Genomic DNA, 72,089 nt, shown 5'->3' with positions numbered 1-72,089 from the left:
CTTCTAAGTTTAGTATAAGAAGCTGGGTCATATAGAAAATCTGGGAAGCGATGAAAATAAGATACAACCTCTAGGTTCAATAGTTGTGCTTTCAACCCAAAATTTGTTCTGCTAGCTTGCTGCACATCAAAGTCAATCTACTAACACCAGCTCGAAGGTGAAGAAAATTACAGAGTTTATTGCAGGGTGCCAAACAAGGAGAATGACCAGCTCATACTTAAAAGTCTTGAACTCCCCAGTGGCTTTTAGGGATGTGTTTTTAAAGACAAAGTGAAGGAGAAGGTTGTGGGGAACATAATCAGCAAATGTACAATTTCTGATTAGTCAGTGGTGAGATAACCAAGTGAGGTCAAAGGGTCAGTCTTACCAGTCTTCAGGTTCCAGGCAGTCTGGTGGATACATGCTCATGATAGCTATTCTCTGTCTTGTTGGGGTCTGGTTTCCACACAACAGCTGAACAATGTGCATTGGACTGTCTTTGCCTTTGAGACAGAACTGGGAGCCTTTGGGACTGATTTATTAAGTTATGGTTATGTCCCTGCCTGGTTGACCTATCTTTGTTTCTGCATTCCTCTATTTTTCTAATCATGAGCTGCTGGGGCTTGTGTCAACTCATTGTTGGTCTAGGAGGCCACAGTTATTGCCACAGTCTTTTTCTTAATCATCAGTAAGCAGAGGTTATGGGGATTTTTTCATTAGTAAGGTCTCTACATAAGTCTACTCAGTTTCTATTATTTGAAACAACCAGATGTTATCAAAAAAGATAAAACTATTTTATTAAATGACAGATCTGAGAAAATGCCAACCCTATATAAAATAATAAAACTGTATATAAAAATAATTTAAGAAATATCATGAATTATTTTAAGAAAATTTGCTATTTTATAAGTTATATATAAAACAACATTATTATGGTGGGGACTCATTAAATTACTCATGGTACCTACAAAATCCAGAGGACGATTCACCAAATGCCTTGATTTTCTCATTTATAATCTTTTTCTCTATGCCACTTTAATCATTTTCTTTCTTAGGAATATCACAAAGACTTACCATCACCATTATCTAAGTCACCTCAAAAATATCAATTTTAGGCACTCACTTTTTTGAGCTCCATCACTTAGATTTCCTGAATTTCAGCAAACTCCAGAAGATAGTGAAGGACAGGGAAGCCTGGTGTGCTGCAGTCCATGGGGTTGCAGAGTCAGATATGACTTAGCAACTGAACAATAACAACAACCTATATTTCCGTTTCACCCTTTATAATATTCCTACTTCAGCAACTTTCAAAAGCACATCGACTTCCAATACATTGAAGTTTCTAGTATTTAACTGTTCATCTCTGCATAGTGGCCTCATTGTCTATTTTGCTATTCATCCTTTTAATACATCCTTAAATCCCATGATCCTCCCAACCTCTATTAAACTTCCTTGGCATAATTTCAAGTTTAATTAAATCCAATTAATTAGACTCTTTAGTCTATACTCAAGTAAGTTTAATATGAAAGGAGAAAAACACACAACTGTGCCGACCAAATCCACAATCTATGACCAAACCTTAAGAAAACTTGGTGCCGTCCAGCAAAAATACTATTATTTCTCTAAACATTATTATTTTTCTTTCCTACTCCCATATACAACTATTTCATCCTTGCTCAAATCACCAATATCTGCTCTTTTCTCATTCTCTGATTTGTGTACTCTTTACTTATTTCACTGAGAAATTAGTAGCTTTCAAAGAAGAACAATTACCCTTTTCCACCAAACCTAACATTTCCTCTCCATTTATACATATATGTGTTCTCTTCACTCTAGAGACAATAGATAAAATTGTCTCTACTGCTGAGGCCAACTCCATCACCACAGTGATTCTCTTACATTCTCAAGGAGCTTGCTCTTGTGTTGTCTCCACAATCTCCTGCATTATACAATTTTCAGTTTCCTCAAGATTTCAACTTCACTGCAATAAAATCTTCAGAATATCTTCTATCTTTGAAAAACCTTTTCTTTGACTTCCATATCTCCTTCTTGCCACCACTCTTTTATTCTACTTCTATCTTTAATAAAACTTCTCAAAGATGTTTTCTGTTTTCCTATTTTCACACTGAAAGTGAAAGTCACTCATTTGTGTCCGCCTCTTTGTGACCCCATGGACTATAAAGTCCATGGAATTCTCCAGGCCAGAATACTGGAGTGAGTAGCCTTTCCCTTCTCCAGGGGATCTTCCCAGCCCAGGGGTCGAACCCAGGTCTCTTACATTGCAGGCGGATTCTTTACCAGCTGAGCCACAAAGGAAACCCAAGACTACTGAAGTGGGTTACCTATCTCTTTTCTAGTGGATCTTCATGACCCAGGAATCAAACCAGGGTCTCCTGCATTGCAGGCAGGTTCTTTACCAGCTGAGCTACCAGGGATTATCTGTACTCATTTCCCCCTGGAATTCACTCCAGTAAGTGGTTTGTCTCACCACTTTATGGAAAGCAATCTTAAGATGAAGACTCATGTGTTGTCATACACATTGGCCAATTAATAAATGTCCCATTAGATAAGATACATGAGCAATGAAAGCATGAAAAGAGTTGATTACATCTTTCCTCCAGACATATTTTTTGCTCTTGCCTTCTGAAGTAGCAGAGTTTTCTGGGTTTCTTCTTTCATGCTGCACGTTCATTTTCCTGCATCTGCTATCTGATTGTTGGAAGGTGCCAGGGGTCAGCTCTTTGTCTTCTCTTTGCTGTTGGCATATATCCCTTGGGTGATTTGATCTAATTTCATTCCTTTATAAATCAACAATGCTCTAATGACTACCAAATTTTATCACTAGCTTGACTACTTCTCTGAGCCTTAGGCTCGTTTTCCAAGTAACTACTCAACAGCTCCTTTTAGACATTTTATTGGTTTCATCCACATAGACCCTCTACTCCACAAATCCCCTTTCCCTAACTCTTGGTTAATGATATCATTTTCATTTGGATGTCCAGTCTCATACCTCCTTAATCCAACAGCAAGTCTTGCTGGCTCCATTTTCAAAATGTATCTCGAATAAATTATTCACCAACTTCACTGTTCTCAACCTACTCCTACAATCCACATTTTCTCTCATTTGGGTTATGAAAATAGCCTCCAAAATGGACTCTTTTTCACATTTTGCCTCACTCTATATTCTAGAAAATGTGACATTTTAGAAATGCAAATAAGACAATTCACTTCCTCCCTTCAAAATCTGGCAGTTTTTTTCCATTACAATGAAGAAAATTATTCACAAGTAATTTACTCTAAGTAATTTACTCCAGTTTATCTATTTTGCTTCATCTCTTATCCCTCATCCCTCTTCTCACCACTTGTTCTGTACCACCTGACCTGGTCTTTTTGATATTCTTCAAGTGTCTAAGAATAACCCCACACGGGTACCTTTGCAACTGCTGTACTTTCTTGTGTATCTTCCTTTAACTTCACTCACTTCTATCAGGTTTTTTGCTTAAATGTGACCCCTTTAAAAAAAAAAAAAACTCATATCTCCTCATCCTCTAATCATCATGACGCATTTGTACAACAAAGTGTACATCACGTTAAAATGATGTACATCTATTTGTAATTTGCTAATTTGGGAGTTCATTTTCCTACTAGAACAGGAGCCTCATGAAAGCAGGTACTATAATTTTCATTGTTACCAGCCTTATTCCTGCCCCAGGCTGGATACAGAAATGAAACAAAACGCTTCCCCCAGGGATTCTAGGATTCTTCTTCAATCACTCTGAGGGTTTATGAATGCTTTTGCTATTTCACCACCCCTACTTTCAATGATATCTAGAGTCTGATTGTGTAACCCTTCTTAAGGACACAGTTACTATACTCACTCTCCTAACACTTCAAGTATCCTTCATACAACTTCCATTTATGGAAGTTGAACGAATCCTTTTGGGATTCCTATTTTCTCTTCTTGTGTGGTGGGACTGTCTCTCATGCCACACGCTCCATTCTTGTCTTATAATAAAATTTTGGCTCTGTATTTCAAGCAAGCTTTCTTTCAAGTCTATATTTCTGTTTGTGAATATCTTTCTCCAAACAAACCAGAAGGCTGTGAGGGTGCTATCAACTGCAAAATTAAAAGACAATTATGATCAGCATTTTCATTGTTTGATATTTTCTACAGTGTACTTCATATCCAGTTAGGAATTCACAGTCATAGAAATCAGTGGATTAGAAAACATTGAGCACATTTCTTTACTACAAAAAAAAATCAAAGCATATATTGTGTCCATTTATAATCTCAATAGTCATATAATATAAAAAGATACATATATATATGAATAATAATAACAGATAAATATAAACTGCATAATAAAAATTAAACTGTCATAAAATTGAGAGACTGGGACCTCTTAGCAGATATTGAGAAAGATGTATTTAAGCTGAACCTCATAGGGAAGACTTAGTTTAAAATATGAAAAGGTAAGGAGAGGAAACCAAATTATTAAAGAATTTAACATCAGTGAATACATAAATGAATATACTGTGTTCAGTCACTAAGTCACATCTGACTCTGAGACTCCATTGACTGCAGCATGCCAGGATTCCCTGTCCTTCACCATCTCCTGAAGTTTGCTCAAACTCATGTCCGTTGTGTCGATGATATCATTCAACCATCTCATCCTCGATCTACCCTTTCTCCTCCTGACTCAATCTTTCCCAGCATCAGGGTCTTTTTCAATGAATATGCTCTTTGCATCAGGTGGCCAAAGTACTGGAGCGTCAGCTTCAGCTTCAGTCCTTCCAATCAATATTCAGTGTTTATTTTCTTTAGGATTGACTAGTTTGATCTTTTTGCTGTCCAAAGGACTCTCAAGAGTCTTCTACAGCACCACAACTCAAAAGCATCAATTCTTTGACGTCAAGCCTTCTTTATGGTCCAACTCTCACATCCATACATGACTACTGGAAAAACCATAACTCTAAATACATGGACCTTTGTTTGATAAGTGATGTCTCTGCTTTTAAATACACTGTCTAGGTTTGTCATAGCTTACCTTCCAAGGAGCAAGCATCTTTTAATTTCATAGCTACAGTCACCATTCACAGTGATTTTGGAGCCCAAGAAAATAAAATCTGTCACTGTTTCCACTTTTTCCGCATCTATTTGCCATGAAGTAATGGAATAAGATGCCATGTTCTTAGTTTTTTGAAGTTTCAAGCCAGTTTTTTTCTTTTCTTTCTTTCTTTTTTTTTTTTTTTGCTTTCTGACCCTCATCAAAAGACTCTTTAGTTCCTCTTCACTCTCTGCCATTAGAGTGATATTATCTGCATATCTGAGGCTGTTGATATTTCTCCCAGCAATCTTGATTCTAGCTTGTGATTCATCCAGTCTGGTATTTTACATGATGTGTTCTGCATGTAACTTAAATAAATAGAGTGACATATTCTTTTCTCAATTTTTGAACCAGCCCATTGTTCCATGTCTGGTTCTGACTGTTGCTTCTTGACCTGTATACAGGTTTCTCAGGAGACTGGTAAGGTGGACTGGCATTCCCATCTCTTAAGAATTTTCCGCAGTTTGTTGTAATCCATGTGGTCAAATGAATATACATGTAAAATCATTTATTTATTCTTTTAAAAGTAAATATTTAGGATAGCTAGGTAAAATAAACAATGCCTTGCCTAGTTAAATTTAAGTTAAAAAATAGGGATTTTTTTAGTATACATATGTACCATATATTGCATAAAATATACTTTTAAACATTTAACATTGAAATCAAAGTTAACTGAGCATCCTGCATTTTCATTTGTTACATTTGACAACCCTAATTTTATTGACTATGTCCTGCATATGTTCTAGGTGTTGTGAACATGAATTTGAATCAAAGACAAGCACATGTTCTTGATTTGCCTGTTGTTTGTTAGAAGGTATACATATAACTCTGTTGGAGGTTGAATATGCTGAGGGGAATGGGACCAGTGAAAGAGAAAATTTGTTACATGTAAGTCATTGGAATGTAACATAATTTTTATAAGCCTATTTGTTATTTTTTAATATGCCAGAAGTCAAAAAGTAATGAAAATGACCCCATTCTGCCTAATATCTGTAAAATAGCAGTATTGGTTTTAGACGAGAAAAGCAAGGCTTAGAGAGGTTACCCTAAGATTGAACTTATTCCATGACACCACTCTGGCCTTCTTGACCCAGAAAGGCTTAAGTATCAAGGCTCAGTGTTGCCATAAATCTCTATCCTTGAGGTTCTGAAATGTTTTCCTGTACCATCTCTCCTCTCTCAGTTCACCGTGGGCCACAACATGGAAACATCTGTGAGTTCTTTTCCTCCATTTCCTCTCCAGTAGCCTTTCCCTGAAGGAGGTCAAGAGCATCTCTGTGGCTGGTACTGGCTGCTCACATACAGACCTAGGATAACATCACTAGGACAGCATCTCCATTGAGTAAAGTGAAAGTGAAGTCAGTCAGTCATGTCTGACTCTATTGTGACCCCATGGACTGTAGCCTACCAGACTCCTCAGTCCATGGAATTTTCCAGGCAAGAGTACTGGAGTGGGTTGCCATTTCCTTCTCCAGGGGCTCTTCCCAACCCAGGGATTGAACCCGGGTCACCCACATTGCAGGCAAACATTTTACCATCTGAGCCTCTATGGTCTCTTATTTTGTTTGTCTTTGGGTGCAGTTGATTTCAGGCTTCTTCCCTAGGAGTGGCTCCTACGTAAATCTATAGACCAGGATCTCAACTGCAGCTCAAGCTGAGAGAAAGAAGTTAGACTCCCTGACTGTTCTTCAGGAAGAACCATTTCTTTGTAAAATGTCAGGATCAAGGCTGAAGCTTCTGTCTCCTGGAGATAAGCTGCATTCCCATCATATACCTCAGGCCATTTTCAGGGACAAGCCATGGTTAGGATGAGGTGGCACCAGTTAAGGTGTCTCTTACCCCCATTTCTGGGGCCTTCTGAAAATTAATCTACTTGCTGTGGATTGAGTCATATCTCCCCAAAATTCATGTGTGGAATCCCTAATCCCGAAAGTGATGATATTTAGAGACAGAGTCTTTGGGCAATAATTAGGGTTAGATGAGGTCATGAGATTGGAGCTCCCATGAAAAGGGATTAGTGCCCTTATAAGAAGAGAAAGAAAGACCTGTTTTCCTGTACCATCTCTTCTCTCTATGTGAGCACACATCAATAAGTGGCTGACTATAAGCCAGAAAGTGAGCTCTCCCCAGAACCTTTCCATGCTGGCTCTTTGATCTTGGACTTCCAGCCTCCAGAATGTGAGAAAATAAAAATTCCTGTTTTGGGGGATGCCTGATACACTATTACAATAGCCAGAGCTGAGTAAGACACTACTATAAAGGCATGACATAAGTCCAATCCTGATAGTGAGGAATGTGAGGGAGCAAGATCAGTATATGACTGTGATTTAGGATCCAGAAGCCTATTCAATTGCACTGTACTTGTGTGGGAAGATGGTGATTGCAGCCATGAAATTAAAAGACACTTACTCCTTGGAAAGAAAGTTATGACCAACCTAGACAGCATATTAAAAAGCAGAGACATTACTTTGTCAACAAAGGTCCATCTAGTCAAAGCTATGGTTTTTCCAGTAGTCATGTATGGATGTGAGAGTTGGACTGTAAAGAAAGCTGAATGCAGAAGAATTGATGCTTTTGAACTGTGGTGTTGGAGAAGACTCTTGAGAGTCCCTTGGACTACAAAGAGATCCAACCAGTCTATCCTAAAGGAGATCAGTCCTGGGTGTTCATTGGAAGGACTGATGCTGAAGCTGAAACTCCAATATTTTGGCCACCTGATGCAAAGAGCTGACTCATTGGAAAAGACCCTGATGTTGGGAAAGAGTGAAGGCAGGAGGAGAAGGGGATGACAGAGGATGAGATGGTTGGATGGCATCACCAACTCAATGGAAATGATTTTGGGTAAACTCTGGGAGTTAGTGATGGACAGGGAAGCCTAGCCTGTTGCAGTTCATGGGGTCACAAAGAGTTGGACACAACTGAGCGACTGAACCAAACTGAACTGTGTGGGAAGAGAGTGTCAAGACAAGGGGTGCAAAGAAACAGGAGGGTTAAAAAGCAAGCACTAAATGAAAATAACTCCAAACCTTTCCCCACTAACCTGGTCCACTTATTGCCAAGGTCAGTGTAGGTCTCAAAGAAGCACACCTGAAAGGAACCTCTAAGTCAACCTGTTGATATTTGTATTTTGCAGATAGCACCTGTGGAAGTGTTCATTTGGTCTGGTTGACAATTGAAATCCTCAAGAGAAGGAATGAGATCTTTCTGGTTTTGAAATGTCAGCTTCTGACAGATGCTTTAACATGAGTCTGTCCTGGGAAATGGAACCACTCTGAATGCTGACAATTCAGGTGTCAAGCCTCCAAGACTGAGGATGGTGCTCAGACTGTGGCTCTTCCTCCAAGGTGAATGGTGACCTCAGGATACTCTAACGTTCCCCTGATGGCTCCCTGTCTGTTTCATTGTCTTTCTTCTTCAAATGGCAATAGGATCCTTAATAAATCTAGAGCCTCTCTTCATCTCAAAAAATTTAATGAAGCCAAATGTAAAATTCTATGTCTTATCTGTTTTTGGTTAACCATTTTTTAAAATATTTTACAAATTTTACCCTTGTCCCCACTTTCTCCTGCAGAAGTCCTATTACATTTAGGGGATTGGGTGGTAAGGACCATCTTCCTTCCTTAACTATCACTTTCTGTCTCAACTGACATTTGTTAGAAGACAACAAAGTAAGTGATTTTTCTCCTTCACCACTGCCATTCATTATCTCACCAATTGTCAAGCAAGCTGACAGGGTGGTTGATCACTCCCCTAGAAGCATAAAAACCAAGAGATGAAATTGAAAAAAAAAAGTGTCTTTTAAGAAACAAACAATAATTTTCTTGCAGAAAAATACCTTACAAATTATCAGCAGACTAGAATCAGAAAATACTAGGGCTGGAGATGAGTTCAGAAGTCATCTAATCTATCTCTTTGATGTCATGATTGGGGAAATTGACAAAACAATTGGAGAGGGAGAAGAGAAGGAGAGTGAGAGGATGATTATGTTGGAGTCTGTAATTGAAGCTATATGCTTCCATGCCACAATTTGTTTAAAATTCTAAAACATTCAATGCAAATAGAAAACTGCATAAAACATGAATAAGCACCTCAATAAATTATCACTAATATGCATGTGAAACCACAGCTTCAGATGGAGAAATTAAGCACTGATGACATTTCAGAAGTACTCCCTCTTGCCCCATCTCTATCACTACTAAATCTTTCTGAAGGTAACCAACTTATCATTTATGATATTTACATCCACACTTTAAAATGAATAACTTTACCATTCATGCATCCCTAAATATTGTATTTTGGTTTCTCATTTTCAAGCACTTTGTAATGGTAACATAGAATATGTACACTTTTGTCTGTCTATGCTCATTCAGTATTTGTATTCATCTGTGTTGTGAGGCTAGCTGTGGTTTTTTGGTTTTCATTGCCTAATAAAATTTCATCCTATGAACATTCTGCAGTTTATGGCCTAACTTTTCTGTTGATAGATAATTAAGTTTTTTTGAGATTTTGCCCATAATGAATGATACTTGCGTATTGTTTAGCTATGACTTGATGCACGTGCTAAATCATACCATATGCATATATTTAGGATATTACTGTGAACAGATTTTACTGCAAAACAGACCAATGCCTACAGGGAGCAAATGTCACCTCCTAGTCTAGTCATTAGAGAAATCAAATAAGGAGAACTTTAAAAGATACGAGAAAGTTATATAAATATTTCAGAAGCTGGAAAAAAATTAAAGTTGTGTGGAGTATCAGGAAATAAGATAAAGAATCTGAATTTTTAAATTTAACTAAAAGACTGGAAAGAAAAGAAGTTATTTCTTCCAAGTGCATCTAAGTAAAATTTTGGGGGCCAGGTTGCCCCTCATAGACAATGGCAATTATTCATAAATTATTTTACTTGCTGAAATATAGTCATATTAACCTTTCATAATACTGTTTAGTTCAATCTCTATAACTAATCAAACTTCATTAATTTCATTTATTATGAAATGTCAGGACATGGTCATATGACCAAGGAAAAAGAAATGTTATAGACACTGAGACAAGCATTTTATAATTAAAGTCTCAAATTAGTATGAAATATAATTTTCATCTGTTCTTTGTTTGAAACACTTTAAATAGGCAACTATTGAGATTTTGGATCATCTTTACTACCATTATTTTGAACTATTTTTCTGGTAGTTTGACTATTTCCTCTTAATTTATTTGGTCTTGTGGGTTTTTACTTTGTTCCTTTATTTGCAAAATGCTTCTCTGTCTTAATTTTGTCTAACTTACTGTGTTTAAGGTCTCCTTTCCCCAGGCTACATGTTGTAGTTCTTGCTATTGGTCTCTGTCCTTGGTGAATGATGTTGGTCTAGTGGCTTGTGGAAGCCTTGTGTTGGGAGGGATTTGTGTCCGCATTCTGGTGGGAGGTGAGATTTTCCCCTCTGATGGCGATGGTCCATGTGCGGTGATGTGTTTTGGGGTGTCTCTGGGCAGCCTATCTGCTGATGATTTGGTTTGTGCTCTTATCTTGCTTGCTTGCTCGAGGCATCTGGTGCTAGGTGTTGCAGCCAGTTGGCAGGTGCCAGGTCTTGTATTCAGTGGAGGACTTCATGTGAATACTCCCTGAGATCAAGAGTTCTTTGGTAGTCAGTGTCCTGGACTTAGCCCTTCCACCCTAGAGTCTCAGACCTGACTTCTAGTTGGAGAACTAAGATCCCGTAAGCTGTTTGTTATGGCAACAAAGGGGATTAAAACAGACAAACAAAAATAAAATAGAAAACAGACAAAAAAAGAAAAGAAAAACAACAACCAAAAAACCAAGAAACATAAAATGAATCCCATACAAATGGTAAAAGCAAAATAAGGCAAATAGAAACAAAAACAAAGGAACATACATATACACACCCCCCCCCACACACACACACTCACACACACAAAGGAGACCAAAACAAAGAAAAAAAACAAAGTACAAGAGAGTGACTCAGCAAACAAAGGAAACAAAAATGATATTAACCGATTAATAACAAAACTAAGACAAAATAAGACCAAAGCAGAGTGTCAACTTAGGAATTAAGCAAAGAAAACAAAACAAACACACAAGCATGGTCAAAAAAAAGAAGACTCTAAAAACAAAGTTAAATAGAAGTATATATATACAAATGTATATATATATATATATATATACACACAAATATATATATATATAAGATCTATATACTAAGGCAAAACTACAAGTAGAGAACAACAAAAAAAATCTGCAGAACTGCAGAAAGTCAAAGTAGAAGTAGAAATATATAAAGGAAATTAAAAAATATATGATTAAAAGTTTCCAAAAGCTTAAATAGAGATAATGATAAAATGAACAATGGAGAAAAAGATGAAGAGAAAAAAATCCAGAACCAACTACAGAATGAATTAAAACATAAGAATAATAAATGTTTTTCTCAGGTCTCAGCTGTCAGTATTCTTAGCTCTGCTATGAGCCACAGCCTACCTTTACCTCCCTAGGAGACCCTTCAGTCCTGGGAAGGGCTGGTCTCTGGACCTGCTGTAGGGACAGCTCAGATTCTAGTCTGGCCCTACCCCTGCATATGTTTGCCTACAAAGCCCACAGCTGCCAGAGCCAGAGCATTTTCTTTTGTGGAAACACTCATTGTCCTTTTATATATTCCACAGACAGAGTCTACCTAGTTGATTATGTGGATTTAACCTGCAGCTTGTACAGCTGATGGAAAGTTTTTTGATCTTCTTTCTTAGTCACTCTGCCCCTGGAACTCAACTGTGGTTTTATTCCCACCTCTGCAAGTGGACTATCCACAGGAGTTAGCTTCTGAGGCTTCCCTGGAGGACTTGGGTCTGCTCCAGTGAGGACCAGGCATGGAGGTGGCACGGCTACTTGGATCATAGGGATCCAGGTGGAGCCAGATGCACAGGGAAGCCAGTGTCCATGGGCACAGGAGATATGGGTCTATTAGGATTCTTTTTAAATAGGCAATTATCTAGGTGAGAAAAAGAGTTAAATGAATTTGGCAGTTCCAGAAATTTGAGCACTCATGGATGCTTTGAATCCAGAGGATTAACTGAAGGCATGCTGAAATTGCGGCAGGAAATAAAACTATGCAACAGTGGTTCTTAAACCACTGGCAAGTAACAAGTAAAACAAAGCAGCATTCTGCATTCAGTGGTTAAATTGCTTCCATGGTTTTTGGACAAATTGAGAACAAGTGTCAGTCTGCAAAATCAAAAGAAAATAATTCAGTGCCTCATCAATGTGTATATAACACACACATTCTCTGCCAAAGAAAAGAAAAAAAGAAAAAAAAAAAGATAACAAGTTGCTACATTGTAGCACAGAAATTGATGGTGTGTCAACCTAGAATACCTGGAGAAGGAAATGGCAACCCATTCCAATATTCTTGCCTGGGAAGTCCCATGGATAGAGGTACCTGGTGAGCTAAAGCCCATGGGGTTGCAAAAGAGTCAGATGCGATTTAGCTACTTAACAACACAACAGCCCAGAATAGTGGAAAGGCTAAGGGCTTTAGAGGCAATATTAACCTATATTAAAATACCCTGTGACCTGGGCAAGTTACTTAATCTTCACAATTTCTGATTTTCCTTTTTGTTCAATGGATTAAAATGTCTTCCTGGCATGGTAGTCGTGAGTAGTAGGAGTAGGAGTATTAATGGAGTATTACTATATTCCCAGGCCCCTTGCAGAAGCTCAGTCACTACCATTTTCTTTGCATTCATTCAGCATTCGGTTCAGTTCAGTTGCTCACTCGTGTCCAACTCTTTGCAACCCTATGGACTGCAGCACACCAGGCCTCCCTGTCCATCACCAGCTCCCAGAGTTTACCCAAACTCATGTCCATTGAGTCAGTGATATCATCCAACCATCTCATCCTCTGTCTCCAGTCTTCAATCTTTCCCAGCATCAAGGTTTTTGCAAATGAGTCAACTCTTCAGTGGCCAAAGTCAGGTGGCCAAAGTATTGGAGTTTCAACATCAGTCCTTGCAATGAACACTCAGGACTTATCTCCTTTAGGATGGACTGGTTGGATCTCCTTGAAGTCCAAGGAGACTATTTTTTGGAGCTCCAAAATCACTGCAGATGGTGACTGCAGTCGTGAAATTAAAAGACACTTACTCCTTGGCAGCGAAGTTATGATCAACCTAGACAGCATATTAAAAATCAGAGACATTAACTTGCCAATAAAGGTCCGTCTAGTCAAGGCTATGGTTTTTCCAGTAGTCATATATGGATGTTAGAGTTGGACTATAAAGAAAGCAAGTAATTACTGAACACCTCACATTTGCTAAACCATAGTCAAAGCTATGGTTTTTCCAGTAGTCATGTATTGATGTGAGAGTTGGACCATAAAGAAGGCTGAACACTGAAGAATTGATGCTTTTGAACTGTGGTGTTAGAGAAGACTCTTCAAAGTCCCTTGGACTTCAAAAAGATCAAACCAGTCAATCCTAAAGTAAATCAACCCTGAATATTCATTGAAAGAACTGATGCTGAAGCTGAAACTCCAATACTTTGGCCACCTGATGCAGAGAGCCAACTCATTAGAAAAGACCCTGATGTTAGGGAAGATTGAGGGCAGGAGGAGAAGGCGGTGATAGAGGATGAGATGGCTGGATGGCATCACAATTCAGTGGATATGAGTTTGAGCAAAATCTGTGAAAGACAGGGAAGCCAGGTGAGCTGCAGTCCATGGAGTCAAACAGAGTTGGACACCACTTAGCGCATGAACAGCAACAGTAATGTTTGCCAAGGACAGTTCCTGGTGCAGAGGATAAAGTAGCTAGGAAAAGAAAAACAGAGACCTCCTTCAAGGAGCTGACAGTATAGTGCTTGTAAAGGGAAAGGAAAAAGGAAAAAAAAATATCAAGTAGCTACGACACATGCCATTTGGATCTCCTATCAAGATATTACCTGCTGTCCTGTTGTTCAGGTGTTAGGATGCAGTTAGTTGCAACATTTGAGCTCAGGACACACCTTCCAGCAGCCCCTAGCTGGTGACTCAGTATGGCCGGTGTTCTTGGGCCTGGCTGTTCCTGTGTGATGTGGGGTTCTTTGCATTCAAGTTCACCATCGATCTGGCCAAGATTTTTCACGGTCACACCACATACCTAGAGCTCTGTAGTCTGAATCTTTTCCTACCCAGTCCTCTTTCCTTCTTTCACGAGGGTCAGAGTAGAATGATGGCTGGAAGACTCCCCTACATCTACTCCCCTACTTTTAATTTGTCACAGGTGTTCCCCATCTTCTTCTTCTTCGTCTCAGATCTGCTTTCTGGAGGATGTAACCAACACAGGTGGTGTGTTTGAAATGTGTAGAAAAGCATCCCAGTGGAACCATACAAAGGGAGTTCTGTGCAGTTTGTGAGATATTTTCTGTGCCCCCTGAAAGACTCCTGCCCAACCCACACCTAAGCCACATTTTGCTCTATCTTTGTGGGGAAGAGGTTATTCAATGCTGATACTAAAAATACACAAATAAGTACTCAGTTGAAGAAAAAGTTGTCCCAACCACATTACATTGTTCATGTAAGTTTCAAAACCAAGAGAGTGAGATTAATTCACAAATCCCAGCCCCCCTTCTTCTACACCATAATGTCAGGTTGAAAGACGAGAAGAAAATTATCACAGCTCTCTTGACATCTGCTGCGTGGAGTGAAATGGAGACTCATAACTGCTGCAGGCTCTGCTGTCATGAAATCACTTCTTTTTATTTAGAAAATCCCATTGGTGATGAATGCAATTCTGCTTTCCTGGCAGCTGCAGTGGAACTCCGCAAGCAGCTCATGTCATCAGTTAATTCTTTGAAGGCTTTTCCTCTGACTGGCTGAAGGCCAACTGATAAACCAAACACTGATAGGGCTGACTGGTGTGTAGAAGCTGAGTCTCTGGGTTATGCACAAACCAATTAGCCACCTAAAATAATAGTACAATATATTTTAACAAGAGTCTGATGGATTTTGCAGCAATTTACTCTGAAATGTTCTCAAGTTATTTAAATGTCATTGAAGTGAAGCCCATTTTTGCCCTGGCTTTTTTTTTTTTTTTCCCCACTTTGGTCACAAAATCTGTATATCAGCCTTTCTCCTTGGGTTTACGGCATGCACCACTCCCTTCATGACTCTGGGAATTCATATTGAATAGTGTTGCTTGTGCTCATTCTTGCACTTGCTTTTCCAGCTATGAATGTGCTTCCCCTGACATCTCCTTTTGTAGCTCAATGGGTACAAATTGATGTTTGTGATGAGAGTCTACACATTCCTTCACTCAAGCAGGATGTATTGAAAAAAAAAAAAAAAAGTCTGTATTTGAATCTGTGCTAGGGTTATAAAAATGGCACCAATTGCTTCCAGAGAGGGTTTAAGTTTACCTTCCTAGAATGGGAGATACTTAACAAATAATATCAATAATGCAATCTTTTTTTTCTGAAATAGTATACAGATGAAAAATTATGTCAGCCCCAAGGACAAAGTGACTTTTGCTTGGAGGAATTTGAAAAGGGAAGATCTAGGGGAATATGGGTTGCCTGCTATCTCCACCAACCTTCTTCATGTCTCCTTCCCATGAACATATTCAGCACCTCCCCCAACTTTACAACAAATAGCTGCCATTAAGATAGACGTTCTGGAGCTGCTCCCACTTGAAACTTGTCAGAATATGCCAGGTGGTCAAGCAAGGTATTGCATGGTGCAAGGACAGCACATGCAATGATTCTGCTGTCTAGTTGCTAGGAGGGCTAGTAGTGCTTAGTTGCTCAGTAGTATCCAACTCTTGGTGACTCTTTGGACTGTATCCCACCAGGCTCCTCTGTCCATGGGATTTTTTTCAGGCAAGAATACTGGAGTGGGTTATCATTTCCTTCTCCATGGGGTCTTCATGACCCAGGGATTAAGCCCATGTCTCCAGCATTAGCAGGCAGATTCTTTACCCCTGAGCCACCAGGGAAGCCCATGTGTACATATATGTATATACTAAGGTTTGATTCACTGAAACTGTGTATAAAGAAGCAAAAGGTAAATTATAAATCATTACATTTTCACTAAGATTTGAGTAAGATAATGTTGATAATTGAAAGTGTAGTCAGAAAAATAGCTGGTGAAGTGCCATTATTCTGTGCATTATATGCTGAGCAAAGGAGTCCCATCCTATGTGTACTATTTTGGAAAACTCATGTCACATTGCCAAAGTTTCTTTGATCTGTTATGGGAACTAAAATGACCATTGATATAAACTGATGACAATTTGCCATTCACTAAAAATGGCTATTGCCAGAACATACTCTGAAAAGGAACTGAAAGTGTTTATCCTCTTCACTGTCAATTAGCCAAAAGAATTTCCTTTGTTGGCTTGCCAAGATGTATAAAACTCTAAGTATAGAAAGTCAGTTCTTTATGGCTTTATCTTATTTCTATAAACATTCATTCAGTGTCTTTAGCAGAGCTAACAGATGGTAATTAACTAATGACTTAGTGGATAAATTGATGACTGACCCCTGAAAGAAAATGGCTAAACCTTGGGGTCAGGAAGTACCATGAAAGAACAAAATGGAGATATTGGGAACACTTTGCGATTTGGCCAATGGCCAGATACAATTGCTCTCATTCATCTTGGGAATTATACTTTTGCACTGAAAATGTTCTTTGCAATTTTGTTATTTAATAGTAATTTACGTCATTATCCTTAAGCCGTAACAGAGTGAAATTGCAGTAAATACAAAGATATAAACTATAATGCAAGTCCTATCCTTGACAAGAAGAAAATGAAAACATGCTATCTCTCAATATTAGTACCTTCTTTGTGACCTCTGAAGCTTTAGTCATTCATTTTACAAAAGATGGAAGGCTGCCAGATTCAGAAACAACATGTATGAGTCTGGGCACCATTGCAGAAAACTGAGTCAGTAGCTAGTTTCAGTAAGAAAATATTTACTACAGGAAAATGAATAGCTTAAATATTTATTGGGAGAGCTGGAAGGACAGATTTCAGATGAGAAGTTCTCAATCCTGTCTCTGCATGGGAATCAACTGAAAAGATTTTGAAAATATCCATATCCTAAATTCATTCCCTGAGATGATAATGATTGTCTGGGGTGCAGGTAGTGGAACTTGACAGCCCCTTTAGGTGATTGTTATCTGTGACTAAGTTGAGACTGCTCCAAGTTGAGTAGTCATTGTACCAAGAACCATACTACAGAATCAAGCCACTAAGGGAACTGCTGCTGCTTCTACAACCAGGAAACTTCAGGCTCTGTTATCTCACTGCTATCATCATGATGAGTTCCACGCAGTTCTAAACTTCTGACATTACAGCTGGTGCCAGCATGCTCTTCAGCAGCAGAACAGATTTATTGTGCCTTACCTGCAAAAGTAAACGATACTAGAACTCAATTATTGTTAAAACAGTTAACAAATCAGATGACTCCATGATCAAATTTATAGAAGAAAGAGAAAAACTTGCAGAAATGTGGCTTAATTTTCCCCTCTCAGACCTGGAAGGAATGCATTTTATTGACTAAAACAAAGTTATATGCACTATTCTAGCTGCAAAGAAGCCTAGAATATGCAATTTTTGCTCTCCATTCTTTGCAACACCAGAAGAATCAATAGAAAAAGAGTGACATAGAGGTCAAGGACCAATCTATTTTATCCAAACACAGCATATGCAAGAGAATCAATATTTATATTAGACATTTTAATTTAAAAATTATTATTTATTTAGTCCTGCTACCGCTAACTTGCTTCAGTCATGTCTGACTCTTTTCGACTCTATGGACAGTAGCTCACCAGGCCCCACAGTCCATGGGATTTCCCTGGCAAGAATACTGTAGTGGGTTGCCATTTCCTTCTCCAATTTACTTATATGAATAATCAATATTAATTTAAAACTTGACAAATAGATTTATTTTAGTACATTAGGAAGTAGAATTGTTCAGAAGTATCTGCTTTCCACTCCAACATTAGTTTGGTTGTTGTCACTACCGTCTTCATAACAAGAAAATATGTTAAACAATCAACTGGATCAACTGGAAAAGAGAGGGCAAACTGATGTGTGAAAACATAGAAATAAGTGAATACAGAGTATCATAGCTTACTAGGACCAGAAGCTGCCACTGGAAATAGGATCTGGTAGGAACAATTAAATGGTAACTGAAAAATTATAGGAGGCTAAATGTGAGCTAAATTGGAAGCTAACAATTCCTGAAAACCTAGTCATAGGGAGCCCCACGCTTTCATAAGCTTGGCCAGATCTCATGGTAAAGGTTGTAGAAAAAAACCCCTGTGCTTCAGGAAGGGGAAATAGAAGTAGTTATTTTAAAATGTGACCAGAGAATTTTGTTCTCCATGGCATGAACTTGTTTTTGGTAGAAAATAATTTTGGAGAACTTTACTTGACACAGCAGAAGGACAACCAGCTGTCTCAAGACCTTTCCTGACTTCCTATCTCACATAACAGAGACAAATATTGCAGCTAAGAAAAACTTCTGAAGGTCACAGCCCAGGAACTCAAGCCCATTAATAAATAGATTTCAACATAAAGATTATGCCATTCTTTTTCTCCTCCCTGATATCTTAACAACATATCAACAGAACTCCAATAACATAATACAACTGAGAGAACTGCAGGACACAGACTCTACTTAAGACAGAAACCTAAAGACAATAAGTAGATGACATTAATAATACTAGAGGAAATAGAAGCCTCTCACATTTATAGCTGCAGCAAACATTAAACACAGCTTAACTCTTATCTAGATAAAAATAAAATGAAAGTGAAAGCAAAAGTCTTAATTGCTCACTCAGTTCAGTCACTCAGTCATGGCCGACTCTTTGTGATCCCATGGAATGCAGCACGCCAGGCTTCCCTGTCCATCACCAACTCCCAGAGCTTGCTCAAACTTATGTCTATTGAGTCAGTGATGCCATCCAACCATCTCATCCTCTCTCGTCTCCTTCTCCTCCTGCCTTCAAAGTTTCTCAACATCAGGGTCTCTTCAAATGAGTCAGTTCTTCACATCAGATGGCAAATTATTGGAGTTTCAGCTTCAGCATCGGTCCTTCCAATAAATATTCAGGACTGATTTCCTTTAGGATGGACTGGTTGGATCTCCTTGCTTTCTAAGGGACTCTCAAGAGTCTTCTCCAACACCACAGCTCAAAAGCATCAATTCTTCGGTGCTCAGCTTTCTTTATAGTCCAACTCTCACATCCATACATGACTACTGTTAAAACCATAGCTTTGACTAGATGGACCTTTTTTGACAAAGTAATGTCTCTGTTTTAATATACTGTCTAGGTTGGTCATAGCTTTTCTTCCAAGGGGCAAGAATCTTTTAATTTCATGACTATAGTCACCATCTGCAGTGATTTTGGAAACCCAAAAAATAAAGTCTCACTGTTTCCATTGTTTCCCCATCTATTTGCCATGAAGTGATGGGACTGGATGTCATGATCTTAGTTTTCAGAATGTTGAGTTTTAAGCCAACATTTTCACTCTCCTTTTTCACTTTCATCAAGAGGCCCTTTAGTTCTTCTTCAGTTTCTGCCATAAGGGTGGTGTTATCTGCATATCTGAGGTTATTATTATATTTCTCCTGGCAATCTTGATTCTAGCTTGTGCTTCATCCAGTCCAGCATTTCTCATGATGTACTCTGTATACAAGTTAAATAAGCAGGGTGACCATATACAGCCTTGACATACTCCTTTCCTGATTTGGAACCAGTCTGTTGTTCCATGTCCAGTTCTAACTGTTGTTTCTTGACCTGCATACAGATTTCTCAGCAGGCAGGTCAGGTGGTCTGATATTCCCATCTCTTGAAGAATTTTCCACAGTTTGTTGTGGTCCACACAGTCAATGGCTTTGGCATAGTCAATAGTGCAAAAGTAGATGTTTTTCTGGAACTCTCTTGCTTTTTCAATGATCCAGTGGATGTTGGCAATTTGATCTCTGTTTCCTCTGCCTTTTCTAAATCCAGCTTGAACATATGGAAGTTCATATACTGTTGAAACCTTGCTTGAAGAATTTTGAGCATTACATTACTAGTGTGTGAGATGAGTGCCATTATGTGGTAGTTTGAGCATTCTTTGGCATTGCCTTAATGCCTTTCTTTGGGATTGGAATGAAAACTGACCTTTTGCAGTTCTGTGGCCACTACTGAATAGTATGGCCACTTAATTGCTCAATAGTGTCCAACTTTTTGCCACCACATGACTGTAACTTGCCAGGATCCTCAGTCCATGGAATTTTCCAGGCAAGAATATTGGAGTGGGTTGTCATTCCCCTCTCCAAACTTTACACTATAGGGCCTGTTTCCCTCAGCCTCTATTACTGGATACATCATTTACAATGCTCAAGAAAAATCACAAGGCATGAGAAAAGGCAAGAACAAAAGGGTGTAAAGATCAATACCAAACTCAAACATGGCAGAGATTTTGGAATTATGAGAACAGAAATACAAAATAGCTGATTAATATGGGCTTCCATGTGGCTCAGACAGTAAAGAATGGAAAAACTCAGCAGTGGCCACAGGACTGGAAAAAACACTAAGCCTTCTTTGTTAGAACTGTTGGGATGTATCATGCCAAACAACAAGTTGGGTGGGGAAACAGCCTTACCCATTAACAGAAAGCCTGCCTAAAGACCTCTTGAGCCCACAGTTGCCTCTAGACATGCCCCAAGACAGAGCCTTGCCCACCAGAGGACCAAGACCTGGCTCCACCCACCAGTGGGCAGGCACCAAAGCAGGAAAACTATTGCAAGACTGCAAAGTCAACACACTCAAGGCAGACACTATCCTTGGATCAACTGGTTACTGGCCCTTGAGTGACAAGTAGGAACTGCACTTCTGGGATGCATAAGACATCTATACAGAGGACAACTTCTCCAAGTTGAGAAATATAACTAATCTATCACACACATAAAAATACACATAACAATGGAAATAAAATGAGACAACAGAGAAACACATTGCAGACAAAGAACAAGATAAAACCCTAGAAGAACTAAGTGATGTTTAGATAGGCAATCTACTCAAGGAGCTTAAAAGTTTAGCATAATGCTTATAAAGATGATCAAAGAAATTGGGATGAGAATGATTGCAAAGAGCAAGAAACTAGAAGTTTTAACAAAGAACTAGAAAAGATAAAGAACAACCAAACAGAATTGAAGAATACAATAACAGAAATGTTTTCACTGAAATGACAAATACACTAGAAGTTACCAATATTAGACTAAATGAGACAAAAGGACAGATAAATGATCTGGAAGACAGAGTAGTGATGCTGCCAAAGATAGAAAGAAAAGAAAAAAAAAGAACGAAAATAAATGAGAACAGTTTAAGAGATCTGTGGAACAACAGGAAGAACACTAATATTTGCATTATAAAGATTCCAAAAGGAGAAGAGAGAGGGGAAAGGACCTGAGAAAATATTTGAAGAGATAATATATGAAAAATTTCCTTAACCAGGGAAAGGAAACAGTTACCCAAATCCAGAAAGTACGGAGTTCTATATAAGATTAACCCATAGAGGAACACACCAAAGCACACTGTAATTAAAATGATAAAAATTAAAGATAAACAGAATATTAAAAGCAGCAAGTGTTAGTCACTCAGTCATGTCTTTGCGACCCCGTGGACTGTAGCCCATCAGGCTCCTCTGTCCATGAGATTTTCCAGGCAAGAATATGGCAGTGAGTTGCCTTTTCCTTCTCCAGGGGATCTTCCCAACCCAGGAATCAGGCCCAGGTCTCCTGCATTGCAAGCAGATTCTTTATTCTCTGAGTTACCGGGGAAGCCCCTAAAAGCAGCAAAGGAAAAGCAACAAATAATATACAAGGAACTCCCATAATGCTGCCAGCTGATTATTCTGCATAAACTCTGTAGACTAGAAGAGAGTGGAACAATAAACTTACAGTGATGAAAGGGAAAAACCTACAACCAAGAATATTCTACACAGTAGGGCTCTTGTTCAGATTTGGTAGAGAAATCAAAGCTTTGCAGATAAGCAAGAGCTAAAAGAATCCACCACCATCAATTACCAGCTTTACAAGAAATTCTAAAGGAACTTCTCTAGAAGAAAAAGAAAAGGCCACAACTAGAAACAAGAAAAGTGCAAAATGAAAAACCTCACTGGTAAAGACAAACATACAACAAAGGTAGGAATCATTCATGAACAAAACACATAGGGAAATTAAAAGACAAATTATAAAAATCATTTGTACCCACAATAAGCACTTAAAGGGTACACAAAATACCTAGATGTAAAATCTAACATCAAAACCAGTAACCATGAAGGGATGAGAGTACAAATGCATGGTATCTAACATGCTTTTGAAGTTTAAGAGATCAGCAACTTAAAACAAGCACATATATCTATAGGATCTTATACAAAAACCTCATGGTAACTGCAAATCAAAAATCTATAATAGATAAACACTCAAAAAAGAAAACAGAATCCAAACTTAACACTAAAGATAGTCAACAAATCACAAGAAAACAAAAGAAGAAAGTGGAAATAACATCTATAAAAATGAATTCAAAACAATTAAAATGGAAAAATGATCATGCATACTGATAATTATCTTAAATGTAAACATATTGAATGATCCAACCAAAGGATGCAGATTGGCTGAATGGATACAAAACTAGGTCCATATATTATTTGCTACCTATAAGAGAATCGCTTCAGATATAGAGACACATACACACTGAAAGTGAGGGGATGGAAAAGAGTATTTGACAGACACGGAAATCAAAAGAAAGCCAGAATTACAGAGTTACAATACTTACATCAGATAAAATAGACTTTAAAATAAAGACTGTTACAATAAACAAAGAAGGACACTTTATAATGATCAAAGGATAAATACAAGAAGATAAAATAATTTTAAATATATATGCACCCAACATAGAAGCACCTCAATGTACAAGGCAAATGTTAACAGACATAAAAGGAGAAATTGATAGTAACAAAATAATAATAACACCCTATTTACATCAATGGAAAAAATCATCCAGAGAGAAGGTCAAGAAGGAAACACAGGCCTTAAATAACACATTCGATCAGATGGGCTTAACTGATATTTATAAAGCATTCCATCTGAAAGCAGCAGAATACACATTCTTTTCAAGTGTACATGGAACATTCACCAGGATAGATTACATTCTGGGCCATAATATAAGTCTTGGTAATTTTGGAAATGCTTTGCAAATGCATGGAAATCATATCTAGCATCTTTCTGACCACAGTTCTATGAGGCTACAAGTCAGCTACAAGGAAAAAAAAACTGCAAAAACACAAATACATGAAGGCTAAATAATATGCTGATAAGTCACCAGTGGGTCATTGAAGAAATCAAAGAGGAAATTTAAAAAAAATACCTAGAGACAAATGAAAACCACACAATGATCCAGTCTATGGGACACAGAAAAAGCAGTTCTAAGAACGAAGTTTATAGCAATACAGTCTTACCCCAGAAAACAAGAAAAATCTCAAATAAACAACCTAACCTAATCTTATACTTAAAACAACCAGAGAAAGAACAAGCAAAACATAGATAAACAAACATAAACATAACTGATAAACCTTTAGCCGATAAACATAATTGATAAACCTTTAACGAGATTCATACTGGCACATTAAACAGACATAGATAAATGCAACAGGATAGAAAGCCCAGAAATAAACCAATGCACTTGTTATGATTAAATCTATTGATATAACAAAGGAGGAAGGAATATACAATGGAGAAAAGACAGTCTCTTCAAGAAACGATGCTGGAAAAATTGGGCAGCTGCATGTAAAAGAATGAAATTGGAACATTCTCTAACACTATATAAAGAATAAACTCAAATGGATTAAAGACTTAAATGCAAGTCTGGATACTATAAAAACTCCTAGAGGAAAGGCAAAATGCTCTTTCACATAAATCATAGCAATATTTTTTTTGATCTCTGTCAGAGTAATGGAAAGAAAAACAAAAAATAAACAAATAAAAAAATAAACAAAACTAAACTTAAAATGACCACAGAGGAAACTATAAACAAAACTAGAAGATAACTTATGAACTAGGAAAAAATATTTCCAAACAATGCAACCAACAGGACTTTATTTCTAAAATATACAACAGCTCACTCAGCTTAATATCAAAATACCAACAACCACACCATTAAAAAAAAAAAGGGCAGAAGACCTAAATAGACATTTCTCTAAAGAAGACATACAGATGACCAAGAAGCGTAAGAAGAGATGCTCAGCATTGCTAATTATTAGAGAAATGCAAATCAAAACTATAATGAAGCATCACCTCATACCAGTCAAAATAGCTGCATTAAAATGTCTACAAATAAGAAATACAGGAGAGAATATGGAAGAAAGGTAACCTTCCTACAGTGTTGGTAGGAATATAAATTGGTACAGTCACTATGAAGAACAGAAAGGAGGGTCCTTATAAACTAAAAATAGAGTTGCCGTATGATCCTGCACTCCCAGTCCTGGGCAATATCCAGAGAAAACTCTAATTCAAAAAGTTACACGTACCCCAAAGTTCATTATACCATTACTTCAGTAGCCAAGGTATGGAAACAACGTAAGTGTCCATCAACAGATGAGTGGATAAAGAAAATACATAATGGAATATTACTCAATCATAAAAAATAATGAGATAATGACATTTGCAGCAACACAGATGGGCCTGCTGCTGCTGCTAAGTTGCTTCAGTCGTATCTGATTCTGTGCCACCCCATAGACGGCAGCCCACCAGGCTCCTCCATCCCTGGGATTCTCCAGGCAAGAACACTGGAGTGGGTTGCCATTTCCTTCTCCAATGCACGAAAGTGAAAGTGAAGTCGCTCAGTCGAGTCCGACTCTTAGCAACCCCATGGACTGCAGCCTACCAGGCTCCTCCATCCATGGGACTCTCCAGGCAAGAGTACTGGAGTGGGGTGCCATTGCCTAGAGACTATCATATTCAGTGAAGTAAGTCAGAGAGAGAAAGAAAAATATCATATGATATCACTTATATGTGGAATCTAAAATATGACACAAATAAACTTATTTATAAAGCATAAATAGGCTCACAAACATAAAAAAAAGCTTATGGTTAATTAAGGGAATAGTAGAGAGAGGTGGCCAGCAGAGATAAATTAGGATTTCGGAATTAACATATACATACTATCATATATAAATTAGATAAACAACAAGAAACTACTTACAGCACTGTATCTTATATAGAGCTAGCAGAGGAAATAATGATGAGTAAAGACTGCTGCAGTAATTACAGAAATAATAATACTATAATAATCACTTCATGGAAAATAGATGGGGAAACAATGGAAGCAGTGAGACTTTAGTTTTGGGGGCTCCAAAATAATTTCAGATGGTGACTGAAGCCATGAAATCAAAAGATTCTTTCTCCTTGGAAGGAAAGCTATGACCAACCTAGAGAGCATATTAAAAAGCAGAGATGTTACTTTGCCAACAAGGGTCCCTCTAGTCAAAGCTATGGTTTTTCCAGTAATCAGGTATGGATATGAGAGTTGGACTATAAATAAAGCTGAGCATCAAAGAATTGATGCATTTGAGTTGTGGTGTTGGAGAAGACTTGAGAGTCCCTTGGACTGCAAGGAAATCCAATAAGTCCATCCTAAAGGAAATTAGTCTTGAATATTCATTGGAAGGACTGATGCTGAAGCTGAAACTCCAATACTTTGGCCACCTGCTGCGAAGAATCAACCCATTGGAGAAGACCCTGATGTTGGGAAAGATTGAAGGTGGAGGGAGAAGGGGACGAGAGAGGATGAGATGGTTGGATGGCATCACCTACTCGATGGACATGAGTTTGAGTAAGATCCGGGAGTTGGTGATGGACAGGGAAGCCTGGAGTGCTACAGTCCATGGGGTCACAAAGAGTTGGAAACAACTGAGCGACTCAACTGACTGAGGCAGTTCTCGTGAAGATATGCTATGAGTAAAACACACATCCCATCCTATTACATAAAGTTTTGTATTGTTTACATGTTAAGTGATAATATTGAAATATATTAGGCAAAATAGAATTGAAAAATCATTTTCATCTCTTTTGTTTTGTTTTTTACTTTTTTACTCTATCTAGTAGAATGCTTAAAATTATCTGGCTTGCATTATATTTTGTTTGAACATCGAGAGTTCAGAATGTACTTTTCTGTGTGCTGAGACAAATAAATTACCTGCACTTTGGTATTTTATATTCTAAACAAAGGAAACAGACCAAAACAAAGAAAAATGTATAAGCAAGATATTTTTTAACTGTTATGTTTTATAATTAGAGCAAAATTACGTGATGTGAAAGAAAGGAGATGTTGGTGGTTCTTCGGTAGAAAGATTAAGACAAGAAGACTTCACTGAGATGGTACCTTTTTGAATTGTGATAGGAATGGTGATGATCCATCATGCTCTCCAGCACCCAAATATTGATGAAATCTATGAGTAAAACAGACTCGAAGTTTGCATGTCTCTGCCAAATGGCCTTAGGGAATTCCCCATGACTTCTGAGGTCAGGTTGAAGAGTAGCTGGCAGTGCCATGGGGCAAATAGCTCCCACTTGAGGACCAGCATGAGGCAGGTTTTATATATGACACTCTTGGTATGGAATGCTGTTGGGCCTTCTGATGTTACTATTGCTGAATTACACAGAAAGTTGTTCAAGATGACTTCCTCAGTCCCTTGGTGACCTCAGGTCTCAAACACTCAGTCTCTGCTAGATGAATTATCTAGGGACTGTTTCTCAAAGGAAAAATAGTCATAACTGAATAGGTTTTGCTTAAAAGTTGGAAGGCCTCCCCTGACTTGCATCTTTAGAGTGAGTGTCCTATTGTCTGCTATTATTTTCCTGAAGGTCCCACTTGGACCAATGACAGGGTAGCAAAGCAATGCACCTAAGCAGTTTCTTGCTTAGGGAAACACTCAAATCCATCATTTCAGGTCAGAGTATAACACACAAGTTACGCTGCCTGTAAAATCCAAGGAGGCTTCCTTGGCATTAGGAGTGAAGGACCACAAGGACTCTTACCTTTACAAAGGATGTCCTTATAAGCCCTAGATCAGTGATCCCCATCCCCTGGGGCCATGTACTGGTACCCATTCAGGAATCAGGCTGCATAGCAGGAGGTGAGCAGTAGGCAAAGTGGACAAGTGAGCAAAGCTTCATCTGTATTAACAGCCACTCCCCATCACTTGTATTACTGCGTGGGCTCCACCTCTTGTCAGACCAGCGGTGGCATTAGATTTTCATAGGAGCGAGAACCCTACTGTGAACTGTGAACTATGCGTGCAAGGGATCTAGGTTGTGCACTCCTTATGGGAATCTAATGCTTGATGCTCTGAGGAAGAGCTGAACTGGTGATGCTAGTGCTGGGGAGTGGCTGCAAATAAAATTATCATTAGCACAATAAATGTAATGCACTTGAATCATGCAGAAAACATTCCCCATCCCCCTGCCCAAGTTTCAGTCCTTGGAAAAACTGTGTTCCACAAAACCATTCTCTGGTACCAAAAACATTAGAGACCATGGCCCTAGACCATAGTATTTCAGTTAACTTTACTAACTCTTTTCATGGAATTTGCTTCCTCCCTCTTAGAAACCTAGGACTATTCTACACCCCAGATCCTATTAGTGAAGCATCAACATGATAAACTGGAAAGAAGATGTAGTCAAGGTCACACATGGCTTAACTGTTGACAAATAAGTCATGTGGCTATCGATATATAAGATTATGTGTGAAAATCAAGCTGCTGTCCTAGCTCAGTGAAAGTTCTCTGGTTTTGACGTTTTGGGGGCATTTCCGTGGGAAAGAAAATAGTTCTACCAGATTGAGAGATCTATGCCCAGGACCAGAGGCTTTGGAATAAGTAGCTAGAGTAAATGGAGTTGTTTCCTTTCAGAAGCAGTCAGGCTAGGGGTTAGAAGCACAAGTCCTGACTACCTGAGTTCTCTTGCATAGTTTTGTTCAGGCTTACTCCATATATGAAGTTTTTGATGCTTGTATAAATGATCTCTTTACATTAAATTTTATTTTCTAGTATTGTATGGCTAATATAACCAGTTTCCTTGACAATTTTACTTATTAACAATTTTGCTTGTTAATTTAAATAAACTATCTATAGATTATTTTGTATTTTTGACATAGACTAATCATATACAGAATAATAACAATTCTATTTCTTTCTTTTCAATTTATATATAATTTTTCACCATCTTATTGTGCTGACTGAAATCTTCATGACAGGGTTGAATAAAATTGAAGATAGCAGGCATTCTTATCTTGTTTCTGATCTCAGAGAGAAAGTTTTAAACCTCTGATTTTATTATGGTTGCTTGAATTTTTCTGTTTGTAGATCTCCTTTATCAGATTTAGAAAGTTTCCTTCTATTTCTAGTTTGATAAGAGTACCTATCACTAGTACTTAATCACTGCTGCTGCTGCTGCTAAGTTGCTTCAGTCGTGTCCGACTCTGTGCGACCCCATAGACAGCAGCCCACCAGGCTCCCCCATCCCTGGGATTCTCCAGGCAAGATCACTGGAGTGGGTTGCCATTTCCTTCTCCAATGCATGAAAATGAAAAGTGAAAGTGAAGTCACTCAGTCATGTCCGACTCTTTGCGACTCCATGGACTGCAGCCCACCAGGCTCCTCCGTCCATGGGATTTCCCAGGCAAGAGTACTGGATTGGGCTGCCATTGCCTTCTCCCACTTATCACTAGTGCATGCCAATTTTTGTTACTTTTTTTCTGTGTATATTGAGATGGTCCTTTATTCTATCAATGTGATGGCCCTCATTAGCACGTACTGCAGTCTTATATTTAAAGCATATGTTTCATAACCTGTAGTTAATTAGGTATATTTTTATCCAGTTTGACAATCTCTGAGTTTTAACTGAAGTATTCCATTTTCACTTAATGTATTATCCTCTTTAGAGCTAATGAAATTAGTGATATTTTCAGGTTAAATCTACCATCTACTTGCCTGTTTTCTATTCTCCATGTTAGAGGAAATTGAAAATTGATTTCAAGTCAAATTAGAAGGTATAAAAACTAGTTACAAGAGAGAAAGTTTAATGAATAAAATAATATCAACACACTTTCTTCAATTTCCTGAAATTTAAGATAGTCATAATAAAGAATATTAAAAATTCTTCTATAAACATTCATCTACCACAGGTTGTCCACCTACCACCATCGTGTGAGGAAGCGCCAAAAAATTAGCTTTCCAAACTTTTTCCAAAGTTTTCCTATCATCAGTTCTCCAAGCTACTGTCTCAATTTGATATATGTAAATATGTGTGTATATAAAAACATATTCAGTCTGCATGTGTGTGTGTGCACACATGTGCATGTGCACATGTTCTTTTATGTACTTATCTTCTTGGAAAATACCATATCTTTACTGACAAAAAAGTATTTTATGCTATGAGGTTCCAAACATTACTGGGTATTAGAATAGAAAGAGGATCGCTTAAAAAAAAAAAAAAGACAGCTTCTAGATTCAATTTATTTTAATTTCAGATTCTAGATTTTATTTTAGAATGACTTTGGTTCTTGGTGGTTCTGAGGTTCACTCTACTTTGAAAAATAATGCCTTAAAGGATTCTGAAATAAATTTAAATGTTAATGGTAACAGAAAAGCACACTATGTGTGACTCATATCACTTAAATCTCAGTCAAAGGTTGTTTTTTGTTTTAACCAGAAGAGCTAGAAACTGATTCCAAAAGAGATATACATTTTCCCAAAATTCACTTCTATACAAATATAGAACTACTATATGCATAGTGTAGGTATGGTTAAAGAGATTTAGATCTAAAAAAAAAGGGAACTCCTTTGGTGCCATTAGAATTTCACCCATAGCTTACATTGTCATAAAGTAGACATCATAAACAGTTCTCAGACTGCTTGTGTGGGAGGCCATGAGGATGATGTTTATTTTCCATGTGGGATAAAGGGCAGCCCCCACTCACCTACCACAGAAAAACAAAACAAAACAAACAAACAAACAAAAATCAAACAAAATCTTGATTTAGAAAAACAGAGCAACTGAGACCTTTCCCAGGATACTCAGGATCTTGTGGCAATCCCGAAGATGTGCTCCCTCCTTTTCTAGTTTCCTTGTATCCTCCTTTTCCTCTATGAAAAAAAAAAATAATTTGGTTATTGCTGTGGGAAGATTTTCAAGTATTGCTTTTTAAAGAGCAATTAAAAGTGAATTGTGGGCAGTATTTGAAAAGAGTGCTTCATTTCTACAGCTATTGAGATAAAAGTTAAATTAAGCCTACAAAAGTTCTCTCAAAAGCTATTTTGGATGAGTGCTATGCAAATTGCAGTCACGAGGGACCCTGCATAAACTCAACATTGAACTCTATTGTTCAGCAACTGTGTTGAACTCATTTTAAAGCTATTCGTGACATTTCGATAATAACAAATCCGAAAAGAATTTCATGACAAAATGCCAATCAGAACAGGTCAGAAACCAGAGGAATTGTAAAAAAAAAAAGAAAAGTCAAGTTCACGTGGCAAGTTGGCGCTTGCAACAAACTGTTGGCAGGTGCAACAAATAAGGATCAAAAATGTTCTATCCAGCCAAATATACAGTGGAAAAAGACAACCTCTTTAACAAGTGGTGCTGGGAAAACTGGTCAACCATACACAAAAATAAACTCAAAATGGATTAAAGATCTAAATGTAAGACCAGAAACTATAAAATTCCTAGAGGAGAACATAGGCAAAACACTCTCTGACATAAATCACAGCAGGATCCTCTATGACCCACCTCCCAGAATATTGGAAATAAAAGCAAAAATAAACAAATGGGACCTAATTTAACTTAAAAGCTTTTGCACAACAAAGGAAACTATAAGCAAGGTGTCTACTTCATCTTCCAAATTCAGACTGTTATTCAGCTCTCTGCTCCAGGAGGCTACCCCAGTGGGCTCCTCTATCTATGTAGCTCCCATTGGATTTTTCCAGTGGGAAGTTCCAGCAGGAAGTCAGAGCGAGGGCAGACAGAAGTCAGATAGTCACAAGGTAAGGCCAAGCTGGAAGGACTGAGTTCCTTCCCTGGGCATTACTGCTCTTCCTAAGCACGCATCTCAGTTTCTATTGGCCAGACCTCCCAGTCTTGTTACCTCTAAGGTTGGTAATAATACTTATGTTGTGCTATCCCTGTGGCATCTCTACAAACTTCCTGTATATTATCAGTCCTTTAAAAAAAAATTCTCTTCAATTTATCCTAGTTTGGAATCTGACTGTTTTTTATCAAGAGAGATAAATAGTTAAGTATAGACATTAATTACAGGAAATAAAAAGAATGGAAACTGAGTGGAAAATAATTTACAAGCATATAAAGAGAAGAAAAAGATACTTTGATTCCCCCTTATTTTCCTTTCTTATAGTGAAAACTCTACCTTCTTCAAACTCATATTTATAATTAAGTTCAAGTAAGGTTTTTCTGTTTGTTTGTTTGTTTGTTTTTATGTATTTATTTATTTATTTTTCTTTTTTCTTTTTTTTTTTTATTAGTTGGAGGCTAATTACTTCACAACATTTCAGTGGGTTTTGTCATACATTGATATGAATCAGCCATGGTGTTTGTTTGCTTTTTTATGAAAGCCATTTATGCAGACAGCAGCAGTTCATGCTTAGCTGACCAAAAGGACACTGAACAAATGACAGATATTTTACCTCCTCATTCTCAAGCACTTGACAGTTTTAGGTAACTATTTATCTATTTATTGATTGTTCATCATTCAAAAGATACAGAAATATATTTTTATCCTAAAAGATTCCAGTGATCTCAGATTATTTAAAATAAAACTTAAAAGAGTTCGTATATCCTGCAAATCTCATATCCTTTTTTCTACCCCCTATTCTCTAAAAACAATGTTGGCTATTGAATATGTGGTTTTTTATTTTTTACTACTTTTGCACAAATTAAAAGAAACACTTTAAATAAAAAATGATAGTATGGTATGTATTGTTGTTGCTCCGTCACTCAGTTGTGTCTGACTCTTTGTGACCCCAAGGACTGCAGTATGCCAGGCTTCCCTGCCCTTCACTATCTTGCAGAGTTTGCTTAAACTTTAGCCCATTGAGTCAATGATGTCATCCAATCATCTCATCCTCTGTCGCCCCTTTCTCCTCCTGATCTCAATTGTTCCCAGCATCAGGGTCTTTTTAAATTAATTAATTCTTCCTATTAGAGTTTCATCTTCAGCATCTGTCCTTCCAGTGAATATTCAGGACTGAATTCTTCTAGGATTGACTGGTTTGATCTCCTTGCAGTCCAAGGGACTCTCAACTCTTCTCCAACACCACAGCTCAAACGCATTCATACTTCAGCATTCAGCATTCTTTATGGTTCAACATTCACATCCATACATGACTAATGGAAAAACCATAGCTTTGAACATACAGACCTTTGTCAGCAAAGCGATGTCTCTGCTTTTTAAGATACTGTCTAGGCTTGTCATAGCTTTTCTTCCAAGAAGCAAGTGTCTTTTAATTTCATGGCTGCAATTACCATCCACAGTGATTTTGGAGCCCAATAAAATGAAGTCTGTCACTGTTTCCATTTTTTTCCCCATCTATTTGCTATGAAGTGATGGGACCAGATGTCATGATCTTAGTTTTTTGAATGTTGAATTTTAAGCCAGCTTTTCACTCAAATATATATGGTAAGTATATATTTGTATAAAACTGACTTTTCATTTAATCACTGTATTTCAGAGATTGCTCCTAATCAGTAAATATACAGAGATTTTTACTGTATTCTTTTGAGGAATATATATTAAGTATATAAGAATGTATAGAAGGATACAAGCAGTATAGAAGGATGCCATTTAATTTAGTTGGTACTGACATATTTTATTGGTTTTACATTTTTCCTCAATTCAGCTGTGAAAATTTTCATATATAATTTTTTCATAAAATAGTTTTGCTGAAATTAATTCACATAACACGTGTTCATCTATTTTTAGTATATTTACAGAGTTGTGTGACTATCACTACAACTGATTTTAAAACATTTTTACCATCCACAAAATAAACATAATAACCTAAGCAGTCACTCCTTAGCTTCAAGCCCATAAGATGTAGGTAACCTTAATTTACTTTCTATTTCTATCAATGTGTCTATTCTCTACATTTAAAGTAAGTGGAATCAAATAATATGTAGCTTGCTTTCCTTTTCATTGTTTACTTCACATAATGTTTTCAAGTTTCATCCATATTATAGCATGTATCAGTACCTCCTTTTTATTGCTAAATAATATTTTGATATATGAATATACTGCATTTTAAAAATCCATCCTTTGATGGAATTTTGGGTTGTTTCAACTTTTCTACTATGAATAATAATACTATGAACATATATGTATAAGTTTCCAAATCTTGCATATAAACCTAGGAAAGGAATTGTTAAGTCATATATTAACTCTATATTAACTTTTTGAAGAAGTGCTAAACTGTTTTCCAAAATGATTGTGCTATTTTAGATTCCCATCAAAATTAGTCATTTTCTTTTAAAAATAGCCATCCTATTGGGTATAAAGTGTATTTAATTGTGACTTTGATTTGTATTTTCCTGATGACTAATGCTGTAGAGCATCTTTTCACAGACAATTTGACCATTCGTATATTTTATCTGGGAAAATATTTGTTTAGATTCTTTGCCCATTTTTAATTGGGTCATACATTCTTGTATCACTGAACTATTTATAAACACTAGAAATAAAACACTCATCTGATGTATGATTTTCAAATATATTTTTCCCATTTTCTAGTTTTTTTTCACTTGCTTGATGGTATTCTTTAAACATTAAATTTTTAAGAATTTTGATAAAGATAAGTTAAATTTTTAATAATTTTGTAAAGTCCACTTTATATTTTCTTGCTTGTGTTTCTAGCATTATATCTCAAAATGCTCTGTCTAACCTAAGGTCACAAAGATTTATATACTTTTCCTGTAAGTTTTATAGTTTTAGGTCTATAATTTGAGTTATTTTGAAAGTTCAAATATAATTTTGTTTCTTCTAAACAGATTCTTTAAAAGAGAATTGCTCATCCAAAGGTCACGTGGATTTTTTTAAACTTTGAAATACAAATAAACTTCCAATGCAGTTTGCTAATTTATCCTCACAAAAAGTAACCATGAGAGTAAAATGCCTGGCTAAGACCAATAGTAGAGTGTTCTACTTTAAATTTTCTGTTTTTGTCTTTTTTTTGCCAATGTGAGAAAGTTTACCTCATTTTAATTTGACTCTTGCTAATTACAGATGAGCAAGATATTTCCAACTGCTTCTAAGACATTTAATTTTAGTCTTCTAAAAATTGTCTACTAATTTTTTACCATTCTTTTCTACCAGAAAATTAGTATTTTGTTTCATCTATAGCTTCTTTTTAACATTTTATCAATGTAAGATCTCTGATTGTTAAGACTAAACTATAAGATAAATAAGGAAAAAATAAAACATATTCATCAAAAATTTGAAGTATAAGTATAGAAAGAATTAAGAGAGTTTTATGAGGTTAAAACTAACTAAATAAATAAAAGGATTCAGACTGACATCAGAACTCTCAACAGCAATATGGCATACAAAGAGAAAATACATGGCCATTAAAAATATCCTTGAGAGAAGTATTTCAGGAAGAAGATAAACACATTATTGAAGACATAATGAAATATGAATAATATAATATAGAATAAGGATACATAAATAACCTAGGGAATAAAATTCCAGCCCTTTAAAGTGGACTCTACCTTGGAGTGGCATAGAAAAAGCTATTGAATTTAAAAGGAAAAACTAATTCACAATTATAACCTGATTTTCCTATTTTGGTAAAGTTATTTTATATATTATATTATTAAAAGTAGTAGCATTTATATACATAATAATAGTGATTTCTACACTGATAAGTATTTACAATCAAACAAGCTTTTGTATGACACAGGAATATCTAAGAGATATTAGAGGTTTAGTTCCAGACCACCACAATAGACCAAATATCACAATAAAATGATTCACATAAATTTTTTGGTCTCCTAGGTTATACAAAAGTTTTATTTACACTATAATCTATTAAGTGTGTAATATCATTATGTCTAAAAAGCAATATATATGCCTTAATTAAAAAACATTTTGCTACAAAAAAATGCTAGCCATCATCTGAGCCTTTGGTGAGTTATAATCTCTTTGTTGGTGGAGGATCTTGCCTTGAAAAGGTTTAAAATATTGCAAAAATTATTAAGATGTGGCACATGAACATGAAGTGAGCTAATGCTATTGAAAAAACTGCACTGATAGGCTTGCTCAACACAAAGTTGTCACAAAATTTCAATTTGTAAAAAATGCAATATCTGCAAAACACGATGAAATGAGTTGTAATAAAATGAGGCATGCCTGTATTCTAAAATGACAAAGTCATCCTGAACTCTAAGATACATCTATAGCAATCCAGAATGAAAATTTTGGAATATAGCAATAGAGTAGTTCGGTGGTAACAAGAGAGAGAAAAAAAGTATGGGCATACAAAACTAATCACTTAATTAAGGGTAAAAATATAGATACTAATACACATTTGAGGTCATTAGAAAAATAATAACCCATTGAGAAAGTTAGAAATAATTATGAGAAAAATAAAAATAGAATTACTATTTTTCATAAATGTAGACAAATAAATATAACCAGTGTAAAATGGAAAAAAAAAAATCTTAGCAGAATTTATAAAATAAGAAAAAATTTCCAGTTGGGTAATCTATAATAAACACAAAGCAATAAAGACCTTTACTAAATAAAGTGTAGTCTGACAAGCAAGATGGTGGAATAGGAAGTCCCAGGCCCTCATTCCCCCATGGAGACAGAAACTTAAAAACAATACCTGGACTCACATTTATTTGTGAGAACTTCAGATAAAAGGTGACAGCTTCCCAGGCAAGCAAGCAAAAGTCAATAAGAGTCACATGGAAATAAGTAAGAAACTTTGCTGCATTTTTCCACATTAGTCTCTCCTCTACTAAGCCACTGTGGCAAATTGGGAAAACACTCCCAACTCCTGGCTTTTAATTGGGAGGAAAAGAGAAGAGTAGAATGTGCAGCAATGTTTTGGACTTTGGGGACCTATGAAGGGACTGGTTTCTGTATCCCTTGACTGTGTTAAGGGAAGAGAGGTATAATTTGTACACGAGGTTGGGGGCGTTGAGAACAAAGGTTAGTGCCAAGCTTGTTAAAGCACCAGAGGAACTGCAGTACCGCAGGTAGGCACCAGGTGGAGCAAGAGATAATGGGACACTAAAAGGAAAAAAACAAAACAAAACACATTTTTAACTGCAATTTACATGCACTAACCAAGAAAGGATACCTCCTTGGAAAAGGCCAGAGAGGGTCTGGTAATCTCTAGCCATGATTATTCGTGAAGGCATTTCTTTGGATGAATCCAGCCTGTAAGGACAGAGAGAGGTAGTTTTTTGTTTTTTTGTTTTTTAAAGATTCAACAAAAGATCACAAGACATACAAAGAAACAACTTTATATTTTCATGAAACAAATAAAGGACATTAAAGAAATGGAGATCTACTAATTACTTGACAAAGAATTCAAAATATCTGTCTTAAAGATGATCAGTGAGCTAAAAGAGAACACAGATAAACACATAAATAAACTTAGGAAAAAGACGCATGAACAAAATGAGAATATCAGTGAGATAGAAACTATGAAAAAGAACTAAACAAAAAAGTATGAACTAAAAAATACAATAACTGAATTGAAAAATTCACTAGGGATTCAAAAGACTTCAAGCAGAAGAAAGAATCAGCAAACTTGAAGACAAATCACTTTAAATAGCCAAATGGAAGAGAAAAAAATGGATTAAAAAGTGAGATAGCCTAAAAAAAAAAAGTGAGATAGCCTAAAGAATTTATGAAATACTATTATGTAGATCAGTTGTGCATTATAGGAGTCCCAAAGGGAGAAGAATGAGAGAAAAGGGCATAGAGCCAGATCGTAGAAATAATGTCCACAATCTCAATAACCTCAGATATGCAGATGAAATCACCTTAATGGTAGAAAGTGAAGAGGAACTATGGAGCCTGTTGATGAAAGTGAAAGAGTAAAATGAAAAAGGTGGCTTAAAATTCAACATTCAAAAAACTAAGATCATGGCATCCCATCCCATCACTTCATGGCAAATAGATAGGGAAAAAGTGGAAACAGTGACAGACTTTGTCTTCTTGGGCTCCAAAATCACTGCAGATGGTGACTGTAATTCTCATAAGGACACTAATCCCATTCATAAGGGATCTTGGCTTATCACCTCATCTATTCCTTATTACCTTTCAAACGCATCATCTCCTAATACCATCATATTGAGAGGTGGGTTTTCAACATATGAATTTGGGGGTGGAGACACACATTTTTGATCCATAACATTTTTACCTTGCTCCCCCAATTTATGTCCATCTCACATGCAAAATACATCCATCAAAACAACTCCCCAAAACCTTAACTCATTCTAGCATCAACCCTAGACTCTAAAATTCAATGTTCCATGGAAATAACACCTAAATCAAGTGTGGGTGAGGCACAAGATACTTGAGGAAAAATTCCGCTTCAGTTGTGAACTTGTGTAACCAAACACTATTTTTTTAAATACAATGATAGGATCAGCATAGGATAGACATTCCCTTTCAAAAATGGAGGAATGGGAAAGGAGGAAAGAGTGATGGGTCCCAAGCATATACAAAATGTAGCAAAGCAAACTTTATGAGATTTAAAGCTCAAGAATAATCCTGTGGGCTTTATACTCTATCCTACAGGCCCACTGGAGTGTTAGTCCCATCTTTCAGATACAGAAAGATATGACCTTCTGGACTCACCGAGGTGGCAACCCATCCCTGTAGTCTATGCTGTTGCTTTCTGCCGTGGCTTCTCCCATGCTGTGTCTCTCTGTGGTATCTGTCCATGCCATCACGGACTTCTTCTGGATTAAGAGTGCACTCCCAGGTCCCTGCATGGCTCTCTACTAGGGTTCGATCCATGCCTCTGAAATTAAGGGGGAGGCAAATCTGCCCCAAGCCTACACACACACTGATCCTGTGGTAGGTCTGGCAACCTGATGATTTCTGAATTGCCACCAAGTGTCCTTTCCCCCTAGCCTTAAAGAATACTATAGGTTCACAGCTTACTTCTAGGGTTCAGCCCTGTAGAGTCTAGGAAGTCCAATAGTTTCCATTCATTTCATCCCATTTTCCTTAGTTACAATTGGTTAAACTGAGAATTTTCCAAATCTTTTAGTTCTGCTTCCTTTTTGCTTAAAATTTTCATTTTAAATCATCTCTCTTCTCTTTTATTTTACTATAAGGAGGCAAGCTATACCTTCAACAAACTGCTTGGAAATTTCCTTAGCTAAATATTCATTTTGTTGCTCATAAGTTCTACTTTTCACAAAACACTAAAATGTAATTAGACCAAGTTTTGCCATTTTGTGACAAGGGTCACCTTTTCTCCATTCTCCAGTAACATATTTTTATTTCCATCTGAGACCTCATCATGATAACTTTCACTACCATATTTTTTACCCACATGATTACTTATTTATTCACTAAGAAGACTGAAGCTTTCTCTACAGCTATTCATTTTTCCAGCTTCCCTGTTTGTTGTTGCTCAGTTTTGTTTGATTCTTTGTGACACCATGGACTGCAGCGTGCCAGCCTTCCCTGTCCTTCATCATCTCCTGGAGCTTGCTCATGTCCATTGAATCAATGATGCCATCCAACCATCTCATCCTCTGTTGTTCCCTTCTCCTCCTGCCTTCAATCTTTCCCAGCATCAGGGTCTTCTCCAATGAGTTGGCTTTTTGCATCAGGTGACCAAAGTATTGGAGCTTCAGCTTCAGCATCAGTTCTTCCAATGAATATTCAAGATTGACGTCCTTTCTGGTTGACTGGTTTGATCTCCTTGCAGGCCAAGGGACTCTCAAGAGTCTTCAACACCACCATTCAAAAGCATCAATTCTTTGGCACTCAGCTTTCTTTATAGTCCAATTCACACATCCATACATAACCACTGGAAAAACCATAGCCTTGACTACATGGACCTTTGTTGACAAAGCAATGTCTCTGCTTTTTAATATGCTGTCTAGGTTGGTCATAACTTTCCTTCCAAGGAGTAAGCGTTTTTTAATTTCATGGCTGCAGTCACCATCTACAGTGATTTTGGAGCCCAAAAACATAAAGTCAGCCACTGTTTCCCCATCTATTTGCCATGAAGTGATGGGACCAGATGCCATGATGCTAGTTTTCTGAATGTTGAGCTTTAAGCCAACTTTTTCACTCTCCTCTTTCACTTTCATCAAGAGACTCTTTAGTTCTTCTTCACTTTCTGCCATAAAGGTGGTGTCAACTGCATATCTGAGGTTATTGATATTTCTCCCAGCAATCTTGATCCTAGCTTGTGTTTCCTCCAGCCCAGCATTTCTCATGATGTACTCTGCATATAAGTTAAATAAGTGGGATGACAATATACAGCCTTGACATACTCCTTTTCCTATTTGGAACCAGTCTGCTGTTCCATGTCCAGTTATAACTGTTGCTTCCTTACCTGCATACAGGTTTCTCAAGAAGCAGGTCAGGTGGTCTGCTATTCTCATCTCTTTCCGAATTTTCCATAATTTATTGTGATCCACACAGTCAAAGGCTTTGGCATAGTCAATAAAGCAGAAATAAACATTTTTCTGGAACTCTCTTGCTTTTTCAGTGATCCAGCAGATGTTGGCAATTTGATCTCTAGTTCCTCTGCCTTTTCTAAAACCAGCCTGAACATCTGGAAGTTCATGGTTCATGTATTGCTGAAGTCAGACTTGGAAAATTTTGAGCATTACGTTACCAGTGTGTGAGATGAGCGCAATTGTGTGGTAGTTTGAGCATTCTTTGGCATTGCCTTTCTTTGGGATTGGAATGAAAAAACTGACCTTTAGCAGTCCTGTGGCCACTGCTGTGTTTTCCTAATTTGCTGATGTATTAAGTGCAGCACTTTCATAGCATCATCTTTCAGGATTTGAAATAGCTCAACTGGAATTCCATCACCTCCACTAACTTTGTTCATAGTGATGCTTCCTAAGGCCCACTAGATTTCACATTCCAGGATGTCTGGCTCTAGGTGAGTGATCACACTATTGTGATTATCTGGGTCATAAAGATCTTTTTTGTACAGTTCTTCTGTGTATTCTTGCCACTTCTTCTTAATATCTTCTACTTCTGTTAGGTCCCTAACATTTCTGTCCTTTATTGGGCCCATTTTCACATGAAGTGTTCCCTTGGTATCTCTAAATTTCTTGAAGAGATCTCTAGTCTTTCCCATTCTATTGTTTTCCTTTATTTCTTTGCATTGATCACTGAGGAAGGATTTCTTATCTCTCCTTGCTATTCTTTGGAACTCTGCATTCAAACCCTAACCATTATCCTGTCCCAAACCCACATTCACATATTTGGGTATTTGTTATAGAAGCATCCCTATTTCTCAGAACCAATTTCTGCATTAATGTGTTCAGGCTGCTATTTTAGCAATACCATTAACTGGATGGCTTATAAAAAACAGAAATATATTATTTAGATTCCTGGAGACAGCATCCTTTCTCAAAGTCTTTCAAAAATTTGAAAAGGAGGAAAGATTTCCAAGCTCATTATGAGGCCAGTATTATTTCAACACAAAAGCCAGACAAAGACACAACAGGAAGAAATGAACACATCACTAAAGAAAAAAAACCATCAATAAAACAGTAGTAAATCAAATTCAAAAGCACGTCAAAAGAATTATATATAATAATCAATTGAGATTTATTCTTGGAATGAAAAGGTGGTTCAACATAAGAAAATTAGTCAATAAACCTTGTCATATCAACAGAATAAAGGACAAGAAACACATGATTATCTCTTGATGCATAAAAGATACTTGATAACACCCTTGTATGATAAAAACACTTAATAAGCTAAGAATAGAAGGCAACTACCTTAACAAAATGAAGATTATACATGAAAAAATATTACAACTGACATTGTACTTTATGATAATAGGCTGAAAAATCCTTTTCTCCAACATCAGAAAAAAGGCCAGGATGTCAGCTCTTACCACTTCTCCCCTACATGCCCCTGAAAGTTCAGGCAATCAGTTAGAAAAAAGTGATATCCAAACTAACAAGAAATAATCAATTTATCTCTGTTTACATATGACATTATTTTTTTATGTATAAAACCCAAAGATACACACACGCACAAACTGTTAGAACTAATAAATTAATTCAGCAAATTTGCAGGATACAAAGTCATTATGCCCCATTATTTCCCCCAAATCAGTTACATTTCTATACATTAACAATCCAAAAGTAGAATTAAAAAAGCAATTTCATTTACAATATTATCTAAAGAATAAAATACTTAGGAAAAAACCTAACCAAGGAAGTGAAAGAATTGTACTTTGAAAACTATAAATCATTGCTGAAAGAACCTGAAGAAGACACTGATGAGTCGTTTTGTAGGAAAAGAATGGAGATGCAGATGTAGAGAATGGAGGTGTGGACACAGCGGGGGAAGGAGAGAGTAGGACGAATGGAGAAAGTAGCACTGACATATATAATCTGTCATGTGTAAAATAGATAGCTAGTGGGAAGCCAAAGAAAGGCAATGCCAAAGAATGTTCCAACTACTGCGCGCTTGCACTCACCACAAATACTAGCAAAGTAATCCTCAAAATTCTCCAAGCCAGGCTTCAACAGTACATGAACCCTGAACTTCCAGATGTTCAAGCTGGATTAGAAAAGGCAGAGTAAACAGAGATCAAATTGCCAACATCCCCTGGATTATCAAAAAAGAAATAAAGTTCCAGAAAAACATCTACTTTTGCTTTATTGACTATGCCAAAACCTTTGACTGTGTGGACCACAACAAACTGTGGAAAATTCTGAAAGAGATGGGAATAGCAGACCAGTTGACCTGCCTCCTGAGAAATCTGTATGAGAGAGAAAGTGTGCTATATACATATGATGGAATATTTTTCAGCCCTAAAAATGAAGGAATTCCTGTCACATTTTGCCACATGGGTGAACTTTGAGGACATTATGTTAAGTGAAATGAACAAGTCATATTGCATACTTTCATGTATATAATATATCTAAAATAGCCAAATTTATAGAAACACAAAATAAAGTGATGGTTGCCAGGAGTTTTGGAGGAAAATATAAGGGAAGTTGTTGTCAATGGGCATAGAGTATAAGATGAAAAACATGTGTTAGAAATTTGTCATATAACAGTGTAAATATACTTAGAACCACTGAACTGTGCCTTAAAAATAGTTAAGATTATAAATTTTATCTTATGTGTTTTTCACTACAGTTTGAAAAATGAGTCACAAACCTGAAAAAAAAGGAGTATTCACTAATTCTGCTTCATTGTTAGCTGAAAGGAAAATACTTGACATTTGAGATATTTTTTTTTCTTTTTTGGAAGAGATGTGGTATTCAAAATTCAAAAACAAAAACACAAACGTCCTTTGTGGAATTATATAAAAGGTGTGTTCTCTTATGTTTTATATGTAGAAGTGAAGAGGGTGAATATGTTTTCAGTTTTAATGTTCTGTTGTTAGAAGAATATAAGAAATCAAACCTTATCATCAGTACTTAAAGGTCATCTTATTTGACTTCTAAAGCAATTGAAAAATATCTACAAATTTTGATAACTATGCAATTTCTATTGAAATCACTTCATTGTAACTAATTTCTTTTAGAACTAGTCTAATATTTAAAGTTTTTAAAATGTTTGATATTCAATATCTACCTATATTTCTATCCATCGGTTCTAAGTCTTCATAATTACATAATGAAAGTTTAATCTCCATGTTATGACAATATTTCAAATGTGTAAAGGTAGGCTATACATCCTCTCTGCCCCAAACCAACGCTTATTTAACCTGAGGAATACACTGACTCATCGACTGGCATTCACTGGCATCACTGACTCGATGGTCATGTGTTTGAGCAAGCTCCGGGAGTTGGTGACGGACAGGGAGACCTGGTGTGCTGCAGTCCATGGGGTCGCAAAGAGTCAGACACAACTGAGTGACTGAACTGAACTGATACACTGAGGCTCCTTATTTATATAATGTCCACATATTTTGTCTTATCAGCTGAGTCCTCTTTTTGTAACTGTCCAGTTTGTAAAATTAAGAATGCTATTAATCATAAAGAAGACTGTTGCCTTAACTTTCCCTTGGTCTGTAGGACTTCAGCAGGCTGTCCCTCCATTTCAGTTCTAGGGTCACCATAATCAAAGGGCCAGTGCCATAGGTTTCCATGAGTCAGACTTTCTGATTACAATTTTGGCTTCATTGTTCATTGTAGCTCCCAGCCCATCTCATCTTTGGGGACTAAGTGTGGGTCCCTGTTTCCCAGGAATTCCATTATCCTCACTGAGTTTTGGGAAATCCAGTTTGATAGCAACAGTTCCCAATGTGATTTTCTACAAATATGAGCCACCATAAAGCTTTTCAAGGATGGTGGACTCCCCTCTCAAGTCATGGTAAAGGTTTCTCTGGATTCTGGAGATACAAATTTTAATCTGTACAAGAGTTCATTAACAATGCAAATTCCTAACTTGAGTCTTAAAGATAGAAAATCAGAACTGGGGGTGGGGTGGGGCACTCTGGAATCTCCCTGAGTGATTCTAATACACATCCATTGTGAAGTGCCTCCCATTTTTTGTCTCATTTCAATATAACGGCAAGCATGGACCCATGGATAAGTGATTCCCTAGAATGCTGATGGTCATTGACATTTCCCTATTGCAAATTGCTACTTATCTCCTTTTGAGGTAACCACAGTCTAGAAATATGTCTGCTGCTTTTGTAAAATATAATTTTACTATAAAAACATTTTTAAAATCTTTTTTTAATTTTTTTTTTTTTGCTTTTTTTATCTTCTTTATTTTAATTTTTTTTAAATTTATTTCCATGGATTTACATGTGTTCCCCATTCCAATACCTCCTCCCACCTTCCTCTCCCATTTTAAAAATCTTAAGTAAACTTTTTTTCAGTGGTTGTTTTATTTATCATTATATGCATGGATATAACCTTGTGGGACTAGCCTGTACAAACTATATTGCCAAGATTGATCCATATGGTTTGATATACTTGTTTTGACTATTACCTAATGTTCTATTGTGTGAATACACCACAGTTAATTTACCTTTTCTTCAGTGATAGACATTTTAATTGTTTCCAAGATCTTTCTAATAAAAACAGGAATCTATTAAACTTTTAAATACATGATTTCTATTGAACATTTATAGAGTTTTCTTGGATATGTTCCTGGAAATGGAACTTTCTAGTCATAGTGAGATATGCAAATATTCAATTTTATAACATAATTTTAAATTGTTTCCTAAAGTCATTATACCAGCTTACATTTCTACCTATAATGAATAAGAGATTCTTAATTCATATCATCTACAAATCTTTGTATTTGAAAGATTAAGTAATGGTAATTTAATAGGTGCAAAATATTATTTCTTTAGAATTTCATTTACGTACCTCATTAAAGTGGTTAAAGATATCTTTTACATATTTACTAACCATGTATGTGTTCTCCTTTATGGAATGCCATTCTTACCGTTGGAGGATTTTTGTCCTGTAACTATTTATATCTTACTCTTTATTACTTTACTGTATTACATTTGTATTTGTCACATGGCAAATTACCACAAACTCAGTGGCTTAAAGCATCAGAAACTTATTGCCTCCCAGTTTCTGTAAGTCCAAAGAGTAGTAGGGTGTGGCTGGATTCTTTGCCCAGGGTCTTAACAGTTGAAATCCAGGTATCAACCTTCTCAGAGACAGAGTCCTCTCTTTCAACCTCACTTGTTGGCAGAATTCACTTCTTTCTGCCTGTGTGATGGATATTCCCATTATCGTGTTAGTTGTTGGCCAGAGAACACTCAGCCAGAGGCTGCTCACAGATCCTTCTTATTACACTCATGGACAGCTCACAGAGTGGGTGTACACTTTTGTCCAGGACAGCTGGTGTGCATGACTATTTCCCTATATTCTACAACTAGCTGGAAACTGAATGAGCTCACCAGGTCAGGTGAGGTTCACCTGGATAATGTCCTCAAAATTAGGGAGACTGGGGACCTTAGTCACATCAAAACAGTTCCTTCATAGCAGCACATAGGTTAGTGTTTGGCTAAATGAAGAAGTGTGTCTACTAGGGACTGGGAATTTTAGGGTCATTATAGATTTCTGGCCACTTCAACATCATAGATACCATCTAACAGTTTTAAAGTCAAATTATTGTTTTTCTTAAAGTTTATTATTTTTTTCAATGAATTCCTTTTTTATTATTAATCTTCATTCTTTAATCACAATTTTACTAGTTTTTTATTTATTTATTTTCCCCTAATGTCCTTTTTTTGTACCAAGATTCCATCCAGAATGCTATGTTACCATGTTTAGTCACCATGTTTCCTTGGGCTCTTCCTAGGCATGACAGTTTCTCAGACTTTCCTTTTTTTTTTTTTTTTGGATGATTTTGACACTTTTGAGGATTACTGGTTACATATTTTGTAGCATGTCCCTCAATTTGAGTTTGTCCCACATTTTCCTGTGGTGAGGCTGGGGTTACGGATTTTGAGGAGGAAGATCCTAGAAGTTGAGAACCATTCTCAACACATTCTCTCAAGGGTATATGCTCTCAATATGACTTATTACAGAGTATGTTGACTTTAATCATTTGGCTAAATTAGTGTTGGCCAAATTTTTCTGCTTTAGTCCCAAGGTACTGTGTATCACCATTTTTATGCACTGTAGGATTTAGGCTGTTATATTAAGATAATTATAATCTATCTATAATTATATGTAGTTATTTGAGTCAAATCAGCCTATAATGTTCTTTTCATGTACTGTACTTATATTTTGCTCCATGATTGTACTGTTCTTACAAAATAAATTGACAAGTCATTCTTTTCTATTCTATGTAAAAGCCTGTATAAACTAGGATTATCTATCAGGTGAGAACTTGGTAGAACTCTCTTAGAAAACCATATGGCAATAGTATTTGTCTTGGTCAAAAGTTTTGACCTTTGTTTAAGTTTCTTTTTTAGTCTCAATATTCTTCGTGGAATCTAATTTTACCTGTTAGATTAGGTTACATATGAAAAGAATTGTCCATTTCTTCAAAGTTTTTAAATGTTGCACTAAGTTACTAATATCATTATCACAGAATATTATTAATGACTGCTCTATCTGTGGACATGTGTTTTTTCATTCATAATAATATTTGTGTCTTCTCTTTACTTCTTTATCAATCTTACCAGAATTTTTGCTCTTTGATACAGGATGATTGGGAAAATTATCTTTCAAACCAGGAGAGTGAAAGGATAACCATAAGGTAATTAAAATTATAGAAAATATGACAATATAAAAGATGTTTTTTATATTATAAACTAAAAGACTTAGTTTTAAAAACTCTTTAAAATAGCATATTTCCTTTAAAAATATATGAATACTAGAGCAAATTTAAAAGCAAATGTGCCTGTTGGTAATGAATATCCAAACATTAAAAATTATGAGTGGTTATTCTTGTATTATTTATATATTGTCATTTCTTAGTTGTAATATTCCCTGTTCAATGTCATTTACATTGTTCAGAATAACATATTTTTAAATATATGGTCTTTATTATGTAAAATTTTAAACATAAAATCCATAGAAGTCTCCTTCAAAGTTCAGTTCAATTCAGTTCAATTGCTCAAGAGTGTCTGACTCTTTGTGACCCCATGGACTGCAGCACGCCAGGCTTCCCTGTCCATCACCAACTCCCGGGGCTTACTCAACCTCATGTCCATCGAGTAGGTGTTGCCATCCAACCATCTCATCGTCTGTCATCTCCTTCTTCTGCCTTCTATCTTTCCCAGTATCAGGGTCTTATCCAACGAGTCAGTTCTTCACATCAGGTGGCCAAATTATTGGAGTTTCAGCTTTAGCAATCAGTCCTTCCAATGAATATTCAGGACTGATTTCCTTTAGGATCGACTGGTTGAATCTCCTTGTTGTCCAAGGGACTCTTGAGTCTTCTCCAATGCCACAGTTCAAAAGCATCAGTTCTTCAGTGCTCAGCTTTTTTTATAGTCTAACTCTCACATCCATACACGACTACTGGAAAAAAAACATAGCTTTGACTAGATGGACCTTTGTTGGCAAAGTAATGTCTCTGCTTTTTAAAATGCTGTCTAGGTTGCTCATAGCTTTTCTTCCAAGGAGCAAGTGTCTTTTAATTTCATGGCCCTAGTCACTATCTGCAGTGATTTTGGAGGCCCCAAAATATAGTCTCTCACTGTTTCCATTGTTTCCCCATCTATCTGCCATGAAGTGATGGGGCCAGATGCCATGATCTTAGTTTTCTGAATGTTGAGTTTGTAGCCAACTTTTTCACTCTCCTCTTTCACTTTCATCAAGAGGCTCTTTAGTTCTTCTTCACTTTCTGCCATAAGTGTTATATATAACCTTCAAAGTTGTACTTTATGATTAAATTTAGCACTTCCTTTGTGGAATTTAGCACTTCCTTTGTGGAAAATGTTTTTTCATTGTGAAATAACTCAATGGAGCTAAAGCACCTTGACAGGGCAGAACTTGATGGAAACTACTTCTGCTTTTAATTTTTTTGGACTGAAATTGTAAATATTTTAGGCAAATTGTTTTCACAGGAGCTACTTTTTCACTATAATTTAAAATGCATGTCATTGACAAATATTTTAAAAAGGCAAAACTTGTCAAATAGTCAGTCTGTTTTTCTAGTATTTTGGAATATTTTGCCAAATTTAGATTCTGAAACATTGTTAGTCATCCTATTTTCATTCAGCATTTTCTTAGATATTCTTCTGCTTTCAAGACTTTTCATTTATTTGACATAAAACACAAAACTAAATTTAGAAGGGTCATGAAAATCAACATTATTGTTGATAACATGGATTACTTTACACAGTTGTTCTTCAAAGTTTCAAACATCTAAAATAGGATTTGTGAGAGACAAAGAGATTTAAAACACATTCCATTATTCTATTTAAAATTAGGTAGATTTTCCACAAAATTTTGTAGTTCAGTTACTTAGCTGTGTATATTTAAAATATTTGCAAATTTGGGATACTATATTTAACTTATATGCAGAGTACATCATGCGAAATGCTGGGCTGGTTGAAGCATAAGCTGAAATCAAGATTACCAGGAGAATTATCAATAATTTCAGATACGCAGATGACACCACCCTTATGGCAGAAGGTGAAGAAGAACTAAAGAGCCTCTTGATGAAAGTGAAAGAGGAGAGTGAAAAAGTTGGCTTAAAACTCAACATTAAGAAAATCGTGGCTTAGTTTTGCCTTCACTTCATAGCAAATAGATGGAGAAGCAATGGAAAGAGCGAGAGACTATTTTTGGGGGGCTCCAAAATCACTGCAACTGGTGACTGCAGCCATGAAATTAAAGGACTCTTGCTCCTTGGAAGAAAAGCTATGACCAACCTAGACAGCATATTAAAAAGCAGAGACATTACTTTGCCAACAAAAGTCTGTCTAGTCAAAGCTATGGTTTTTCCTGTAGTCATGTATAGATGTGAGAGTTAGACTATAGAGAAAGCTGAACGCCGAAGAATTGATGCTTTTGAACGGTGGTGTTGGAGAAGACTTGAGAGTCCCTTGGACTACAAGAAGATCCCACCAACCCATCCTCAAGGAAATCAGTCTTGAATATTCATTCTAAATACTGATGCCGAAGCTGAAACTCTGATACCTGATGTGAAGAACTGACTCATTTGAAAAGACCCTGATGCGGGAAATGAATGATTGAAGGTAGAAGGAGAAGGGGATGACAGAGGATGAGATGGTTGGATGGCATCACCGACACGATGGACATGAGTTTGAGTAAACTCTGGGAGTCGGTGATAGACAAGGAAGCCTGGTGTGCTGCAGTCCGTGGGGTCACAAACAGTCAGACTCGACTGAATGACTGAACTGAACTGAACTGAACTGATTTTTATTCCAATTGGCAGAACAATGCAGTTTATTTGGATAAAACTATGAATTATGTGTGCCCTCCAATTACTTTTTAATATTTTTTGCTCACAGTTTTTTTTTTAACTTATGAAAAAAAGTTTTTTTGTTATCATGAACTTTGGCACCACTAAAAATTTTGTTATAATTACAAATACAAATACTTGTATCTTTCTGGCTGAACATTTAAGTTGAAATCCTGGTAACATTCACATATCAGGTACTTCACTTCCAAGAGACTAAAATTCCAAAGACCTACATTAATTATCTGAATGAAATGAAAATATCAAATCAGTATGGGAATTAAATAATTTTCTGTTTCAAGTCAAATCACTGATGGAAATCCGATATCATTTACTTCTTTTCTATGCTTGTCTGCTAACTGAAGCCCAATAATGAAAAATCAAATAGCAATCAAGCTAAGAAGGAAGAAAAAATAATTTTATTTGAGCTAAACTGAGGATTATAACTCAGGAGATAGACCTCTAGAAGCCCTGAGAACTGTTCTATGGGTCAAGAGCTAGAGATGCCACATAATACATTCTTGAGGACTTTCCAGGTGCCTCAGTGGTAAAGAACCCACCTGCCAATGCAGGAGATGTGGGTTTGATCCCTGGGTTGGGACGATCCCCTGGAAGAGGAAATGGCCAACCACTCCTGTATTCTTGCCTGGAAAATTCCAGGGACAGCAGAGTTGGGCCTGTTGCAGTCCATGGGGTCTCAATGAGTAGGACACAACTGAGCACACAGTCATGCATTCTTGAGACCAAGAATTATGTATCATAGCTAATATATAAAGATCATCCAAGATGTTTTGGTCAGGTTTGCAAGTACAGAGTGAGTTTTCATGTCATTGTGATCCCAAGTAGGGATGAAAAAGAAAATATTAACCTTAAAACTACAATTCTGGAGTCTGAGGAAAGGGACTATTCTTTGTAAAAGTTAATTATAGTCTCCTGCTTTGAAGTCTGGTTAATGTACAATGAAGATGCACATTGCACATCGGGAAAGGCCTGTCACAAGTGGAGATGTGTTGAGACACTGTTACTTGTCTTTATAATTCGAACTTAGTTTGATCATCCTGCCATAAAGAAATTTATAATTATTCCTCAATAACTATTGCCTCAATTTTTATATATGCCACAAAAATGTGAAGTTCAAAGTGGATTTATTTGATCTAAATGAATTTTTTTTTTCACAGCATGTGATGAAAACACATTTTTCTCAAGATGTGTTCAGTTTTTACTTTTAGGCATAGTCTTCTTATGATAACTGCTTACCTGATTCCCCATGTCACTTCTCATTTCCATGTGATCACTACAGTCCCCATTGTAGATGATCAATGCTAACAAACATTGATCTTGAGAAATACAATTTCTGTTTATAACTTTAATTAAACATGAACTTTTAAACTTTGTAGTTCATTGCTGCAAAATAATTGCAAACAAAACAGTTAACTGTAAAACTAAAGTGTTACTAAACAATACAATAAATAATTGCAGATTTGCATGTATTAAAAATGAAAAATGTTGTAACCAGAATGTTTAGACTATATACATGCCACAGAAGGATTGGTCGTACATATTTGTCATACCTATTTCAAGTATAAAATAAGCTGTAATTTCCCATGTTTAATCATTGACCCCATTGACAGGTAGCCTTGTGGCCATAGCACAACTAGCTGTTGTTCAGTTGCTAAATCATGTTTGATTCTTTTGCAACCCTATGGACTGTACCCACCAAGCTCCTCTGTTCATGGAATTCCCAGGCAAGAAATGCTGGAGTGGGTTGCCATTTCCTTCTCCAAGGGATCTTCCTGACCCAGGAATCAAACCCAAGTTTCCTGCTTGGCAGGCAGGCTCTTTACCACTGAGCCACCAGAGAAGCTGTACCATGGCTAGCTGGTATACCAAATGTATGGCAGGAGCATAGTGCCAAGTATCTCTTCCATGATCAGAAGATGTTAGCTGACCCTATTGCTTGTGTCAGGCACACTTCAATTTATCAGAAAACACTGCATGTTGTTTCTCTGAAGGAGGAATTAGTCATGCATATCTGGAAAGATAGTCAAAGAGAAGCAAGTTATCACAGATCATATTTCAGATTTAAACACATGTTAAAATGAGAATTCTGTTCAGTTGCACACACTGCTAGGTGAGACCATGGAAGAAGGTAGAAAAGCAAAGTAATGGTTTGCTAAATTTATGCTAAATTAACAGAGTTCAACTATTTATAACTATATTTAATTAACAATTAATAATCTGAGACACAAGCTAAATGGAAGGTGACCCCAGAGAGCTGAGGGGAACTAGGTCTATCTTAGATAAGTCAGGTATACAATAATCCATGTTTTGTACATATTTTCTAAGAAGTAACTTTTTACTTTGATGATTCTGTTCAATCATTTTGTTTCCATGCTTTTTATCTCCTTCTTTATACTTTCTTAGGGATTGTTTATTAAGGGTCTAAATTTCACTGAAAACCCTGCCCTACTGTCTTCATAAATTTTAATCAATCCAGCTAGTTTTGATAAACTCAATTTGGTTATCACAAGTGCCTGGAGTGAGCAATCACACTAGTGACTATTTCTAACTTTGAGGGAAAAAAAAAATGATGAGAAGCTGGCAATGATTTAACTAGTTATTGAGCAGAGTGAATGAGCATTTAAGATACATTATACATAAAAACTTATTTAAGATGTCTTATATTGTAAAACAAAGGCATCAATTACACCTCCTTGGCACACATAGGAAGCACATATGCAATCCAGATAGAATTATGTGACTAGTGTCAGCTCACAATTATTAAAGTACAGAAATGCAGATACATTCTGGAAAATATCAGAGGCTAGAAAAAATTTATAAAGCTCTTAGTTGTCATGGAAACAGATAAAATATTATATCAGCAATTGGAAAAGTCAGAAATTGGGCATTTGTATGACCATTACATTTTTTAATATTTTTTCAAGGGATAGAGAAATTTTTCTAATCAGGTAGTTCGTCTGATACCAGAGCATTATTTAGCAGATGGTTTTGGAAGAAGGTATTAGCCGAGATTGTAGGTTACCCAGAAAGAGTAAGCAAGTATAAAGACAGAGACTGGCTTGCGGGTTATGTGCCAGGCTTCCCAGGTGGTGTTAGTAGTAAAGAATCTGCCTGCCAATGCAGGAGACAAGAGACACAGCTTTGATCTCTGGGTCAAGAAGATCCCCTGGAGGAGGGCATGGTAACCCACTCCCACACCCATTCTTGCCTGGAGAATCCCACAGACAGAGGAACCTGGCAGAGTCACAAATAGTCAGACATGCTAGAAGCAACTTAGCATGCACACATGAACAAAGCACGTGCCATCCATCCTTGTCTACCATGCTCCTATAAAAATGACAGAAACACTGAGAGGCTCACTGCAAAGTTGCTTTGAGATTCCCATTTTCATGAATTGCTTACAACTTGCTTACATGTATCAAGGGTGTTGTCGCGCCCTCCCTTGCCCTTTTCTCTCACAAACTGTAGCTTTGCTAGTCTACCAATCAGGAAGCTTTAGCTTCCTTTTTTCCTATCAGGATCTTCTTCAGTACACTGTGAGTGACGAACCCCTGCTGATGATCTGCTCCAAAAATGTGTTAAGAAAAGCATAAAGAGGAAGGGTTGAAGTTTGAAGTTCTAGTGGAGGCATTTGTTTTCTCCAACCACCACAAATCCCCTTAAAATTTGGGTCTTAGGTAGGATCCCTTCTGTAAATTCCTTGGTCAGGTAATCATCCTCCCCATGGACACAGTCTCTATGCTGCCTGGGAGTCAGCTTCACTTCTTGGTTCCACTCTGTGTCTTCATGTCAAGCAGCTCCTATGGTTCTTCCAGGTGAGTGGTGGTATCCGCCTCCATCCTGACTCAGAGTCTCCAGCAGAAGAAAAGACTACAGTCACTGTGAGATGCTGGAAAGAAGTCTCCAAGTTCAGGTTGATATCTCAAAACTGATTATCAAGTATGTGAAAGAAAAAAAAAATGCTGAAACTTAGGACAAGAGGCAAGGCTCATTATTTGATGTTTTGAGAGAGAGCATTTCCTATGAGGCCTGTTTAACTCCTAGAGGGCTTCCTCTATGACTCAATGAGTAAAGAATCTGCCTTCAATGAAGGAGACACAGGAGAGGTGAATTCAATCCCTGGGTCAGGAAGATTCCCTGGAGGAGGAAATGGAAACCCACACTAGTATTCTTGCCTGAAAAATCCCATGGACAGAGGAGCCTGGAGGGCTACAGTCAAAAGGGTTGTGAAGAATTGGACATGACTGAGCAGCTAAATATGAGCACACTTAGGAAAGGTGTCTGTGTTGTCAGAGCACATAGAATTCTTCTGAAAATTGACTGAGTTATATTAACCATGTTTTGGCATAATAGTTTTTGAAAAACTACACTTTTCTTAGGATGACTATTTTGGGGGTATACGGTGCTATTTTCACACAATCACACCAAATCACTACTCTACATGAACCAATATTTTGATATTATTTCAGGTGAGGATTTACTTACTATAAGGATACTACAGCTTACTATAGCTTACTAGAAGTAGTTCTCTAGTTTTCTAGTTTTCTAGCTGGAACACTCTGTGTGAAACCAAGTTGAGTTTCTGCTATGTTCAGATGAACACAAGGTGATTTGCTCTGCTTAGGTAAGCTCAGAGAGTGATGAAGAGGCGGAATCTTCTAGGACCTTTAATCTGTATGCAAAGTGTAGAATTGACAGAGTTTTCAGGTACTGAAAACATTTTCTTTTGCTATAACTTTAATTCAGTCTGAGTGTAAGACAATCACAAACTGCATGAAAAAGGAAAAGTATTAAGAAAGGGTGCAGGAAGAAAAATATGCCCTCTAAAGGATGTCTCCCCACACACCATTCACCATCCACTCTCTAGTCTTCTTATGGTAGTGAGCTTAAGAAACCTTCATTACATTCCAACACTGTGAATAAAAGAACTTCATGTTCATGTTTACTCTTCCCAATTGTTTATTAAATTCATGAGCTTTCATTGTTCAACCAATATATGTTTGAATCTCTGTGGAAATGGTTTAGGATGCTTCACTAATTTTTCCTGTTAAAATTAGTGGAACTCTTTTCTCACTGAATGGCTTTCACTTAGCAGAAGGATTTCCGGGAAGATAATTGAAGTATAAATGTATTTGACTACAATTAACAACAAGAAAACACAGTTGGATTACAGCCTGTCAGATTAGTGGTTGACCCGAGGAGATTGGTGAGGTTTGGCACTTTCACAGCCTGGAAGGTGAGTTATCCCAATGTTGTTAGGGGGTCTGTGTCCTGTGAAACTTAACCAGCCTCACAAGTGGTTTAGCATTCTTAGTTAGAACTTTCTTTCCTTGACTGAGTATTTCTTTTTGTTTTCTTTTTGTCTTCTGCTGGTTCCCTCCCAAATGAGTTCATAAAACTTATACTTCATCATGATTAATGTGTTTGTAAATTTTGTCATTAACAGTCACAACTCAAACGAAGCACATATTGAGGAAGAAACAGTGTTTTATCTTTCATCTTTGTCCTGGCAGCTAGGAACAATGAAGCTTCCTTTTGTGCTGTGACATGGATCCTTGTAGCCCTACCTACCATTCTCAGATGGAGCTTCCACTGATCACGAGGTGGTGAGGACCACAACCCAGAATGTGGACATTCTTGGGCACTGTCCTTGCTCTCAGTGGGAAAACGGCTTTTATAGGGTCTTTGTAACTTCCTGTGTGCTGTGTGTTAGCTGCTCAGTAGTGTCCAACTCTTTGCCCTCCTTGGACTGTGGCCCCCCAGTCTCCTCTGTTAATGGAATTTTCCAGGCAAGAACACTGGAGTGGGTTACCATTTCCTACTCCAGGAGATCTTCCTGAGCCAGGGATCGAACCCAGGCCTCCTGCACTGCAGGCCAGAATCTTTACCATCTAGGTCACCTGGGATAGAATTAAGTGCAACAAGCCTTCTGAATCTGACCCAATGCTGCATCAGCTCTCTAGTTTCTCCCAAAAAATTGTTGTTCTATGACCACTAAGCTCCTGTCATTAACAAAATCTCCTATGTTCCCAACACTTTCTCCCAGGGTTCACCTCCTGGCCTTCGTGGGCCCTGACTATCCTCCAGGACATACTTCTCCTGCAGTTTTTTTCAGAAGAGGCAGACCTGATTCTCCCCCAATTTCCCTACTTCTGGAACAGGAAATGAAGTTGAGGTTTACTTTTCCTCCATGATTCTCCTGCACCATAAAACAATGCTGTTTTTCAGGTTCAGGCCATTCCCCTCTGCTGCCTACTGCCTTAATGTGTGGCTTTCCTGTTGTCCTCATAGACACTCCCTTCCACATCATGTCATTTGAGCATCAATATTGATGACATCCAGCATGTGGCCTGTCTTTCCTGGACCTCCTTGTTGTCAATGACAGTTGCTTCCATGTGGCCTCATTTGCCCACATCCATAGTCCACACTACCTTGCTAAAGGCCTTTGCAGCCAGGAAGCCAGTGTAACTGGGGCACAGGGGCCTATTCTGAGTCAGGCACAGCAGGGTCAGTACAGTCATCACTAAATAGAACTTTGTGCAACACAGGCAGAACACACGAGTCAGCTTCAGGGAAGCCCTTCCCTTCCCAGCACTGGCAATTTGCTGCTAGTATCAGAAATCCTTCCCACAATCAACAAATGATTTAATCAGAGACTGGAGGGGACACATCCCCAGGATGGCTAGCTGGGAGATAGTGACCAGACCCCTGATGTTTCTTTCTTGGGGACATTTCCTCAACCCCAGACTCTAGGAGCAGCTGAAGAAATGATGAGCTAACACCTCCACAGTGGAAAAGATTTCTCCCATCCTTCTTACTAATAGCCTCTGAGAGGGCTGATGCATCAAGAACCCCTCATTAAAATCAAACCCCCACGGATATATTGTACTCGCAAGTCATTTCTGCAGGCTTTGACTATCTATGGAGTTTTGAAAAGTACACATCAGTAATTTAAAAAGTTAACTTGGTAGCTAATAAAAAATAAAAATATAGTAGTGTCTGACAGGGGCTTGACAATCTGTATTATGAGTAGGCTGCATGATTCATCACTCATTATAAGTTACACCTCAGAACAAATTTTCTACTATAATCAGAGACTCTAAAATGAACTGCAGGCAGAGAATGTGCTTAGAACTACATTTTAAAGCATGTCTCTCTCTTATCAAAGTTCCTATTCCCACACATAATGTTTACTGGAAACAAAAGCATATTCAGGTAGAAATGTGTTTTGGTTTTTTTTTAAACAAACAAAAAATTGCTAGTAATGGCTGGAAATAGATGGAAAACATTTTTCTTCTCCCTGTAAGAGTTAGATGAAAGTAATTTAAACTCCCATTAGAGTGTCCAGATATTTATGCCTCTTCATCCCCTAGAAGGAGTACATCAAGGCTGTATATTGTCACACTGCTTCTTTAACTTAAATGCAGTGTACCTCATGTGAAATGCTAGACTGGATGAAGCACAAGCTGGAATCAGGATTCCCAGGAGAAATATCAATAACCTCAGATGTACAGATGACACCACACTTATGGCAGAAAGTGAAGAGGAACTAAAAAGCCTCTTGATGAAAGTTAAAGAGGAGAGTGAAAAAGTTGGCTTAAAGCTCAACATTCAGAAAATGAAGATCATGGCATCTGGTTCTATCACTTCATGGAAAATAGATGGGGAAATGATGGAAACAGTGAGAGACTTCATTTTTGGGGGCTCCAAAATCACTGCAGATGGTGAATGCAGCCATGAAATTAAAAGACTCTTGCTCCTTAGAAGAAAAACTATGACCAACCTAGACAGCATATTAAAAAGCAGAGACATTACTTTGCCAGCAAAGGTCCATCTAGTCAAAGCTATGGTTTTTCCAGTAATCAGGTGTGGATGTGAGAGCTGGACTATAAAGAAAACTGAGGGCTGAAGAATTGATGCTTTTGAACTGTGGTGTTGGAGAAGACTTTTGCGAGTCCCTTGGACTGCAAGGAGACCCAACCAGTCCATTCTAAAGGAAAAAAGCCCTGAATGTTTATTGGAAGGACTGATGCTGAAGCTGAAACTCTAATAATTTGGCCACCTGATGTGAAGAACTGACTCATTTGAAAAGACCCTGATGCTGGGAAAGATAAAAGGCAGGAGGAGAAGGGGATGACAGAGGATGAGATGGTTGGATGGCATCACCAACTCAATGGACATGAGTTTGAATAAGCTCCAGTAGTTGGTGATTAACAGGGAAGCCTGGTGTGCTGCAGTCCATGAGGGTCACAAAGAGTCAGACATGACTAAGCAACTGAACTGAACTGATCCCCTAGAAATCTTTATTTTCTCTATAGGAAGGTTATGAATCTTCCTTAATAAACAATGGTGTGAAAATGTAGACCAGATAATTGTGTGTAGCTTCAAAAGGAATCCAGTGTGGAAAAGAGTAGAGACCAATGACCAATCCCAGTTTTGTTTTCAGAAATGAATCACTGCACAGAAGAGGGTTCACTGCTCTGTTCTGTTCCTGGCTTGGCTGCTTCCTGTTGGTAAGCAAGTTGCATAATCTGTTCATCCCTATTTCATAGGGTGTTATAAGGATAACAGACTGTGCCTAAGCTGTGTGAAACACAGCTTCAAGTACACAGTGTGAAGGCTTTCTGAAGTGTCTCTCTGGCTCCGCTGAAGTACAATCTCCAGAACTACATTGTTAGTATGATTCTGGTTAGGGTGCTCTGTGACGGCTACTCCCTGGTGGGAACTGGAGGATAGAGGGAAGTAGTGCCGTTATGTGTCCTGCACCCATGTCCTAGTCATTCAACCAAACATTAAAGTCAATGTTGCTGTGAGGGGCTTCCTTGGCAGCTCAGAAGTTGAAGAATCCACCTGCAATGTGGGAGACCTGGGTTTGATCCCAGGTTGAGGAAGATCCCGTAGAGAAGGAAATGGCTACTCACTTCAGTATTCTTGGAGAATTCTATGAACAGAGAAGGCTGGCAGGCTGCAGTCCATGGAGTTGCAAAGAGTCAAAACAACTGAGCAACTACCTGGTGGTTGTGAAAGGACTTTGCAAATGTGATTAAAAGCCCTAATTACTTTACTGTAAATTAATTCAAAATGAGATTACCCTAGGTGGTTCTGACTTAATCAATTAAAAGATCTTTGAAAGAGAGTTTTGGCTTCCCTGATGTAGAAACAAATGAACAAAGCTACGAACAAAGCTAGTGGAGGTGATGGAATTCCAGTTGAGCTATTTCAAATCCTGAAAGATGGTGCTGTGAAAGTGCTGCACTCAATATGCCAGCAAATTTGGAAAACTTAGCAGTGACCACAGGACTGGAAAAGGTCAGTTTTCACTCCAATCCCAAAGAAAGGCAAAGCCAAAGAATTCTCAAACTACCACACAATTGCACTCATCTCACACACTAGTAAAGTAATGCTCAAAATTCTCCAAGTCAGGCTTCAGCAATATGTGAACTGTGAACTTCCAGATGTTCAAGCTGGTTTTAGAAAAGGCAGAGGAACCAGCGATCAAATTGCCAACATCCGCTGGATCATCAAAAAAGCAAGACAGTTCCAGAAAAACATCTATTTCTGCTTTATTGACTATGCCAAAGCCTTTGACTGTGTGGATCACAATAAACTGGAAAATTCTGAAAGAGATGGGATATCAGACTACCTGATCTGCCTCTTGAGAAACCTGTATGCATGTAGCAACAGTTAGAACTGGACATGGAAAAACAGACCGGTTCCAAATAGGAAAAGGAGTATGTCAAGGCTGTATATTGTCACCCTGCTTATTTAACTTATATGCAGGGTACATTATCAGAAACGCTGGGCTGGATGAAGCACAAGCTGGAATCAAGATTGCCGGGAGAAATATTAATAACCTCAGATATGCAGATGACACCACCCTTATGGCAGAAAGTGAAGAAGAACCAAAGAGCCTCTTGATGAAAGTGAAATAGGAGAGTGACAAAGTTGGCTTAAAGCTCAACATTCAAAAAACTAAGATCATGGCATCCGGTCCCATCACTTCATGGCAAATAGATGGGGAAACAGTGGAAACAGTGGCTGACTTTATTTTTCTGGGCTCTAAAATCACTGCACATGGTGATTGTAGCCATGAAATTAAAAGACACTTAATTCTTGGAAGGAAAGTTCTGACCAACCTAGACAGCACATTTAAAAGCAGAGACACTACTTTGCCAACAAAGGTCCATCTAATCAAGGTTATGGTTTTTCCAGTGGCCGTGTATGGATGTGAGAGTTGGACTATAAAGAAAGCTGAGGGCTGAAGAATTGATGTGTTTGCACTGTGGTGTTGGAGAAGACTCTTGAGAGTTCTTTGGACTGCAAGGAGATCCAATCAGTTCATTGGAAGGACTGATGTTGAAGCAGAAACTCCAGTACTTTGACCACCTGATGGGAAAAGCTGACTCATTTGAAAGCAACCTGATACTGGGAAAGATTGAGGACAGGAGGAGAAGGGGATGACAGAGGATGAGACGGTTGGATGGCATCACCGACTCGATGGACATGGGTTTGGGTGGACTCCGGGAGTTGGTGATGGACCGGGAGGCCTGGCGTGCTGCGGTTCATGGGGTCACAAAGAGTCAGACATGACTGAGCGACTGAACTGAACTGAACTGATGTAGAAATTCAATACTATAGCTGGGTCTGCAATCCTTCCTCCTCCTCTGAACTTCCTTTCTGATTTCTGACTGGGCAACATTAGCTCAAATCTGTAGGGTCCAGACTGGCAGTGACCTTCCTCTCCTGCTTTCTGCTCTTTGACTTAGGATTGCACAGGCCATTTCCTTGGAATAAGTTCCCTTCTGTAATAAATTCCTTTACTTTTTATCATATATCTGTACATGTATATGTAAATATGTTACCAGTTCCACTTCTCTGGATGAACCATTTGATACACATGATACATGGCAAATTGCACCCAATAAGTGATATATATATGTGTATATATATACCTCTTCTCCTTTAGCTCTTATGTTTCTTATATCCAGATGTCCTAATGCAAGTGCAGACAGCCTATGGGAGTATGAATTTATAGTCAGTTCTATGAAATGGGTTCTCTTGACCCAAAGTTCCCAGAAGCCCACAGCATCATGTGTAAGTCATACAGTCTCATCATTCTAGAGACTCAAATAACATTCCAGGATCTGTACCTTATTAATTGTGTGGATTTGGCAAGTTCTTAATTTTTGTGTAATGGAGATAATAAAATCGACATGATAGTGTTGTCATGAGCATGGAATGAAACAGTACATGTAAAACGTCAACAAGATGTGTGACACAAAGTTCTTGGAACAGTAATTATTGTTGGCACTGCTGCTACTTCTGGTTCCCTCAATTCCCTGGTGGAGGTAGAAGTCACCCTTTGCTTGGTAAATGTTTGATTGTTTATTTCTCTTTCTGTGGACTAGACAAAGGGATGAAATTTCATCTTCAGCATCTGTGTGTGTGCATTACATGTCAACAAACGACAGGGCCAAGTTTACTGTTTTAAAATGTAGGTTTTTATCCAGGTATAACAAAGCTAACATATCATGAAACAACTGATGCTAAAGAGATGGTTGATTAGTCACAGTTCCCAAGAGGAGGGTCCATGTTACACTCCAGAAAGCTGCAGGGAAAGCACTGGGGTGGATGAGAAAGAGAGGGTGGAGGTAACATGGGCCAGAACCTTCACTGTGGATTCTTCAGGAAGCAACGTGTGAGGCAGGATGAGTAGACCTAGGATAAGCTAGTTTGAATAATTTCAGCAGGCCCTGGGGCATTGGGGTGATGGTGATTAGGGCAGGTGATAGTGGTCTGAGTTTTAGACCCACATAAAGAAGGTGGATCGGGTGGGCTCTGGACTGGTTTGTTTTCAAATGAAAGGTATGCTTTCTGGGAAGTCCCTTACTGTGGCATGCATGCTCAGTCGTGTCTGACTCTTTGCCACCCCATGGACTGTAGCCTGCCAAGTTTCTCTGTCCATGAAATTTTTCAGGTAAGAATACTGGAGTGAGTTGCCATGATTACTCCAGGGGATCTTTCCAACCCTGGAAAGATTACTCCACATGGGATCAAACCCATGTCTCCTGCATCTCTGGCATTGGCAGGCGTATTCTTTACCACTCTACCACCTGGACACTCCCTCCAGAGTCAGCAAGGCCTCAATTTTCAAAGAATCAAAAATACAGGAAATAAAAAGGCATAATAAATTCTTGTATCAATGAGAAGGAAATAGAAACATAATTAATAATAAAACCCCAAGGCCAAAACACACATAAAGTTAAACCATATTCGGGAAGGCCATTACAGTCATCACTGCCAAGTAAACCAAGGTCAAGTTCATGGATTCATTGCAGTACAAGCATTGATGGATTTGACCTATTTCATCTGGGCAGTGTCAGCTGTGCACACTTGTCTTGGTGACAGCGGATTTGTCATCTACAGTTGTTCAGACTCTCTGAAACCTAATCTGGGAAGAGCTAAACTTCACTTCTCTGGAGATAAAAGAATGAACATGAATTTGGGACATAAATTCCGGGAGGACAGAGAACAGATTTAGTAATCACCTTTCCCTCTATAAATGTAGCCATTTTCCACTAGGTTGCCCCCAAATGGAGGAACCACTGAGGGTGTTGTTTTCTGGCACAAGATTCTGGATTCCACTGCTTGTAGTTCATGGCATCCTTCCTGTTTGCTCCCTAATAAATTCTGTCCAACACTGGAGAGAGTTGGGGTAATATACTTCAGTGTTATCAGCATTATCTAAAAGCCACATTTCTACTTTTGAACAAATCCTTTTGTCTTGTTCTAAGGTTGAAGATACAAAAGATCAGTAGTTTAACAATTAAAAAAAATATTCATTCTTGGAGATATAAACATCATTTGCAATGAAAAACTGATATGTCAGGGTTGATGTAAGCACTGAAGAGGTTTAGGCAAAATGTCAAGAACACTCCTGGGGTTTTTCTTTCTGGCATACTTCACTCTGTATAATGGGCTCCAGTCTCATCCACCTCACTAGAACTGATTCAAATGAGTTTTTTTAATGGCTGAGTATATTCCATTGTGTATATGTACCACAACTGTCTTATCCATTCGTCTGCTGATGGGCATCTAGGTTGCTTCCATGTCCTGGCTATTATAAGCAGTGCTGCGATGAACACTGGGGTACACGTGTCTCTTTCAGATCTGGTTTCCTCGGTGTGTATGCCCAGGAGTGGGATTGCTGGGTCATATGGCAGTTTTATTTCCAGTTTTTTAAGGAATTGCCACACTGTTCTCCATAGTGGCTGTACTAGTTTGCATTCCCACCAACAGTGTAAGAGGGTTCCCTTTTCTCCACACCCTCTCCAGCATTTATTGCTTGTAGACTTTTGGATAGCAGCCATCCTGACTGGCGTGTAATGGTACCTCATTGTGGTTTTGATTTGCATTTCTCTGATAATGAGTGATGTTGAGCATCTTTTCATGTGTTTGTTAGCCATCTGTATGTCTTCTTTGGAGAAATGTCTGTTTAGTTCTTTGGCCCATTTTTTGATTGGGTCATTTATTTTTCTGGAATTGAGCTTCAGGAGTTGCTTGTATATTTTTGAGATTAATCCTTTGTCTGTTTCTTCATTTGCTATTATTTTCTCCCAATCTGAGGGCTGTCTTTTCACCTTACTTATAGTTTCCTTTTTGTGCAAAGCTTTTAAGTTTCATTAGGTCCCATTTGTTTATTTTTGCTTTTATTTCCAATATTCTGGGGGGGGGGGCGGTCATAGAGGATCCTGCTGTGATTCATGTCAGAGAGTGTCTTGCCTATGTTCTCCTCTAGAGTTTTATATATGGAATTTAGAAAGATGGTAACGATAACCCTATATGCAAGACAGAAAAAGAGACACAGATGTATAGAAACAGACTTTTGGACTCTATGGGAGAAGGCGAGGGTGATATCTGAGAGAACAGTATTAAAACATGTATATTATCAAGTGTGAAACAGATCGCCAGTCCAGGTTGGATGCATGAGATGGCTCAGGGCTGGTGCACTGGGATGACCCAGAGGGTGGGATGGGAGGGAGGTGGGAGGGGGGATTGGGATGGGAACACATGTAAATCCATGGCTGATTCATGTCAATGTATGGCAAAAACCACTACAATATTGTAAAGTAATTAGCCTCCAACTAATAAAAATAATTGGGGGGGGGGGGGAAGAACGCTCATGTGTACATATTTGAAAAAAAAAGTGAAAACAATTTTAAAAGATACATGTGCCTCAAGTTTCCTACAGCATTATTTATAATTATCAAGACATGATTATGTAACTTGTGTCCATCAGTAAATGAATAGATACAAATGTGGTGTGTATGTATATATATATATATATATGCAATAATGCATATATATATAATGCAATAATGCAATAATACTCAGCCATAAAAAAGAATGGGATTTCCCAGGTGGTTCAGTTCAAAGAACCCACCTGCCAATGCAGGAGACACAGGAGATACAGGTTGGATCCCTAGGTTGGGAAGATCCCCTGGAGAAGGAAATGGCAATTTGCTCCAGTATTCTTGCCTGGAAAATCCCATGAACACAGAAACCTGGTGGGGTATAGTCCATGGGGTCAGAAAAGAGTCTGACATGACTTAGCAACTGAGCAAGCACGCATGCATAAAAAAAGAATGCAATTTTGCCATTTGCAGCACATATGAACTTGGAGGGCATTATGTTAAGTGAAATAAGTCATAAAAAAGCAAATACGATATGATATCACTTACATATGGTTTCCAAAAAATACAACAAACTAGTGAATGTAACAAAAAAGAAGCACACAAATGCAGAGAACAAACTTGTGTTTACCAGTGTGGAGAAGGATGGGGCAGGGGCAATACAGGGTGGAGGAATGGGAGGTAAAAACTGTTAAGTGTAAAATAAACTAAAAGGATTATGGTACAATGCATGGAATATAGCCAATATTTTATAATAACTATAAAAGGAATATAACCTTTAAAAATTGTGAATCACTATATTGTACACCTGTAACATAATATTCTATAGCAACTATACCTGGTGTTGAAGAAATAAGTGAAATGGTGAAAAGCTTAGCTAATGTTAATGGTATTTTGTTAATAGATTTTGAGTCTTTTCTCAAATATCAAATTACATTAGTAAAGTATGATATCTAAATGGTTTTGTTCACAAATCAGTAAGTCAAATATTTTAACATTCTGAGAATCTTTTCCTTCCATACTATGAGATATATATATATTATAACCCCACATGGGGTTATTATATATATACATATATATAATATATATAATTATAACCCCACATGGCAATGTATATATATATATATTCCTTCTTTCTTTCTTCTTACTCAAACTTGTGTGGCTGATATGATAGTGCGAAGAGTTTGACACTTAATTAACATTTTAAAATTTGCTGATGGAAGGGTATAATTTTACCATAAATTGTTTCCCTCATCCCAGTGCCTCTCCCATTGTGGAGACTTATGCACTAATGTGATACTCCTCAACTGAAATATTGCAATGTAGGTCAATTTGGTCAAGAGTTCACAAACTCTGCATTTCCCTTCGCCCAACCCCTACCCTGATTTCCCAGAAACAAACCATCTTAGGTGTTTTCTCTGGTATTTTCTTTGTTGTTTCATCATTTCCTGTGTTTGAGTTGTAGTGTTTTGGCTGTTTTTTTTTTTAATTTATATTGGAGTATAGTTGATTAATAATGTTGTGTTAGTTTCAGATATACAGCAAAGTGATTCAGTTATACATATACACATACTATCTGCTGATTTCCTGATATTAAAACTAAGTTTTTTGCTTTCTTACACTGTTCATTCCTTTACACCTCAAAACCCACACTCTTCCTTTGACCCAACCCTTTTCATTTCTTGAGAATGAGAGCTCTGCATTGGATGAGCGGGCTTCCATCTGTGGAGAGCAGGGGAAGAATTCTTTTTTCTTTTTGCTACACTGTACAGCATTAGGGGCTTCCCCAGCGGCTCAGCAGTAAAGAATCTGCCTGCGATGCAGGAGACAAGGAAACACTTGTTTGATCCCTGGGTCAGGAAGATCATCTGCCAAAGGGCACAGCAACCCACTCCAGTATTTTGTGCCTGGGAAATCCCAAGGACAGAGGAGCCTGGAAGGCTATAGTCCATGGGGTCGCAAAGAATCAGACACAACTTAGCGATTAAACAACAACAGCATGTGGAATCTTAGTTCCCTGATCAGGGATTGAACCCATGCCCTCTGCATTGGGAGGATGGAGTCTTATCCACTGGGAAATCCTGGGAAGAATTCTTCATACTCTCATCACTGTCCTTCACCCCACATGGCAATTTACTCCTATCTATTCCTTGATGAAATCTAAAGTAACCACAAGATAGTGCATGTCTTTCTTAGATAATAAAATGCATTCTTGTTATTCCTTATAACCAAACAAAATTCACAATTAAAACATTCAGTTCTGTACAGAATTCCTACCTCTTAAACTCTCTGTCCCAGGACAGCACGCCTGTAGTGGAAAAGGAAGCAGATCTGATCCTTCCTTGTTCTTTCCCAAGGGTTAGACCCCCTACACTAGGATGGAATTTGACTCCCCTGAGGATTAAAGGATTACTTAATCAGTTGGGGGGTGGGGGAGGATTGATGTGTAAGAGGAGGGAACTGAGAGGCAGGCCTTGCTGACAAACAGCAAAATGGTGTGGCTGCTTTGTAGGGATGCCATGGCTCTCTGTTTTTCTGTCTCTGTTGCTCTCTATCCCTGTCTCTCTCTCTCCTCTGAGGTAATGCTTCCCTAACTCTGTCCTTGGTAATACCCTTCCCCTTGGCAGTGCTTCTAGTCTATTCTAATAAAATCATCTTCCTCTTGGATTGGTCCCACTTGAAACCTCCGTTACACTGGCTTCTGCCTGAGAAGACCACATCGAGTCCAAGGGAAACATACACTCATTAAGGGGGAGAAAAAAAAAAGTTAAACTTGGAAATTAGTTGTTTTTTTTTTTTTTTAAAGAAGTCTGGCATGCTGCAGTACATGGGGTCGCAGAGTCAGACACATCTGAGTGACGGAACTGACTGACGAGGCCGGTAGCATATTTTCTTTAATGTCACATTGGGAGCACAGTCCTAACTGAGAATTACTTAATCTCTTAGGAGGATGTGCCCTGATTGATTTAGTTAGTTATTTTCTAAAGGTGCCAGATTTACTGAATTTACATGTAGATCTGTAGATTTTTATACAATAGAGATGATTTCTAAATGGTAGCCAGAACAGTTCGAGCTTATTGCCCTGTCAATCATTAACAAGTGTTTTGACCAACAGCCTTACCCACACATTTGTATATCATGTTAGCCGTATGGATCAGCTGTTTAAAAGTTCTTTGAATCAGCTATATCATCTTAGCGATTCCCTCAGGAATTAAATCATTGCCATTTGGTCCCTAATGTATTTGTGTAAGCCCAGCAATTTGACAGTATCTAGGTAAGACTAATGAGGTCAATCAAAGCTTATGCCTGAACTCTTCATACCCCTTCCTCTCTCTTCTCACATGAAGGGTCCAATTCCTGTTCTCAAAAAACATCTCCACAAAATTGTTTCTTCAATACCCTTTATATCTAAGTGTTGAGATTCTAAGTTATCATCACTTCATATATACTTTTTTGTTGTTGGGTAAATATACGGGACTTAGAGTACAAAGATTTAATAAATGCTATTAAGCTATATATGATTATGTTGAACTATTGTCTTTTTGAGTGGTTGAGAAGACCTACATCATTCAGATTCTCAAAAGTTTATCTACATGATCTTTTTTTCTTATAACAATAATTATAACCTAATCATCTTTGTTAATATTCTGAAGTTTTACATCGAGTGCTTTGTAGGAAGCATTTTTAAACTCCTTGCTCTACATTTTCCAGTGGTGTTAGGGGAAGCACGCTGACTGAAACCACCCACCCTGGCCAGGCAACATAGTAACCATTTACATGAGTTGTTTTATGATAGGAGGTCCTGGTAAGGAACATGGAGCTAATAAGCCACCACCAACCAGAAGAGTTCAGAAAAGGTCAAGAGGAGACACCACATGTCCGGCCACCTCCCAGAATCCTTCTCTCTTGCATCTGTCTTGGCTGAATAAGGCGTGCACCACCAGGAAGGACTCTGAGTCAGAATGACTGTCTAAACACAACCCATAAACTAATCCCATCACCATAAAACCCGAGACTGCAAGCCATGTGGCAGAGCAGTTCTCCTGGGCTCCCTTACCCCCCTGTTCTCTACCCGGGTGCCCTTTCCCAATAAAATCTCTTGTTTTGTCAGCACATGTGTCTCCTCAGACAATTCATTTCCCAGTGTTAGACAAGAGCCCAGTTTCGGACCCTGGAAGGGGTCCCCCTTCCTGCAACAGTGGTATTTTTAAATATGAAAAAATCAGAAACATACATGTTTCCATTATAAACAAAAAATTTCTTCAACTTTTGTTTTTCATTTTTTTTTTTTTATAAAATATAGATTGTTTGTTTAGAGGTTTTAGAAAGATTACTTATTATTATTACTTTTCTCATGTTCTTTATGCCTGTTTCTTTTAGCCTACACTTCTGATAAATTTCCTTAACTTTGGCTGGCAATCATTCAATTAGACTTTTTTAAACTCCTGGGTAATTAAAAATTAATTTTTATTCCTTCAATGTTTACTTTCATAGCCACATGTTCTTGCTTCATGAATGCAATCTGTTCTTATTCCTTTGAAGATATCCATTACAGTTAAAATATATCACTTTGTTCTGTTCTGTGCACAAATGTTTTTCTGAGTTTCCTCTACGCTGTTACCTTGTGTGGCCTGTCTTTGTGCTGGGTCATTACTCCAAATGTCTAGTGATCTAATATTGTTCTCTTGTGCCTAAATATAGGTGTGGAAAACCTGGGGCCTCCACTGCCGAACCATCTTGGGTTTCATCGCTTGAGTCAACTTTATTCCAAGCTCTTCTTGACAAGCATGAACTCTAGTTTTCTGTCAGTTAAATTGTCCCTATGATTTCTAACTTCCAAACATTTTTCAGATATAGTCACCTCCCCCATTACGATTTCTCCTCTTATGTTGCCTAAACAGATTATAAGTTAAGGAGCTGTACTTGGGGCTCCAGTCTGCCAAGTTTAAGCAGAAACATCATCCATTCATTCTTCTCTCTCCACAGTGATTGTCCTACTACTGCAAAATTTAGATTCCTCATATTTTAATCCAAAATAACAGCAGTTCCAAAAGAAGTTAATTCCAGAATTACAGTGGTAACTTTTAAAAATACCCTAAGTAATAAAGTCTTATGACTCTTGGCCCTATTGTGTCAGTGTTATAATTAAATGATTAAATATAGATTTCTGAAGCGAGCACTAAATATAGATTTCAATTCTTAGCTGTTAAATATAGATTTCAATTCTTACCTGTTATCATTGTTTTCACAGTCCACCTGATTGATTAGGGAGCCACTTTTATCAGCAGATTGTCAATCATACTATTGAATCATAATTCTTTTCTCAGACCTAGTTCAGTACACTTTAAAAAAGAATCAGTCTTTCTGGTGTGCCCTGCAACATCGCTCTGAAATCTCACTGCCCTAAACCCCCTACATCGCATTGTACTTACTACATGCTAAAATGTGGAACCATGAAGTTTCTTTCATTTCTGATATATTGTCTTACTTTTTCATATCTTTTGTTTTTTTAAGCCCCTAAGTTATCCAAAGAGTGACAAACTGGGTTTCCTTTATATACCTGAAGGCAGTATTTAAAATTATCCTTAAATTTCTACTCCATCTGCTAGTCAGCTGTGCCTGCTTCCTTCTTCTTTGGGTTTCAGAGTGTTCTCCCAACTCCTCCTCAAAAGCTGCTCCCTGTTCCCACCCCCGTCTTCATTACCTCTTCAGTTCTTCCTATACACAACTTAAACCCCATGCAGGAGCAATGATTGTGACTGAGGGATCTCCATTTTCTTTCTTTCTACATATTTTATTTTGCACTGGAGTATAACTGATGAACAGTGTTGTGATAGTTTCAGATGGATGGTAAAGGGATTCAGCCATATATATATGTGTATCCATTCTCCCCCAAACTCTCCTCCCATCCAGGCTGCCACATAACATTGAACAGAATTCCCTGTGCTATACAGTAGGGGCCTTGTTGGTTATCCATTTTAAATAGAGAAGCATGTACCTTTTCATTCCAAATTCCGTAACGATCACTCCCCCCATTCTTTCCCCGTAGTAGCCATAAGTTCATTCTCTAAGTCCGAGTCTGTTTCTGTTTTGCAGATACAGAAGTTTATGTGCATCATTTCTTTTCAGATTCTATGTATATCTCCTTCTCTGTCTTATTTCATTCTGCATGACAGTCTCTAGGTCCATCTACATTGCTGCAGACGGCATTGTTTCCTTTTTTTTTTAATGACGGAGTAATATTCTATTACATTTTCATACATCCCTCTGTGTTTGGGAATGCATTATTTGTATCACTAATAGCCCTTGCATGCATGGAAAAGCATCTATGATAGTTATTCAAAACTTGTTAATTCAATGATTTCAGATGTAAATTTCTTATTGTCAGTGATTCTAACAAGACTCTTAACATATTGCTTGCTAATTCTTTATCTTTTTCAATATCAAAATCATTGTAGAAACTCAAGTGGTACAAAAGTTGAGCATCCTTCAGCACAAGTTGACTGGTGACCAGGAGGAAACGCTATGATTATATTCATTCTCTCATATTGAGATGTGCATAGAATGTCCACCTGCTGAAATAAGATGAGCTAAAACACACACAGAGGAAATGACTCTCTTAGCACAGTGTAAAGTAAAGAAGTAAATAATATAGAATTTTAAATAAAATATATGCTTGTTGAAATCAAAATAGATAAGACTATGGGAACAGTATTATGGCATAGGAAGAAATTCTGCTTCTGGTCAGACCAAAGCTGAGTCACATTTATGGGACTCACCTGCTAAACAAAGAAATCTCATAGCATGTTCTCCTGCTGCTGGGACTCTCTTTCTCTCTCTCTCCACACATACATAATTTCTCTTTTTTCATTAAAAAATAGATGGCATGTCCTTTTACTTTTTTGCTAAAAAAAGGGAAGATCTTGATCCTTCAAATACGTAAGCTCACTCAGCTATTAATGAAATGATTTATCATAGCTTAATAGTAGCATTTTAAAAATGAGCCAGCCAAAAAATTTGGAGGAAATGTAATTAGTTTTATCCATTTTATTTTTAATGCACATTTTAGAAAATTGCATAACTGACCTGAGTGTTAATTATTTCTCTGGTAAGAAAGCAAATGCAACGTTCTTGTCTTTGAGTAAGAACACTGTCTCTTCATTCTGAGCAGATACAATTGAAATTAGTTGGGGTCAGGATTTAGTACAGAGTCCTACCTACCTGTCAGGCTTCCTGTGACCAAGGTCCTCACTGGCCGTGGGAGGATGTAAGCTGTGTTTCTCAGCTGCTAACGTTCAGGTGACATTCCTGACAGCCTCTGCTTAACGGTGCCCTCAGTGGTCAGATGCTAATGAGGTCTGTTGAGAACGTGGAAAGCATGGTTCAGAGCTGAGCAGGTGGGCACAGGTTGCTCTAGGTTAAAGGTGAACAGTACCCATTTAAGAAGCAGAAGAGAAACTCTGGTCAGAATCGGCTTTCCCAGAAGCCAGCAGCCCACAGTGATCCTTGATAAACTCCCTCTGGACCATCAGGGCATGGTGTTGGCCCCTTGCTCCAACTTCCTTACACACTGTCAGCCCTTGATTCTTCTCCTTTGGACCACAAACTCCTGGTTACCAGAGTATACTCACTGTGATCCGAGCAGTGAATTACTTGCACACAGCAGTAGCTCAGAAAGCCCATCTAAAGTCAAAGGGCTGCCCTAGAGGGCTTTCACACTGGGCTCAATCTGCCCCATTATAATCACGACATGTTGATAAAAGTAATCTCAGTGTCAGGATCCTCTATTTCTGATGTCAGGAAGCAGGTGGGAGGCATCAGGGAATGGAAGGCACCCTGCTCTAAGCCCACAGGATGAAGCAGGGCCAGATCAGAAAAGCAGCATACCATCTGGACCTGACAGAACCTCACTTCCGGGAGGGCCCTGGCTGCCTGCCCCTTCAGCTTCACCACAGGTCCCTGCTATTTTTATGACGCTGTCATGAAAACATCAGAGTCATCTCAAAAAATCAAATAATAGTACCGTACGTAACACAGGCATGCCCTGTGGAGTCACACTAATTCAGAGGTGGTTTCCACAGATGGTTCCAGAACACTCGATGCAAAACTCCTGAACCCAGATACAACAATCGGATATTACTTTGTCTAATCCACTGCCACATTTAAAGCTGGACAAGGAATGCATTAACATTTGAATCAATCTCAATAGAGCAGAATAGAATAACCATGAAAACCCCTGCTTAATCTTTTTGTTTGTTTTTCTCATCAATACATGACAGCTTTCATTATCCTGGAAAGTGGCAATGGAATTTGTCACTGACCCACTATTTCCATGCATTGCAAGTATAAACTTGTACATAAAGACCTGAGAAAAATGCAAACCCATAAATAAATTTAGGAATAGATAGTTCAGGGCATTTACAGGCTGTTTAGAATGTGCTTCTATGAGATTTTTACTAAAGAACAGCTGCTGTTGTAAGTTGACTTGCTTTATGCTTTCTGTGTAATTTAAAAATTTCCTTTATAACTAAAAAAAAATTCCCTTTTAATCTTAAAGAAATCTACAGATGAATAATCTAAGGCCCAGAAAGTGAAAAGAAAGTTATTGGCCAAATTTGCTCCATCAAAGTTTAACCAGC

The 72,089-nt window shown here is 37.6% G+C and overlaps 1 long non-coding RNA gene across 1 annotated transcript; it reads right to left on the bottom strand.

Moving 5' to 3' along the window:
• Positions 1–29,703: 29,703 nt before the first annotated feature.
• LOC122432028 lies at positions 29,704–71,034 on the bottom strand. Its single transcript, XR_006266698.1, has 3 exons — positions 70,672–71,034; positions 36,482–36,574; positions 29,704–30,266 (listed from the first exon to the last, which is right to left on the bottom strand). It is a non-coding gene; the product is annotated as an uncharacterized LOC122432028 (long non-coding RNA).
• Positions 71,035–72,089: the final 1,055 nt, after the last annotated feature.

Source organism: Cervus canadensis, chromosome 30, assembly GCF_019320065.1.
Source record: "Cervus canadensis isolate Bull #8, Minnesota chromosome 30, ASM1932006v1, whole genome shotgun sequence".
Classification (NCBI taxonomy): domain Eukaryota; kingdom Metazoa; phylum Chordata; class Mammalia; order Artiodactyla; family Cervidae; genus Cervus; species Cervus canadensis.
The sequence above is the reverse complement of the archived record's forward strand: the minus strand, read 5'-3'. Positions and strand labels throughout refer to the sequence as shown.